The sequence below is a fragment of the Erythrolamprus reginae genome, chromosome Z (assembly GCF_031021105.1).
Source record: "Erythrolamprus reginae isolate rEryReg1 chromosome Z, rEryReg1.hap1, whole genome shotgun sequence".
Lineage (NCBI taxonomy): Eukaryota > Metazoa > Chordata > Lepidosauria > Squamata > Dipsadidae > Erythrolamprus > Erythrolamprus reginae.
This window is the reverse complement of record NC_091963.1, coordinates 27,241,681-27,313,769: the sequence shown is the minus strand read 5'-3', so window position 1 is coordinate 27,313,769 and position 72,089 is coordinate 27,241,681. Positions and strand designations below refer to the sequence as shown.

Sequence of the window (72,089 nt, the reverse complement as noted above, 5' to 3'; positions counted from 1 at the left end):
GCCATATAATGGATCTTGAGCCTGACCAGGAAATGCTGGTCCACCTGGAGCACTTCCATACTAGAAATGATACAAAATATAATTGTTATTTTTTTTACTAATCTAAATTTCAAATAATCAAAGTGCAGGAATATTTAAGAAGCATTTCATACAAATATGGTTTCAATACACTGACAGCCTTCTATGTCTGACTGCTTGCATCGACAAATATTTTACATTATCCAGAAAGAGGCCAATTTAATCCATCAGAATGCAGAATAACAGGAAAGGGTCATGGAAGTCTTTTAGTCCAACTCCCTGCTGAAGCCCCTATTAGTCATGTGCATGTGTGTGCGTGTGTGTATGCTGCCCTTGTCCGAGAACTTGGGGCGGCTATATAATTGTAAGGCAAGGAAGGAGATTAATTGATTGGTCCAATCAGGAAAAGGAGTAATATTTCAGCCACATAGTAAAAATTATTTCTTAGGGCAGCGGTCTCCAAACTGCGGTCCGCGGGCCACATGCGGCCCGCTGAGGCCATTTATCCGGCCCGCGGGTGAGTGACACAACACAGTGTTCCATCTAATTTTCTATGAATAAAATGCGGTATTTTGTTAGTAACTAATATCAATCATCAAAAAAGTTGCAAAAGTTTTTTTTTCTAATTTTGTCATCCAGTTACATTCATTTTCTTTTAATTAAATTCCCTCCTTAATGTTCCTTCAAAAAGTACACCAATTATATTTCTAACTTATTAATCATTATGCCAAAGTGCTTCCTTCTTTCTTTATACATTTTTCTATAAATCAAGAAAACCTACAATCAGATGTTAACAAAAATAAAATAAAAAACAAAACATAAACATATATGAATTTCAGACTTCTTCCCCCCCTCTAAATAGTACATTCCCATTTTGTTTTTTACTTTAAAATAAGGTATGTGCAGTGTGCATAGGGATTTGTTCATAGTTTTTTTTAATAGTCCGGCCCTTCAACAGTCCGAGGGACAGTGAACTGGCCCCCTGTGTAAAAAGTTTGGGGACCCCTGACTTAGGGGATATACCCTGAACCATCATAGGGATTTGGACAAAGCACAGTCAGAAGGTCAACTAATAAGATTTTGGGAGTGGCAGAATATTCAATCTATTGGCAGAGCACTATTCTACTTCTCTCCAAGAGAAATTCCCAACAGTAATAGAATATTCTATGCACATATGGATATCCCATCCCTAAGCCCCAGACGGAATAAACAGTTTTAGATCACTATAATAATTTCTTAAACAAATGCACAATTTTTGTAATTGGAAAATTGAAAAACACGTATTAGGCCTTTCAGTTATATGAATCTTGAGATGGAACAATTTTTTTTTAATCAGAAGTGAAAAAACCCAGAGGACTAGAATCTAAGAGAAAAATATTTGGCTTGTTTTAGGAAATGGGAGCTTTGATTTCTGAAGAATATTTCTGAATCCATTTAGTCCCTGGTTTACTACAGTTTGTTTAATCACAGTTCATTGGCACTGAAAAAATGTGATTGGGGAAGCCAGATTAACAACTGTGTTACTAACTTATCAACTTCAATATTTCACTTAATAACTGTGGCAAGAAAGATTGTAAACCGGGGCAAAAATCACTTAACAAATGTCTCATTTAACAATAGAAATTTGGGGTTCAATTGTGGTTGTAAGTCGAGGACTACGTACCTGTACATACCTTAAAGTTGCTGAGTAACTGGCTGTTAATCACACTAAGCTGTTTGTTTTAACAACATTTTGTTGAAATTGCCATGGTGCTGGCTTCATACCCTGTATTAAACTGTGATCATGATTTTGCAAACCAAAATTAGGTTGTGTCATCATACTAAGCCCAAAGCAAACCATCAGTGTTTAGTACAATGAATGAGGGGAAAAAATTCAAATGTTTGTTGGCTGCAATCCATGTACTTTTTCATTATAAACTAGAATTATACAGAAGTAAAATCTCTTAGCAGAGCTGTTTGTTTTATACAAGGAAATGCCTTCTTTGTTTAGCAAATCTATTCATTAAGTATGTTGCAAAGTTCATAGTTTACAAGTTGGTAACAGGAAGTAGGCATACACAAATTCACTGAGTTGGCACAATGAAAGATCTAAAACATGCACCTAACATGGCATTTACTAGTGAAAGGAGAATGATCACTCTGCCAGCAATTTCTGGCAGCCCCTATGTCTATATGTAGAGAGTAGATCATGTGCAACAGTTATAAATACTAGATTTTACACAGTATAATAAGACAGAATGTTTTCCCAATATTAATTTAAGAAATTAGAGGTGTAGCTTTAATATGGATATATTTGTATTTAATTTAACTATACATATTTTCTTATTATTGAAAATTATAGGTTTCCTGATTATACTGTATAATCTGTAATACAGTTAGCTATGGTTGTGGCTGGAAAGGACAATTGGCAATTAAGGGCAGCAATGATAAAGCTTGGTGGTTAAGTCAGCTTTTCTTCTAATTGAATTTCAATTTTTATGCAGGAAAAAAAAGATCAAGCTTTTTTTGGCCAAGGTAAACACTAAATGTAGATTTTTTTGATAATAGATGGGTAAAGGAGCCACTAAAAACTGATTGCTTTCAGACATTGTATTTACTATTTTTTTCCTCTTTCTATATAGTCCTGAAATATTATCACACTTACAATGTTTTCAGAATCATGCATTAAATACAGGCCCCATTTCTCTTACTTCTCCAGAAGCATTAGTGTTATTTAGAAGTTAGTCAATTAAAAAATCAAATTAGACCAGGAACAATAAATGTCCCCTCCCAGCCATAAAGCTGACTGGGCCTTGAACAAAATCTTGTAATTCAAGTTCAACTTCTACAGAATTACTCTAGATCAATTTAGAGAAAGATGACATGGTTTCGGGAAAGAATATTTACACAATAACAATGGAAAGCTGGTGTAACCCAAGTGTGAATCAGAAGGTCAACTGGGCAAGCAGAGATACCTTCAATATTTAAAATCCAAATTTTTTAAAAAATTAAATGATTTTCTCTTTAAAACAAGTGTGTGGGAGCTGGACTAATTTGAGGATTGACATCTGATTAGCATTCCATGTCCACACGACTTCTATTTCAAGCGTGTGCAGCTGAAATAATACAGCCGGAAATTAATACAATTCAAACCCTCAAACCACCTTACTCCATATTTTAGAGTAATATTATGCAAGTAGAACAATCTACTTCTTTGCAATACTGGAGATCCCAATGCAAAGAAGGTGGAATTCGTTTAACTCAGGGGTCCCCAACCACTGGGCCGCGGGGCATGTTGCACCGGTCCGTGGAGTCAGCAGCTGCCGGCCCTCATGCCGCCACCCTCTCCCTCCAGCACTTCGCCTCCCGCCGGGCAAGAGGCCTCGGGAGGCAGGTTCTGCCGGCCACAGGACGATGGATGGGACAGAGGGGCGGGAAGGACCGAGAGGCTCAAGCCTCTTTTGGCTTCTGCCGCGCAGCGCTTTTGCGTTTTTGGCTGGGGGGAGGCAGGAGGGCCAGCCTGACCCCCTGTCTCCAGCGCTTAGCCCCGCTGGGCAAGAGGGCTTGGGAGGCAGGTTCTGCCGGCCACAGGGCAATGGCGGGAAAGAGGGGCGGGGAGGACCAAGCACCCCCATGCTTAATCCCGCCCCCAACCACACCCCTTTCCGCCCCCACCGGGCCATAGAAAAATTGTCTTGCTGAAACTGGTCCCTGGTGGAAAAAACGTTGGGGACCACTGGTTTAACTGATGAGAAGTTATAGTTTGATACAGACAGAAATTAAAATTAATTCATTAAAGCACACAGGATCTGATTCTGTGGAAGTCAAGATTCAGAACTAACTTTTGTTTAGGTTTAGGGAACTGAACCTGAGCTATCTTTATTTAGATTAGTATCGCCTTGCTTAACCTTTAGCTAGCAGCCTCTACAAATTGCACAATAGATCAGATTAAGGCCTTGCCCTAATACAGTTTTAGTTTAGTGCGTCAATCAATGTACTGCCTAACGAGAAATCAATAGCTTAGTGGGTAAACCAAGATCCAGAAAAAATATGATTTAGCGTAAAATGCAAACCCGATCAGTTGCACCGAAGATTATTGGCAGAGCCCTGTGGAATTTTACGGAGGGCGTTTTCTAGGCTTCCTGTAAATCGAAAGCGGGGCTTTCCTAAGCGCCCATCGCGCGTGGCGTCGTTGTGCAAATTCCACCAGGCTCCATCAAATGAGATCCAACTGGGGGGCCCACCAAAGCTTTCTGGTTGTGGGTTAACTCAGAGAGGTTTTTCTCCTCTCTTCCACATCCCCAGAGCTAATGCTTTCAGGCAAATTGCCTTTAATAAGCGAAGTCAAACCGTTTCCCCTGGGCACCAAAAAGGGACGGCGCCTGGGAACATCTGAAGAGTCTCTTTTGCGCTTCCAGCTGCCTTACCCCTGCCTGGTAATAACCGCCTCCGGGACCAGAATACGCCATCGCCTGCAATTAGTTACTCTTCGCAAACCACCGGCAGCCTCGCAGTGACCTCTCGACGCTGCCCCAAACCGGAGAAAGTCCGGATCAAACCATTGTCACGAAAGGAAGGGATTGGAAAACGTTTCTCCGAGGGGAAACTGCGAGGAGCGCGCCGTTTCTGGCCACGGATTTGCCTTTCGGTCTTGCTATTTATTCCTTGGCCGGCTTATATAAAATTGGGCGAAGCACCTAACATTAACCCCCTCCCCCCTTTTTTGGATGAGAATGGTATAAGCCGGATGTCCTTTATTTTTTTTAAAAAAAAAATTATTGAAACTATGTTTGCAGTGGCGAAACTAAGTATTGAAAATCTAGGTGACAGTTTCCGGAGGAGGAATTAAGAAATGTATGCGCGCGCGGATAATTAAGAATGTTCGCATTATGAACGTTCCAAGGATAATACAGGACGTCGGAAAAGAAGAATAAGCTACTACATCGTCATGCCATACAGATTCCCAAATTACCATTTAGGAATCCGTGAGATTTAATCCCTCAACATAGGTCTTCCTCGTTGACCGTTTTGCTGGCCTCGTTAGGTTCCATGTTCCTTGGTGGGACACTATCTCCCAGGATTGCTTTCAGACATGTTCTTTATATGGCAGCAAATCCCACTATCTAGAAGCGTATATTTTATTTATCTATTTTGACCAATACACAATGGGGGTTTTAATGGGTATATATAAATTTCAGCTAAAAACATTTGATACATATGCATATATATACATGTGACATATATATACATGTGACACACACACACACACACACACACACACACACACATATATATACTGTATATATATATATAATAGAGGAGATACTCATAGTAAAATATATCTATGAAAGAATAGAAAAGAAGATATAGTAATAGAATATATCAATGAAAGAATAGAAGAAGAGATATAGGAATAGAAGAAAGGTATAGGAGATAAAAATGTTTACTGCCACACTGGACTGGCTTATTGTGTGGGTGTGGCTTGGTCATGTGACTGGGTAGAAATTGTATTTATTTTATTTATTTTTATTTGTCAAACAAGTATAGTGTTATAGTACATATTAACATAACAATGTAAGTAGAATGTAGTAATAGAAAGGATAATAAGACAGTAGGACAGGGGCATTAGGCACATAAGTGCACTTATGCCAGGGGAAGAGGCTTGATAGTCATGTGATGGGGTGGCTTAAAGGTCATGTGACTGGGCGGGAGTGGCTTACCGACCAAGATAAGTTTTCAAATAGGTGCTTGGACTGTTTTTCAGTTGATGAAGTCCCATCATTTGAATAGCCTCAAAAAGGACAAATGATAGGTAGCATTATTTGTTGAGGTGCACAGTCACATTTTAAGGTTTTGTACTGAACCCAAAAAGTTCAGTATGATAACAGATTAGGCAAGTAGCTCAATTTTCTGTAACTGCCATAAAAGTTCAGTTCTAGATAATGATTAAAATGATTAAAGCGTTTATGGGTAAAAATATACTATTTAATTATTTCCTATTTTAAAAGTAATTAAGGATCATGCCACGGTACTAGAGAAGGAAGGGCAATAAAAATACTATTAAGTATTCAATAAATAGTGCATAAACTTACTACCCTCACTATGTCCCCCCTGGCAGCAGCCCATTACTGCGTGTAACCCAAATAAGCATTTATTTATTTATTTACTGCATTTATATGCCACTCATTCTGAAACGGGTTCTGAGCGGCTCACAATGAACTATAAATACAATACAAGTTAAAAAAAACCCAGTAAAAACATCATTGAAATAACATACAGTAATACCTCATGATACGAACTTAATTGGTGCAAGGAGGAGGTTCGTAAGACGGAAGGTTCGTAAGACGAAACATTGTTTCCCATAGGAAACAATGTAAAGTCAATTAATCCGTGCAACAAAACCCCCCCCGCAAAAAAACAGCTTTCGGCGACTGCTGGGAAGCCGCGCGGCTGTTTTAAAAGGTGACAGCCGGCCTGGGGGGCTTCCCAGCACCCCCCCGAACCCGGGTTCGGGGGGGTGCTGGCAAGCCCCCCAGGCCGGCTGCGACCTTTTAAAACAGCCGCGCAGCTTCGCAGCTGTCTCCCGAAGCCGAACGCGGAAGTTCGGCTTTAGCGTTCGGCTTCAGGAGACAGCTGCGAAGTGGCACGGGTGTTTTAAAAGGTTTTAAAACAGCCGCGTCGCTTTGCAGCTGTCTCCCGAAGCCGAACGCGGAAGTTCGGCTTTAGCGTTCGGCTTCAGGAGACAGCTGCGAAGCGGCGCGGGTGTTTTAAAAGGTTGCAGCCGGCCTGGGGGGCTTGCCAGCACCCCCCGAACCCCGAACCCGGGTTCGGGGGGGTGCTGGCAAGCCCCCCAGGCCGGCTGCGACCTTTTAAAACATGTGCGCCGCTTCACAGCAGTCTCCTGAAGCTGAACGCTAAAGCCGAACTTCCGCGTTCGGCTTCGGGAAACAGCTGCGAAGCGGCGCGGCTATTTTAAAAGGTCGCAGCCGGCCTGGGGGGCTTGCCAGCACCCCCCGAACCCGGGTTCGGGGTTCGGGGGGTGCTGGCAAGCCCCCCAGGCCAGCTGCGACCTTTTAAAACACCCGCGCCGCTTCCCAGCTGTCTCCTGAAGCCGAACGCTAAAGCCGAACTTCCGCGTTCGGCTTCGGGAGACAGCTGGGAAGCGGCGCGGGTGTTTTAAAAGGTCGCAGCCGGCCTGGGGGGCTTCCCAGCAACCTCCCGAACCGAACCCGGGGTTCAGCAAAATTTTGCCTCTTCTTACGAACTTTGTTCGAGTTACGAACCGGCGTTCGGGAGGCTTCTGGGAAGCCCCGCTGCCTGGCTGTCACCTTTTAAAACAGCCGCACAGCTTCCCAGCAGTCTCCGAATGGCGGTTCGTAACTCGAAAAAAGTTCGTAAGAAGAGGCAAAATTTTTCTGAACCCCGGGTTCGTATCACGAGTTGTTCGTAAGACGAGGGGTTCGTATCTTGAGGTACTACTGTATATCATAAAAAACCATACATACTAAGAATCAATTGAAATGAGTGGCATTCCAGGCCTGCCAAAAAGGCCAGGTTTTAACAGCTTTCGGGAAAACCGGTAAGCAGGAGATAATGTGAATCTTTGGGAGCAGTAGATTTCATAGAGCAGTTGATTCCATAGAGTTGATTCCACCACAGAGAAGGCTCTTCCGCCAACTGACATTGTTTGACGGACGGGATCTGGAGAAAGCTGACTCTGTGGGCCCTTACTGGCCGTAGCGATGTGTGAGGGAGGAGGCGGTCCCGTAAGTAGTCTCGCTCTGAGCCATTTAGAGATTTAAACGTAGTAACCAACACCTTGAATTGCATTCGGAGACCGACTGGCAACCAATGCAGCTTGCGTAGAGATGGAGTAATATGGGCATATCTAGGTGCACCCATAATTGTATGTGCTGCTGCGTTTTGCACCAGCTAAAGTCTCTGAACACTCTTCAAGGGTAGTCCTATTTACAATTTCATTCTTTGATTCATCACCTGCATAGAAAAGTGATCACCAACCAGTAGTCTATGGGCCACTTGTGGTCCAAGAGAAAATTTGAAAATTTGTGTTCCGCAGAAAAATTATTTGCATTTTTATTTTGCACTAAATAAAAAAACCCTCAAGGAAATGGAGTACCTCCCTTATGAAACTAGGTTGCAACGCCTTGATCTCTTCAGCCTTGAAAGACGGCGTTTAAGGGTGACTTGATTGAAGTGTATAAAATCATGTATGGGATAAAAAAGGTGGATAGAAAAAAATTCTTTTCTCTATCACACAATATTAGGACAAGGGGGCACTCCCTAAAGCTCATAGGTAAGAAAGCAAGGACAAATAAAGGGAAATATTTCTTCTCCCAGAGGTTCGTTGGTTTATGGAATTCACTTCTAGAAGAGGTTGTGACAGCTTTCAGCCTTGATAGCTTCAAGGCAGGCTTAGACAGATTCATGGATGCCAAGTGTATTGTGGTTATTGAAATGGATGTCCAAGTGCCGCCTCTATGTTGGTGGAGGCAGGCAGGATTCCCTTGGTTTTGCCTTCTCTTTCTGCTCAAGATCCCCATGTACAATTGGTGTGTGACACAGAATGCTGGACTCGATGGGCTTTGGCCTGATTCAGCTTGGCTCTTCTTATGTTCTTATGTTCTTAATTTATTTATTGGATTTGTATGCCGTCCCTCTCCGGAGACTCGGGGCGGCTAACAGCAATGACAAGACAGCATACAATAATAATCCAATATTAAAAACAATTAAAAACACATTATTATAAAAACCAAACATACATACAGACATACCATGCATAAAATTGTAAAGGCCTAGGAGGAAAGAGTATCTCAATTCCCCCATGCCTGGCGGCAGAAGTGGGTTTTAAGTAGCTTACGAAAGGCAAGGAAGGTGGGGGCAATTCTAATCTCTGGGGCGAGTTGGTTCCAGAGGTCCAGGGCCACCACAGAGAAGGCTCTTACCCTATGGAATCAATTATTTTTTAAAAAAATCTTATTACTGGTTCGTAGGATTTAAAAATTTGAAATTAGTGGTCTCTGAGGTCCAAAAGGTTGGTGACTACTGGCATAGAAGATACCAGAAGGACAAAAAGTGGTGGTGTGGTGCTGTAGTGCAAGCCATGTACCTTTTCTATGAGTGTTATGATATTGCTAGTGCACCAAAAAGAAAGTAGCAATATCCTATAATGATGAAGATGGTTTAAGGCAAGGCTGTCAAACTGATCGCCCGCAGACCAGAGATGTCATGCTCTGGCCATGCTGCCCATGCCTGGCTTATCGAAGGGGGGGGGATCAAATGATGCTGCTGTGACAACATGAGTTTGACCCTCCTGGTTTAAGGGAAATACAGGTAGTCATGTGTTTATCAACTGTTCAAAGTTATGACAATGCTGATTTATAGAGGGTCCTTGTATTTATGATTGTTGAAAATGTGGGCATTTTGTGATTGGCCTGTATTTATCACCTCTATAGTGTCCCGGGATCATGTGATCACCATTTATGACCTTCCCAACCAGCTTTCAAAAAGCAATGCCAATGAGGAAGGCCAAATTTGGTTTAACAGTGGTGTGACTCAATGGCCGTGACAACAAAAATGCCTTAAAATCAGTTGTGAGTCATTTAATAACCATCTTGCTTAGATATGGAAGTTCCAGCCCCATTTAGAAACATAGAAACATATGGGATTGTAAATCAAATCCAGGAAGTTGATTGTTAATTTAAACTAAGTCCTATAGAACTATGGATAGCCTTTTTTAAAGGTTGTCAGATTTGAAAATGCCAATTAGGTTTATTCAATAAATCATGTTTTAGTATTTTATGTAAATTGTTTAATCTTTACACACACACAGATTATATAATTTATCCTTAGAATATTGTAGAATATTATTTACTAACAACCCTGCACATAACCAAATCAATGTGCTACTACAAATACTTCTTTTAAAAAGATTAATAGCCAATGGATAAACTACATAAGAGTAATTCAAGGCCACTTTTTCATACTTCTGTATATTTAATTCTTTTTTAATGTATTAATTTATAAGATTTACACTAAATTAATGTCACCTTTTGCAAAATCATTGGATCAGTTTTGGTCAATGATGTGTATATCACAGCTCTGTTAGTGCTACATTTACTTAGAAGTAAATTTTATATTTTTTTTATTCAGTGTATCAGACATACAATCCTACTTGGAAAGTAATTTCTAAAAGGCGACAAAAAATAAAAGATAAATTAATTTGTGAGACATTATTTGAAGAGATAAGATTTTTATTGTCTACATGTTTATATGTGGCTTCTGATAGATTTTAATGGATTTTTAAAAAAAATTAAGCTTGAATGATGATACTTTAAACATTTGTTTATAGGTATGAAATCTTATTTAATGAAGATTGTGACAAGGACGTTTTCCAAAATAAGCTGTCTAGAACTACAGTAAGTATACCCAAGAGCACACCTGTTACTGTTCTCTATGCAGAAAATCGCACATACTCAATAAAGGCCAAAATAATTATTAGGACATTTAATTAATAGTTAGGCACATCATGTTATACTTTTTGAATCCAATGACATTGGTTTATACTCTTAACTATTCATGTACATTATTTTGGGTTTTTAAAAAGATATTTTTGGAATTTAAATAATGTTAACAATAATCCACTAAATAAAACAGATTTTAGACATTTTGGTTATTTTTCTAAATTTTCATACATTGTCATTTGGTATATCTTTAATACAACCGAAATAATATTGTAAACACTGTTTAAGGTAAGTAAATCTGCATAATTTAAAGAGACAATTATCATATTATGATTTTAGTCAATGTCTAAAAGTCACTTACTAGGGAGAGCTAATTCCTTTAAAAAAAAAATCACATAGTATGCATTTGAAATCTTTTTCAACATTTTTTTCTGTTTTGGATAGTGAGAAATCTTTGGAATTATCTCTTGAGAGAGAAATTAAAGAAATAAATGTTTTAATGGAGTTTTATCACAGATGTTATTAAAAGTTTTAATATTTTAATATTGATAATTGCCATTTACAACACCCTAGAAATTTTATTTTATTTTTATGTAGACTAATATATTTTAATTATGGTTGGTTATAATTCTGACTTGGCAATTGTGGGAGTTGAAGTTCACACATCTTAAAGTTGGCAAGATTGAGAAACACTAGTCTAGTTTTTAACCACATTGGGTTGACCACAAGGTTGACTCAGCCTTCCATCCTTCCGAGGTGGGTAAAATGAGGACCCGGATTGTGGGGGCAATAGCCTAGCTCTGTTAAAAAGTGCTATTACTAACATGTTGTAAGTCGCCCTGAGTCTAAGGAGAAGGGCGGCATAAAAATCGAATGAATGAATGAATGAATGAATGAATGAATGAATGAATGAATGAGTCTCAGCATCCATGTGAGTAGTTAAATTACTTTGTTTTCCAACATTCCTTTGTAAACTGCTTTCCTGAAAGTGGTATCTCTTATTCCTCTCCTGGACTTCACCATGATAGAAAACAGGTCTTACTCTTTTTATGTATGATAACATTTCAAATATTTGAAGATTGTTATCATATTCCATCCACATCGCCTATTTTCTTTTCTCAGTCAAAATGTGCTACCTCTTTTGGTTTCCCTGCATATTTATCCATTATCATCCAACTTGCCCTTTTGGAATTTGTTATTTTTTTCTGAAAGATTCAGATATATTATCTAAAACTGGATAAAATATTCAAGATGAGGTTTGACCACTAGTGGGATGCAGGTCGTGGAAATGAAGATGTGCATGCATCTCTGTGCCCTCAATGTGTGCATATATGTGCACACATTAGATTTCACTTTGGTGCATGTGCAACAAGCAAAATCTTGCACAAGAATGCTTGCGCAAGACATTTCACCGATTTTTGGTGTTATTTTGTTTCTGCACATGCATGGAAGCAAAGAAATTGCTGAAAATCATCGAAATCTCATGCGTGAGAGCATCCTTGCGCAAGATATTGCTTGCTGCGCATGTGCAAAAGTAAAATATTGCACTGATGGGCACGCACGCACCCACTGGGCACATACAGGCCCACAACGATCCTGGAGGGAATACTGGTAGCGGCCAGTAAGTGGAACCCTCGCCTGGGTTTGACCAATACAAAATACATACATACTGTGACTTGGAAATTATATTTCTGGAAGTTTAGCATACTGTGACTTGGAAATTATAGTTCTGTTCTGACTTGGAAATTATAGTTTTGTTGGAAATTATAGTTTTGTATCAACTGCATTTGTTTTTTAAACTGTTTGTTTTGCAACTGCATTTGTTTTTAAAAATCTTTTTCAAATAAACAATCTGCAATCAATTGTTAATCTTTCTTCTAGCTATCGTTACCAAGGTATATATTTTCCACAAGCTATACTAAGTAAAGAACTTGTTTTCTCCTTTGTTAAACTTTGTTTTGTTAATCCATTTCCTTCAACATGTCACTTTTACATGATCCCATTTAATTATGTGACACCTGCAAATTTGTAAACATTACTTCCTGGTAAAGAGTGTAGAACAGTGATGGCATACCTATGGCACGGGTCTGACAGGTGGCACGCGGAGCCATATCTGCTGGCATGCGAGCCGTTGCCTTTGCTCAGCTTCAATGTGCATATGTGTGTCAGCCAGTTGATTTTTTGCTCACACAGAGGCCCTGGGAGGGCATTTTTGGCTTCCAGAAAGCCTCTGGGGAATGGGGGAGGGCATTTTTATCCTCCCCCTACTCCAGGGAAGCCTTTGGAGCCTGGGAAGGGCAAAACACGACCCTACTGGGCCCACCAGAAGTTGGAAACAGGCCATTTTCGGCAGGCATTGGATTATGGGTGTGGGCACTCAGTATGCACACACGCTCTTTTGGTACCCAAGGAAAAAAAAGTTCGCTATCACTGGTGTAGAACCTCAGAATGAACCTTGCTGCACTCCATACTTAATGCATCTTTCTGATATTGATGACCATCTTTGATTTTGATTTTTCAACTGAGCATGCTACCCCATTCATGTTTCCCAGACTGCTAATGAAAATATCATGTAGTGATACTGTGCTTTCCCAAAAATATATCCTCTCCTCTAAATTCACTTTCACCCTCTTTTATATTATCACATGTCTATTTTTCTTCCTATGTATCTGTGTATTGGACAAAATGAATAAATAAAAAATAAAAAAATAAAAATAAATAAATAACACCTATCCTGAAATATAAGCCCTACCGTGTTTTTTGCTTGTGCACCCAATATAACCCCTACTATCAAAATAAGCCCTATTTAAGTGCCTGTGCAGCTGTGCAGCTGCTTGTTCCACCTGGTTCTTGTGGTGCTATGGCCATGAAGTAATGTGTGTGGGTGTGTGTGGAATTACCCCACATGCCCTGCACAGGCCTATCTCAAGGCCCCCACAACCATGCTATCCATGTCCTGACATCTGCCTTTATAGCTATGGCTCCATCAGCCCCATCCAGCAGGACCTTTCATGGCCGCACTTCTGATTACTCATGTATGCGCAACAGAGTAGGGGACTGAGCAAAATATTGGTGCCAAGGCTGTGTGACGAGGCAGGTGGTAGGATGTGGATGGCCTGGCTGCAGGAGTCCTGAAGTAAGCTAGTGTGAGGTGCATGGAATAGCTCCACTCCCCACTTCACTTTGTGGCCATGGCATCAGCACATTGCTTGGCCTCCTGCTCTGTTGCCTCTGCGCGAGAAAGCAAACAAAGTGAGCTTGAGGTCCTGCTGGACGGGGCTTGTGGAACCACGACAGTGAGGCAAGTATTGGAGCATGGGTGGCCTGGCCTAAGGTAAAATGGTGTGGGACATATGGGGCAGCTCTACCCCCCTGCTTTATGGCAGCACTGGCGCGCTGCATGACATCCTGCTCCACTCTAAGCAAGTAGAAGAAGTGGGCCTCCAATCTACAATCAAAGTACATGGGGGGAGGGGGATAAAACATCCCCTGAATATAAGCCCTAGTGCTTATTTTGGAGCCCCAAAGAAAATAAGACTTATTATAGTCTTATATTATATACAGTGTTCCCTCGATTTTCGCAGGTTCGAACTTCACGAATAGCCTACATAGTGTTCCCTCGATTTTCACGGGTTCGAACTTCACGAATAGCCTACATAGTGTTCCCTCGATTTTCACGGGTTCGAACTTCACGAATAGCCTACATAGTGTTCCCTCGATTTTCACGGGTTCGAACTTCACGAATAGCCTACATAGTGTTCCCTCGATTTTCACGGGTTCGAACTTCACGAATAGCCTATACCACGGTTTTTCAAAAAACATTAATTAAAAAATACTTCACGTTTTTTTCCCTATACCATGGTTTTTCCCACCCAATGATGTCATATGTCATCATCCAAACTAATAATTTTTGCAAATAAATAACAAAAAAAATAATTATTATTAATAAATAATTATGTTTATAAATATCAGGATCACTAAGTGTCTTATTCAATGGTGCATACCAGTAATAATGGTGAGTAAATGGTTGTTAAGGGAATGGGAAATGGTAATTTAGGGGTTTAAAGTGTTAAGGGATGGCTTGTGATATTGTCCATAGCCAAAAATGGTGTATTTACTTCCACATCTCTACTTCGCGGAAATTCGACTTTCGCGGGCGGTCTCGGAACGCATCCCCCCCGGAAATCGAGGGAACACTGTATAAGACTTATAAGTCTTATTTTTCAAGGAAATGGGGGTATAATAAAGTATTTTTCTAAAATTAAAGTATTTACAACACTTCCATGATTTACTAAGGAAGTTGTTTTGTTAACAATAATGGTAGATTTGCTCTTGACGAATCTATTTTGACATCTGGTAATTTTGCCATTGTTTCATAGAAGCAATTACATGTTGCTTTCTTTATCATCTGTTCCAGAATATTTCAGGGCATTTATGTTTGTATGGCTGGATTCTCATTCTTCCGTTTTGAAGACAGGGCAATTGTTTTCCTCCAGTCCTAGGACATTTCTCCTAGTTTGCTGCTGATGCAATTGGAAAGACCAGCTGGCAAACTGAAAAGGGACAGAGTACAAAAACAAGATGGCTCTCATAGAGCATCAAAGCAAGAATTGGAGCTTGCCAGTTTTGTTCTGCCACTTATAATGAATTCAGTCTTGGTCTTCTCCTGGCATACATCTCCTTAATTGGTTTAAGAAAACACATACTACATTGTGCTTTCATGTTTATATGTTTCATGTTGCTGGATGCACAATGTGGCAGTGCAGCATAAAACACTTGGGAATGAGTAAAAAAATAAAATAAAAATGGGACAGTATCAGTTTATTGGTTGCATTGGTTGCTGAGTAGTTTCCGGTCACAATTCAAAGTGTTGGTTATGATCTATAAAGCCCTTCATGGCATCGGACCAGAATATCTCCGGGACTGCCTTCTGCCGCACAATTCCCAGCGACCGGTTAGGTCCCACAAAGTTGGCCTTCTCCGGGTTCTGTCGACAAAACAATGTCGTCTGGCAGGACCCAGGGGCAGAGCCTTCTCTGTGGTGGCCCCGACCCTCTGGAATCAACTCCCTCTGGTGATTAGGATTGCCCCCACCTTCTTTGCCTTTCACAAACTCCTTAAAACCCACTTCTGCCGTCAGGCATGGGGAAATTGATTCCCCCGGGCCGTTTCCGTTTTATGTATGGTTTGTCTGGGATGTATGACTGTTTTTATATTAAGGGTTTTAAATTGTTTTTTAATCATTGGATTTGTACTGTGTTTTCTTGTTGTGAGCCACTCCGAGTCTTCAGAGAAGGGTCGGCATACAAATCTAATAATAATAATAATAATAATAATAATAATAATGATGATGATGATGATGATGATGATGATGATGCTGGGATGAAACTAAGCTCAAGCAGGCAAAGCAGGCACAGGTTATCAGCAAGCAGGTTGATATTAGACTGATTGGTCAGAAGACAGATTGACCAAGTTTACATAGTTTACAAATCCATAAAATTGTGGCCTAATCCAATTCCATACCATGCCTGTTTTCTATCAATATTTTCTGTCTTCAGTCAGTGATGTAAATTTTGGGGTAATTTAATTTGTATTCACTGAAACTTGTCTTAAGGATTTGTAGTCTAGCATTCTCAACTGCACTATGTTGTTTAGTGAAAAGCCATCACTTTATTAAAAGCCTTGTTTATAGAACTCTTAAGTATAAATTTCTATTATTTTTTTCTTGTCGTCCTATTCAAAACATGCATCATTGCTTTTTATAGTTGATCTTAAATCTTCTCTACTCATCAATAACAAAAAGTATTTGAATGACAAAGAAATATTTATCCTTCAAAGGTTTTTATTTTATTTTTTTGTAACATATCAAGTCTAAATGATGATAAATTTGGAAACCAAACTTTGGAAAACAGAATACATGTATTTTTATAGATACAATACAAACACAATTTGCTAATACCGCAATAAGAAATTTGAATTAAATTGCTTCTTTGTTTAGCTTATGAGTTTGACTTAAACATGCATGATAATGTAACATAAAATATTTGACATTGTTAGGCATTTGCTAACAGAAGAATACTCAGGCTGTGGAATCTGGAAAGAGAAATCTGACATTAGATCTGATTTGCCTCTGTGCCAGCCTTCTTGGCTATTATTTTCTGAATCGAGACAAATTTCACCATAGAAAACTTTAAAGTGGAAATAGCAAGATGGGTGTAGGTGGATTTAAAGGACTCTCAGTCCCCATTTTTCTCTTGATCTGGAAAAAAAAAAACCCTTAAGTAACCACTTGAAAACTCTTCTTTCATGTGTCTTCCTGCTAGTTTGCAGCAGGCAACATTTCTATTAGAATCGCGGAATATATCAGTGTTTTTATTGCTTTTTCATGTTTTGTTAAATGCAGTTTAATAAGATTGGAGTTAGCATTTCTTGTTCACATTCTTGGCTGTCGAATATAGAGTGTAAGGTTCTCTTATGCAACCCTCCTGTTAAACTCACAATAAAATAATAAGTTCCTATAGATAAAAGAAATTTATTTATGGATTGATAGATATTCATAGAAAGAAAATGCAATTTGTATGCAGATAGCACTGTAGTTATTATATTTTAGTGTATTTACAGAGGGTACATCAGCTGGAAACTATTTCTGGTATGACAATCCTATAACTGTTTTACAGTTCTCAGAGCATTATCATGAAAACTTGCAGAAACTCATTTCAAATATCACAGTTGGGGTTTATAAAGTTCTTCCCTGGTCACTCACAAAAACTCATACTCAAGATCTTTTTTTTCAGTGTGTTTCCACTGCTTAGTGCTTTGATTATACTCAGTCTTTTCCAAAATATACAGATTAACAGGGATTAAGGAATTATACCGATGATATTTCCTTGGTGTTCTGATTGCTGTTTGAGTGGCTTTTGGGTTTTCTCTCCCAACCCTGTCGAATTTCAGTTAATGGTCTATCTATACATGGAAATATTAGGAAAAACTTAATAAACAACACAATGCAAGGAATAATGAGAAACAGCACATAAACTGGGGGAAGATACCATGGGTATGAACGAGAATTCAAGAATCTTTTCCCACCATATCCCAGTGTATGGGTGATACATAAAACCAGTGTAAGGTAGCCCAGATAGGACTGTGGAAACAAAGAAACAAAACAATGGTTAGCAAACAATTATTAACATTAGCATTTTCTAGGGCAGTGGTGGCGAACCTTCTTTCCCTCGGGTGCCAAAAGAGTGTGGGCCTGGGCTATTGTGCATGTGTGAGCACCCACACCCATAATTCAATGCCTGGGGAGGGCAAAAACATCTTCTCTTGCCTTCCCGGAGGCCCTCTGGAGCCCGAAGATGGCCTGTTTCCCAACTTCTGCTGGGCCCAGTAGGCTCGTGTTTTTCCCTCCCCAGGCTCGAAAGGCTTCTCTGGAGCAGGGGGAGTGTAGGGATTGTGTAAGCCAAATATTAGCTATGCTTTAGGATATACACAGAGACAGTTATCTGAAAAAGCATGGTGAAGATTTGCCCAGAGACAGTGAGTCATACAATGGCCATGAACTTTGGACACAGTAAGAAAAAACCCTCAACAGCGCTCCTGGCACGAGATAACACACTGACGGTGTGATTGGCTGGCAGCTCAGCTACCGATAGGTGCATAAAGTGAGAATTTAGTAGCCTATCATAAGCTGTAGATGATACCTTTTATAACCAATTAGAAGCTTAATAGAAATAGCCTATGAACAGTTAGGTATCTAGAAGCCTTATTTTTGCATATAGAAATAGCCTATGATAACTTGCGTATTCAAAAGTTTTATTATTAGCCTATAGATTTGAAAAACCTTATATTTGTAGCCTATAAGAAACGTATATTAGGAGAAATTAGACTTGTATTTAGCCAATAGAAAATTACTAGCTGAAACCCCTTCATTTGCATATGAAGGGTATAAAAAGCACACCTGTAAACAATAAAGCTTTGTCACTTTACCCAGACCATTGACTCCGTGTTTCATTGGTAAGCACTAGTAATGGTTTCAGGATCGGGCCTCGTAAAGTGAACCATCACAGGGTTGTCGAGACCCCCGTCCAGCGGGGATCGCGTCTTGTCAAGTGGTGACCCCAGACGGTGACTGATTGGCCTTAAGGACATCGCTGAGGGGGCAACGCTTGGATCACGCATCTCAGCGCACTCAACCTCCCATCTCTTACCCAGTGCACAAATACGTAAGTATGGGAGTAAGACTGTCTTCGCAACAGGAACTTCATGTTCGGGAATTAGGACAGATAGTTGAAGCTAATAAAACTTATTTAAAAAAGAAAGGGCAATATCCCACAAAAAAGGGATTGGCCAAATTATTATTATATATCTGGCAAGAATGTCCAAGTTATCCTCATAAAGGAACATTACAAACTGAGGCATGGACAAAAATAGGTGAATATTTACATAAAGAACCAAGGGCTCCTCCACCTATTTTATTAACATGGAAAGTTGTTTTAACAGCCCTAAGGCTTCATTACGATGAGGAGACTATAACAACTGATAGCCATAAAGAAGCCCTTAAGGAACCTAGCGCACCTCCCTCCCCCATCCCCTCCAGAGGCTCCCTGGAAGCCAAAAACACCCTCCCAGAGCCTCTGTCTAAGACAAAAATCAGCTGGCTGGCACACACATGCATATTGGAGCTGAGCTAGGGCAACAGCTAGTGTGCCAGCAGATATGGCTCTGGGTGCCCGTTGTGGCACCCGTGCCATAGGTTCACCATCACTGTTCTAGGGAATTAATATAAAAACTGCTAGAGGATTCTATATTGCTATCCAAAATTGGACCAAACTAGCATTTGCTAGAGTAGTGATGGCGAACCTATGGCACGGATGCCACAGGTGGCACGCAGAGCCATATCTGCTGGCACACAAGATGTTGCCCTAACTCAGCTCCAGCATGCATGTGTGCAACAGCCAGCTGATTCTTGGCTTGCGCGGAGGCTCTGAGATGACATTTTCAGTTTCTGATGCCTCTGGAGCCTGGGGAGGGTGAAAAACAGGCCTACGGGCCCACTATAAGTTGGGAAATGGGCTGTTTCTGGCCTCCAGAGGGCCTCTGGGGGGGGCTGTGAGGCAATTTTTGCCCTCCCTAGGCATTGAATTATGGGTGTGGGCACTCATGCAAGTGCGATAGTGTGTGTGCATGCGCTTTTGGCACTCGAGGCAAAAAAGGTTTGTCATCACTGTGCTAGAGTTTCCAGAAATACAGCCCAACAGAATGCATTTAGCTAGATTAAGTTATCCTAGATTAGGGCTAAAAAGTTAAGACCCTGACCTTAGTAATAGCTTAATACGTTTACTTATCTAAAATACTTTAATTTATATAAGCTTTTTTTAATCTAAAAATAATCATCAACAACCTTCTCTTTGCTACAGTGTTTTTATATATATAGACACACATATACAAACAGCTACAGCACAGTCTCCTTAATTATATGCATCAATAAATAGTTTCATGAATATATCAAAATAAGGAGAAGAATTAGAATTTCAAGGCTGTTTTCCATGCTGGGGGCAACCACAGACTATTTTTGCATTTTGAAACTGGCTCTCTGTTTGTATTGTAACTTTAATGCTCCCAGAGAGGAATTGTGAAAATTGAAGTTCTACCTATTTAAAAGGAAGAAGATGGGGAAGATTCTGGGAATATGACATCTAATCTCCGAAAGAGAGAAAACCAGGAGAATACAGCTTTGGTGAGTGTCTTATTAAAATTTCTGCCTATTCCTATCTATGTTTTTTTTAATGCCTGATAAAAACTGTTGGAGTTTGGAGTGGAAAAATTTTTTGTCCAAAGATTAAGCTAAATCCTAGTGAATTACATCTTATAGGCAAAGAAGAATGAGAAAAAGGCAAATTTACTAGCCGCAGAGAATCTTACCTGAACAAAACGAAACTCTCTCCAGTTAACACTGTTGCTGACAGAAGGCAAGGATGTTATCCCAAGGAGAACAAACAAGAAAAAACCTAAGATTCCGAAAGCAAGGTAAGAATCACTGTGCCAGGCCCAGCCAGTCCATAACGGTTCTGTTTTGTTTTTCAATGCCTTAATAGAAAACAAATTTGTGTGCGTTTAATAATTTCATAACATATCTGTAACATATTGTCAGCCTATCTGTCACAAGAGAAGTTCAAGTACAGTGTTCCCTCAATTTTCGCGGGGGATGCGTTCCGAGACCGCCCGCGAAAGTCGAATTTCCGCGAAGTAGAGATGCGGAAGCAAATACACTATTTTTAGCTATCATAAGCCATCCCTTAACACTTTAAACCCCTAAATTGCAATTTCCCACTCCCTTAGCAACCATTTAGATTATTACTCACCAGCGTTATTTATTAAAGTTTATTAAAAAGTATTTATTAAAGGCGGAGAAAAGTTTGGCGATAACAGATGACGTCATCGGGGTGGCAAAAAACCATGGTATAGAGAAAAAAACACGAAGTATTTTTTAATTAATATTTTTGAAAAACCGTGGTATAGACTTTTCGCGAAGTTCGAACATGCAAAAATCGAGGGAACACTGTATAGTAAATCTTGCACATCATAAGCTCTCTTGCATAATGTACTTATTGAAGATGACCGTGACAGTTTTTAAAAATTGAAGTCATACTAGCCCTCCAGTATTAGAATCACTGCAGCAAAGGTGTTTTTTTTTTAAATCAACATTATGACTTGTATATTCTTTTTTAGTAAATTAGTAAGTTGATTTTTTTTAAAGAAATAGGCATTAAACTACCATTCACAGCAATAATGATAAAGAAAAGAGAAAGACATTAAGGACTTGCCCCCTTCAATTGCACAAGTTTGGCTTACCTGTTCAATGATAAAAGTATTGGTCTTCCATCTTACATAGTAACGAATGGGGATGATCAGTGTATATAAAACATGTAGGAAAGCATAAGCCAAGGCAACCAATCCCAGTTGTTTCCGACAAAGCATCCATTTATCCAGCCAGTCGGGAAAGCGACTGTACTTTGTACCTCTGTATAACTGGAGAATAGCTGCAAAGATCCCAGGTAAATAGACCAAAGCAAGAAGAATGAGTGCTACACAGGGGCAGATCCGGTTTGCAATTGTAACAAAAATAAAAAAAGAGAAATCTTTGTTATTCTCAACTCGATTGTAGATGATATCACGGAGGACAGAGTATAAAAAGATGAATGCACTGAGAGCAAAAGCGAGGAAGATGGGGAATCTCCACATTGGAAATAGTTGTAAAGGGTAATTCTCAACTTCTTTTGATGCTAAGAGAGAACCTTTATCCAAAGGAGTAAGACCAAGACTCCGAACAATCTCTGTCACTTTTTCTTTAGCTTTTCTATCATCTCCACAGATGAATACCTGCAAAAGCAAAGCAAAATAAAGTCCCGTAGCTGAAATTAAAAAGAAATTACTGTAACTTAGTAAATTAACCTGTCTTGATGTCTCTGAGCTTATTAATTATTTTTTGAGAAAGGTGGCCAGAACTTTGTCTCAAACTGATATTCTAGATTTACTCTGTAGATTCTTCTGTTAAACCATTCTTAAAATCTTAAAATGTTTTATGTTCTCTTTTATTAAGTGTACTTTTTAACTTCAATTTTATATTTTGTTCAAAAAAATTAAGAGCTAAAACAAAACTAGAGAAGAATATTAAAAATGTGAATTAAAAAGAATAAAGTAAAAACTATATCCTCCCTAGTTTAACATTGACAAATATATTGCAAAAATATTAGCTTCCCTCCTTTGCAAAGTAGGTACAAGATTTATAAGCTTCTACATCTGCTTGCCATACATATATGAAAGAAAATAATAATAATTAATTGGTTAAACAAAGTGAAGATTTATATGTAATTTTGTTTGTTGGAGCTTTGAATCCAATGGCACTGATTGTTTAAAACTTCAGGACTTAATGATCACAAAGTAAACAATACAACTTGGTCGAACGACCATTTCACAGGGGTCACCTAAGACCACGGGAAAAGACACACTTCCCATGGTGTTGGGAACTAAAGTTTCTACTCTGGCGCTTTGGAACATATTTTTACAATCCGGCCAATCAGGCGTTTACAGTGGGGGTTTCCCTCTGACCTTCCTGCCAATCAGCTTAAAGCTCTGTTGGGAGAATTGGCGCTAGACTTATGGTTGGGGGTCACCACAACATGAGGAACTGTATTAAGGGGTCGCAGCCTTAGAAAAGCTGAGAACCACTGGAGTAGAAAGATAGTTAAATGTGGTTTTTTGTATTTCTTGCCTGAAAGGTTCATCTGAGGTCACCTACTGCCTTCCTTTTCAGGCACATGTGCATACAGAAAATGGCCTTAGATTCTGCAGCTGCTAGGGTGCAGCTAGTTAGACTTTGCATGCTTGTAGAGCATGACACAGGCAGGACTCCTTTCTATCGACAGCAGCTGTAGCATCTTCCACTATTTGTACATTTTTAGTTTGGCAACGTATTAAGTGTCTCACCGAAGGGTACGTTTTGTGTCTCGTTTTGCTGCCAGTTTGCTCAGGGTCGCGTTGGATGTGTGCGTGCGCTTCGCAGGTGTGCACCCCTGCAGTAATAAAAGAATAACTCCTGTGCATGCTCAGAAGCAAAATTCAAGATGGCGGCACTCACAGACCGGCACCGATAGAGCCGGATCTGTGATGTCATAGACGCTTTATTACTAATGGTTCTATAGAACCATTAGGAACCCACCTCTAGTCTCACCCTTTCTCTTGGTAATAACAACAGACATAAAAAGGGGAGGCAAAAGGCAATTTCTTTTATTTTGTACTATAGCTGCTGATCTACTTATTAAATTCTCCAGTCAGGTTATAAAATTAAATAAAATATTAAAAACTGTACTGTAAACTTTTAGCTGTAAACTTTTGGTTTCCCAGAACTCTTCAAGTGGGAGGGGTAAAGAGGAAAGGCCTGCTGTTCTGATCATGAATCTGCATTTAATTTCAAGTGTATGTTCCAATTCAAAGGCTAGGTGTGTTCTGCATAGTGTAGCTTTGTAAATAAATCTCCTTCCAGCAGTGTTCCCTCTAATTTTTTTTTTGGGGTGGGCAGAAAAGTATAGTGTCTGAGCAGCAATCCCTTCGGGACTGGGCAGCACAGAAATAATAAACAAACAAACAAACAAACAAACAAACAAACAAACAAAAAACCCACCCTGTTTTGCCTCAGAGAATTTAAAAATAAAATACTGTACTGTGTGTCTATAACAGCGAGCTCATAATAGGGCAACTCTATCAATATCAAAATGCCACTTAAATAGTTGAGCTAGTTTCAAACTAGATTTTGATTTTCTTTCTCTCTTCCTTACTCCCATTCTTTTTTTTTCTCTTTTCCTTCCTCTCTTTTTTCTATCTGTTTCTCTCTCTTCCTCTCTTCTTCTCTCTCTCCTTCCCTCTCACTCTTTCCCTCTCGGCTTCTGGGCAGGTTTGGAAAACTCTGAGTTGATGATGATTTTTAAGTAGCGATTGCTCACTGCTCAGCTTAGAGGGAACTATGCCTTCCAGTCATAGCTACAAAAGCTGCTCCTTGTTCAGTCCAGATCCTTATCTCAGCCCATGCACACAGATAACATTTCCATCTCCAGCAGCCTTTGGCATCTGAGATGCTCTTACCTGTCTGTTTGCATCCAAGCCACCGGACTGCAGGGACCACGCTGACACCGTATTAAATGCTTTGACCACTTTACTACCTGGAAGCAGCTGGGCAAGATATTCAGCATTTGATTCTGGGTACTGATTTATTTTAAGGTTGTTGCTCACATCCACCAGCACTTTCCCATTTAGGGTATCTTGTAGGCTTTCAAGAAAGTTGTAATGTACTCTGCGGATTGCTACAATGATAATGTTAGATGTTTCAGCAGCTTCTGCATGAGATAGCATTGCGGCTCCTTGAGGAATCAATCCAGAGTTTTGAGTGCTTCGGCTCCCGTAAACAATAGAATAGCCAGACTGCATCAGCCTGAAGCCCAGAGATCTCCCAAAATCACCCGTTCCAAAAATGCACACCATTTCCTTCTTGCTGGGCATATCTGAAGTAAGTGGAATCATTGCATTGACCTTTTCCAAACCAGACATATCTGAAATTATTCCTACAAGGCAGAGTTATTTGTGTTAAGTTATTGCTGGAAATAAAATATAATAAATAATGAATAATATTATTTATGTAACATATAAATATTATATAATATATAAATAAATATAAATAAATAAATAAATATAATAAATAATAATTTATTGGTTGTCATCACGAAAATAGTAGAATGTGCGGAAATGTCAAAAATAGCAATGGAATCACAATACAAAAAAGACTCAGAATATTACGAAATATGGGAAAATTGGTACAAATGGATTTCAGCAAAAAAATATCAAACTCTTATACTTTCAAACCATTAACCTTACCTTACTTTTGAACATTCAATTCAAATTTAAAATAACTTCAAAGTTAATTCCAAAAACCACTTAATTTGTAATAAAACTCGGAAAAAACTCTCATACCATATCTCTTTTTATTTGTTTTTAAACTAATAGAATATATATTATATATTATACTATTACTAATACTTACTAACAACTATCTTAATTACTACACCTCTCTTTCTCACACACAAATATATATTTACTACCCTACACATATACACCTCCAACAATACTCTCGCACTAAGTCGTAATACCTAAAAGCGTCTGTGCTATACGCAGACTTCCTTTTCCCCCTCCACATTCTTTCCCCTTACCAATTCCTTTTCTTACCAATCTGGTCCATTCTTGTCTTTAATCTTTTTTAACATTCATAAAATATCCACATTTATTTTCTATTATCCAGTATATATAGATACACATGAATTCTAAAAATTGATAGATTATTGAAATGAGATGTAAAACTTAATATGGAAAATTTAAGATAATCTTGATAATACTTAAGATACTTTTTATTTATTCTGTGTTCAGTAATGATATTAAGAAGTATATGTGCCATGATTCATAACTTATAATGTACAATGTTATCACCTATCCAAACTTTGTGACTGTGTATCTACACCTTCCCTTTTACTCTCCCTTTTTATTTCTGTTCATCCCTCCCTACCTCCCCACTTCCCCTTTTCTTTTTCTTTATATTTATAAATAAAGTATATATTTTTTAAAAAATAAAAAATAAATAATAATTTAAAAATAAGATTCTTAAGTCCTTGGACAGGGTTAGCATATAAATCAAATAAATAGATAGATAGATAGGTAGATAGATAGGTAGGTAAGTACCCATTAAATTCTACATTTTGGTGACTTTCACATCTGTCAGCTCTCAATTCCATTATACTAATTGGAATTATGTAAGTGAAAACCGAACATTTGGATTTTAACTGATATAATTATTTGGGGAAGGCTATATTAATACATACATGTTAGATAATTTCGAGTTAATGTAGGACAAAATATCCCACTGAAGTATTTTTGTTACAGAAAAAAGTTTTCTAGTGTCTTGGGAATTTCAAGTGGAAGAAAATATACATGGTTGCTTTTGTTTTTCTTACAGGTGTTCTTGAAATTTGATATAAAACACACATTGCTCTGACTTTACTAACAAAGTTTGCTATCTTCATATCCATTGCTGTAAATCTGGATATAAATTTTGCTTTAGGGAGGGTAAGATCCCCATTGTGATTCATATTTTGAATAATGCATTAATTTTTATATAAAGTTAGGATTTTTACTGGTGCTTGGGGAATATTATAATTTTTAGAATCTAAGCTTGTTATTTATTCCCCTATCCTTTATTTCACTGCTTATTTTTCCCTGAATGTGAGAAAATATAGAATTATAAAGCAAATAGTTTTATTCCAATAGATGTTCTTTGGTGTGTTTTAAAGATTGCAGATGAAATAAAGTTATAAGGAAGAGTTACAAAGAAAAACAGTCTTTTTCTGCCGTCAGTCTTCTATGCTTCTTTGTTTCTATGTTTAAACGGTTTTAAATATTGGATTTGTACTGTTTTCTTGTTGTGAGCCACTCTGAGTCCTCGGAGAGGAGCGGCATATAAATCTAATAAATAATAATAATAATACAGTCATACCTCATCTTACGAACCTAATTGGTTCCAGGGGGAGGTTCGTAAGATGAAAGGTTCATAAGACGAAACATTGTTTCCCATAGGAAACAATGTAAAGTCAATTAATCCGTGCAACCAAAAAACCCCCCCGCAAAAAACCGGCGTTCGGCGACTGCTGGGAAGCTGCGCGGCTGTTTTAAAAGGTGACAGCCGGGCTGGGGGGCTTCCCAGCAACCTCCCGAACTCTGAACCTGGAGGTTCGGCAAAAGTTCGGGGTTCGGGAGGTTGCTGGGAAGCCCCCCAGGCCGGCTGTCACCTTTTAAAACAGCCGCGCGGCTTCCCAGCAGCTTCCCAAAGCCGAACGCCAAATCCGAACTTCCGTGTTCAGCGTTCGGCGACTGCTGGGAAGCCGTGCGGCTGTTTTAAAAGGTGACAGCTGGCCTGGGGGGCTTCCCAGCAACCTCCCGAACCCCGAACCCGGAAGTTCGGCAAAAGTTCGGGGTTTGGGAGGTTGCTGGGAAGCCCCTAGGCTGGCTGTCACCTTTTAAAACAGCCACGCGGCTTCCCAGCAGCTTCCCGAAGCTGAACGCCAAACCCGAACTTCCGCGTTCGGTGTTCGGCGACTGCTGGGAAGCCGTGCGGCTGTTTTAAAAGGTGTCAGACGGCCTGGGGGGCTTCCCAGCAACCTCCTGAACCCCGAACCCGGAAGTTCAGCAAAAGTTTGGGGTTCAGGAGGTTGCTGGAAAGCCCCCCAGGCCGGCTGTCACCTTTTAAAACAGCCGCGCGGCTTCCCAGCAGCTTCCCGAAGCCGAACGCCAAACCCGAACTTCCGCGTTTGGCGTTAGGAGACTGCTGGGGAGCCGCGCGGCTGTTTTAAAAGGTGACAGCCGGGCTGGGGGGCTTCCCAGCAACCTCCCGAACCGAACCCGGGGTTCAGAAAAATTTTGCCTCTTCTTACGAACTTTTTTCAAGTTATGAACCGGCGTTCGGGAGGCTGCTGGGAAGCCCCGCCGCCCGGCTGTCACCTTTTAAAACAGCCGCGCGGCTTCCCAGCAGTCTCCGAACGCCGGTTCGTAACTCGAAAAAAGTTCGTAAGAAGAGGCAAAATTTTTCTGAACCCCGGGTTCGTATCACGAGTTGTTCGTAAAACAAGGGGTTCGTATCTTGAGGTACCACTGTAATAATAATAATAATAATAATAATAATAATAATAATAATAATAATAGCATGACTTAGGACCAGATTGCCTTCGGGACCGTCTTTTGCCTCATGCATCCCAGCGGCCGATTAGGTCTCACAGAGTTGGCCTTCTCTAGGTCCCATCGGCCAGACAATGTCGACTGGCGGGGCCTAGGGAAAGAGCCTTTGCTGTAGTGGCCCCGGCCCTGGCTCTCTGGAACGAACTCCCTCTAGCGATACATACCACCCCCCCCCTCCTGGTCTTTCGTAAAGCTCTGAAGACCCACATCTGCATGGGGGCCGTAAATGATGAGATTGTCTCCGGCTGATATTATGACTGATTGAAATGGATGAATGTGCATATGGGGTTTTTAACATTTAAAAACCCCATATACAGTGTTCCCTCGATTTTTGTGGGTTCGAACTTCGCGAATAGCCTATACCATGGTTTTTCAAAAAATATTAATTAAAAAATACTTTGCGGGTTTTTTTCTATACCATGGTTCCCCCCCCCCCCGATGACATTATACGTCATCGCCAAACTAATAATTTTTGCATATTAATAACAAAAAAAAATAATTATTGTTATTAAATAATTATGTTTATAAATATCAGGATCACTAAGTGTCTTATTCAATGGTGAGTACCAGTAATAATGGTGAGTAAATGGTTGTTAAGGGAATGGGAAATGGTAAGTTAGGAGTTTAAAGTGTTAAGGGATGGCTTGTGATACTGTCCATAGCCAAAAATGGTGTATTTACTTCCGCATCTCTACTTCGCGGAAATTCGACTTCCGTGGGCAATCTCGGAATGCATCCCTCGCGAAAATCGAGGGAACACTGTACACTTATGCCAAGTAATTTGGCATAATTCTTTAGTAATTTAGATTTCTTTTATATATTGTTTCATTTATAAGGTTGTACGCCGCCCTGAGTCGTCTTGAGAAGGGCAGCATAGAAATCTAATTAAAAAATAAATAAATAATAGGTGTCCAAGCTAAGTGACTGAAGAAGCCCAGCAGGCTGGCGGAGAGGTGGGGCATCTCAATACTAGCAGCTCTGCAGGAAAAGAAACTGCTTTTTTTTTTTGCCAAGCTGAGATTGCATTATGGTTTCATGTTGTAAAGGGCTTCAGGAGGAGGACTGGACCCTGTCTCTTCCATTATGAAGCCCGAGAGTGAAAAAGTTCACTCAATTGATTTCAATTTCACTAGATTTTTTTCTTCCACAAGAAGTTGATTGAGTGAAACGCAATGAAGAAACGCTATTGGAGCTGGCTCGGTTCTGTGTACCACATTTGGCATGCTTGCCATAGTTCGCCACCATGGACCAATAGAAAATTCTTATATCAACACCCTAAGCCAAAAGGATTGACAAGCTTTTATCCTGATCAGGTTTGATGGCCACCATCAGCACAGTTAGGTTAATTTTTCAAAAAACGAAAAGCTATAAAAACTAGTCAGGAAAACAGTTCCACTATTAGCTTGAAAAGTGATATGGAGGTTGAAGAGATACTGAATATCTTTTTATAGTTTATTTCTAGGTTATTATCATAGTTCCCTCTAAGTTGAGCAGTGAGCAATCGCTCACTTAAAAATCATCATCAACTCAGAGTTTTCCAAACCTGCCCAGAAGCCGAGAGGGAAAAAGTGAGAGGGAAGGAGAGAGAGAGGAAGAGAGGAAGAGAGAGAAACAGATAGAAAAAAGAGAGGAAGGAAAAGAGAAAGAAAAAAAATGGGAGTAAGGAAGAGAGAAAGAAAATAAAAATCTAGTTTGAAACTAGCTCAACTATTTAAGTGGCATTTTGATATTGATAGAGTTGCCCTATTATGAGCTCACTGTTATAGACACACAGTACAGTATTTTATTTTGAAATTCTCTGAGGCAAAACAGGGTTGGTTTTTTGTTTGTTTGTTTGTTTGTTTGTTTGTTTGTTTATTTATTTATTTAAATATTTATTTATTTATTTATTTATTATTTCTGTGCTGCCCAGTTCCAAAGGGACTGCCGCTCAGACACTACCGTGTTTCCCCGATAGTAAGACCCCCCCCGATTGTAAGACATATGGGGGGTTTCAGGGGGGTTGGCTAATATAAGCCATACCCCGAAAGTAAGACATATGTCTTACTTTCGGGGAAACACGGTACTAAAAGCGAGGGAGGCATCGGAGCAGTTCGTGGCACTGGCGAGGGAGCTTCGTGCCCAGGAGAGTCTCCCAAACCCGGCGCGGATAAGGACTCCTCGGCCGGCGGAGGAAGCACGGCGGCGGCGGCAGGCTCCGGAGAAGAAAGAAGCGGCGGATAGCTGGCGAGGCGCCGGCTAGAGGGCTGGACCCCGCCGCTTTGCCGCCGCTCTCGCCCCCGGCTTTGCTCTCCCCGCCGCGCCTGGGGCTGCCTGCCTGCCTGCTGCCATAGCCGGGCTGGGCGCGGGGCATCCTCGGCGTTGGGCAGCAGCGGGAGGAGCCGGAGCCGGCCAGCCGGGCGCCCCAGGACGCGCATCGCGGACTGGCCCCGCCGCGGCGCAGGAGGGATGGAGGCCGGGCCTGACGGGCAGCCGCACCTGCCGCGCAACGCTGCCTAACGCCGCCCGCCCGGAGGAGAAGAGGCCTCGCCCGGGCCGAAGCCCGAAGACGAGCCGCAGCCTCCGGAGCCGGCCAGCCGGGCGCCCCCAGGACGTGCATCGTGGACCGGCCCCGCCGTGGCCCAGGAGGGATGGAGGCCGGGCCCAACGGGCAGGCCCCACCCCGCCCGCCCGGAGGAGAAGAGGCCTCGCCCGGGCCGAAGCCTGAAGACGAGCCAGCCCCGGTGCCCGGGACAATATAAGACATACCCCCAAAGTAAGACACAGTGGGGCTTTTGGTGGTAAAAAGATAGTAAGACACAGCCTTACTATCGGGGAAACACGGTATACTTCCCCCCCCCCAAAAAAATTAGAGGGAACACTGGTTATTATTATTATATATTAAAACATGTTTTTTAAAAACTTTGTATTTTATTCTCTTTTTAGTTTTTAACATTGCTAACTGTGTTTTAGCCATCTTATGCTGGTCTATGACCATAATGAAGATTTTATTTTGATTTGAATATTGTGGTAAAAATGGGTTTGGGGTGGATTATGTTTGTATCCTCTTAAAATATAAATAATTTTGGCTAAAATAAAGCAGTTGTATTTTCCTCAATGAGAACACTTTAATGTAAATGTATAGGGAAGCCTTCTGAAACCTATGGATTTACAGGATAGATAATAATATAGGGTAATTATTATTTGGTCAGCAGGTAATTGTGCAAGATTGATACAAATTGTCTCGAATTGCAGATTTTGATGTGCTCAGTGTCAAATTTGTCACTAGATGGCAGTACAGTTTAATTTGTAACTATGAGTTTAGAAGAATCTATCTGCATGGAATAAATATATGAAATAAAAATGATTGTGTACTGGGTTTCATTGTGGCTATAGTGGGGAATTTGGTAGCCAGAGAAATAGCCTTCAGGGTCTAGACAATATTTAGGATCTGAAGGCAATTGAGACTTGTTTTGTAGTATTGGTGACGATGCTATCGTTTCACTCAAGCAATTCTAAAGACCAACTCTTTCCAATTAACTGATTGTCTAGGACTACTTTCAGTTTTATGTTAGGGCTGGTGTCCGGTTTGATGGTGTCTAGCCGCTGAGTTTGAGGCAGCTTGTTAAACATGTACAGTGATCCCTCGAGTTTCGCGATCTTGATCTTCGCTAAATGCTATATCGCGATTTTTCCACCCGATGACATCACTCCCTTCCTTCCTTTCTCATCTTTCTTTCTCTCTCTCTTTCTCTATCTTGCTTCTTCCTCTCTCACACTCTCTTCCTCCCTCTCTCATCTCTTTCTTTCCTTCTCTCTCTTTCTCTATCTCTCCCCCTCTTGCTGGCGGGCGGCGGGCGGGCGAGCGGGGGCATCAGCGAGGAGCCGGGGTTTCCCCTTTGCGTGGGCGGCTGGGAAACCCCGATCATCGGCTGCTCGCTGCTGCTGCGCCGAGCAGATCAGCTGCTGGGTGGCCGAAGGAACCTTCCCTGGGTCTTCCCCCTCTTGCTGGCGGGCGGGCGAGCGGCGGGCATCAGCAAGGAGCCGGGGTTTCCCCTTTGCGTGGGCGGCCGGGAAGACCCAGGGAAGGTTCCTTCGGCCGCCCAGCAGCTGATCTGCTCGGTAGCGCAGCAGCAGCGAGGAGCCGAATCGGGATTTCCCCTTTGCGTGGGCGGTGGAGAACGCAAACTCCACCATCTACGCATGCGCGGCCATAGAAAAAAGGGCGCGCATGCGCAGATGGTGTTTTTACTTCCGCAACCCTACATCCCGAAAAATCGATTATCGCGAGGGGTCTTGGAACGGAACCCTCGCGATAATAGAGGGATCACTGTATTAGAAATATGGGTCATTTGGACCAGAAAGTATGTTCCCATTTAAAATTAAGCATCTTTGACAGAATGGATTTCCCAAATGGTTTAATATTTATGAAATTAGAATTTCACTCTGTTTCTTCAAGGAGATGGTGTTGATCTGGTTATATTGGAATTATATTTCATACATAGTTGCTATCACTATATTACCACAACCCCCAACTACATTTTATAATGTAGAGTGTGTTAAAATAGAAAGTAGAGTGCAAGCTAATTAGAAAACCATACAGGTAGATAGAGAGATAACAAGGTAAAGGTAAAGATTCCCCTCACATATATATGTTAATCATCCCTGACTCTAGGGGGTGATGCTCATCTCCATTTCAAAGTCAAAGAGCCAGCACTGTCCAAAGACGTCTCTGTGGTCATATGGCCAGCATAACTAAATGCCAAAGGTGCACAGAACACTGTTATCTTTCAACCAAAGGTGGCCCCTATTTTTCTACTTGCATTTTTACATGCTGTCAAACTGCTAGCTTGTCAGAAGCTGGGACAAGTAACTGGAGCTCACTCTCTTATGTAGTGCTAGGCTAGGGATTCGAACCACCAAACTTTCTGATTGACAAGCTCAGAGTCTTAGCCACTGAGCCACCACAACCCCCAGAGTTAATAGACCAACAGAAATAGAAACATAGACATAAAGATAGGAAAGCAGATATCTACCTATCACCTATTTAACTCAAAATATTTTTGAGGGCATTTATATGTTTATGGATACTACCTTTATTACTTCCCTGGCTCTTACTCTTTCTTACCTTTAAAAAAATATTCCTTTAACTTGGCTACAACATTGAATATCTTATTTTTTTTCAAAGAATGCCTTTGGACCTCCAGTGGTCTTCAGAGGTCTATACAGAAGATGAAATTATTCTTTATCTAGAGCAGGGGGATCAAACTCACATTGTCATGTCGTCATGTGATGTATTACGACTTTCTCCCTTCACTAAAACAGGGTTGGCATGGCCAATGTGTGATACATCCTGCCCACGGGCCGCGAGTTTGACACTACTTCTAGAGAAAATAGGTGTGGCACAGCAGGTACAGTGCTGTACTGCAGGCCACTGAAGCTGCCTGTAGATCTGTAGGTCAGCAGTTCAAATCTCTTCATCCTTCCGAGCTGGGTAAAATGAGGACCCGGATTGTGTGGGCAATATACTGGCTCTGTTAAAAAGTGTTATTGCTAACATGTTGTAAGTCGCCCTGAGTCTAAGGAGAAGGGCGGCATAAAAATCGAATAAATAAATAATAAATAAAATAGCAAGTAAGCTGGACAGAGTATTTTGGAGACCAAAATGATGTCTTCTCATAAATGGTTCCTCCACACAAGGAGTTTTGTGAGAAAGTTTACCTTGTGTTTATGAAATTCCAAATTTATTCAATTATATTACTCCTATCTTATTTTATCTTATTTTAAGGGCTGCCATATTTATTTATTTATTTGTTTGTTTGTTTATTTATTGATTTCTATGCAGCCCTTCTCAAGGTGACTCAAGGCGGCGTACAACATTAAACATAACAATATATAAGAAATCTAATCACTATAAATATATGAAAATTTACTGAAACAATTTAAAAGACCCCCATGTGCACTCACACACATTCATCCAATCCAATCATATCTTGTATTGGCTGGAGACATTCTCATCACTCGTGGCCCCCATGCCCACTGGCAAAGGTAGGTTTTAAAAGATTCATGAAAGACCAGGATGCAGGAGGCGGTACGTATCTCCGGAGGGAGTTCCTTCCAGAGGGCCGGGGCCACCACAGAGAAGGCTAATCCCCTAGGCCCCACCAGTTGACACTGTCTGGCCTACGGGATATGGAGAAGGCCAATTCTGTGGGACTAACTGGCCTCTGGGATACATGCGGCAGAAGATGGTCCCAAAAATGATCTGGTTCTAAGCCATGTAGGGCCATAATGCCACACCAAGACCCCTCAAGGTAGGCTTCCTTCTTTTCAAAGTAAAGTGTGTAAGTAAAGTTTCATTTACTTAGATCCAACATCACATTTGTACTGGCAGCATACACTTCTATTAATTCCATTTAATTTCACTAATTAAATCAGAGATGGATAAATCAACTTTGCGACTATACTTTCCATAATACACCATAATTGGCTCTCCTTCCTCTGCCTTCATAAATGATTGATTTATTTATAACCTTATTGACTGACCGGGCTTAAAATAACTTTTTCATGAGCGTACTGCTTTTATAGTCAACAGTATGCCAGCCTATGTTTTTTAACTAGGGAGGACAATGGTCTTGGCTGCATAGCTAGAAGTATAACAAGCAGGAAGAGGGAGATTATGATCCCGCTGTATAGAGTGCTGGTGAGACCACATTTGGAATACTGTGTTCAGTTCTGCAGACCTCACCTACAAAAAGATATTGATAAAATTGAACGGGTCCAAAGACGGGCTACAAGAATGGTGGAAGGCCTTAAGCATAAAACTTATTGGGAAAGACTTCATGAACTCAATCCATATAGTCTGGAGGACAGAAGGAAAAGGGGGGACATGATCGAAACATTTAAATATGTTAAAGGGTTAAATAAGGTCCAGGAGGGAAGTGTTTTTAATATTATTTTACTGAAAGAGTAGTAGATGCTTGAAACAAATTTCCAACAGACATGGTTGGAAAATCCACAGTAACTAAATTTAAACATGCCTAGGATAAACATATATCCATCCTAAGATAAAATACAGGAAACAGTATAAGGGCAGACTATATTGACCATGACGTCTTTTTCTGTGGTCAATCTTTTATGTTTCTATGGTAACATAGAATTCAGCCCCTTTCCACCAGCAGCTGGGGTGCTGAGACTTTCCCCCAAATCTTAATGCCCTATCTTGGAACTTTCCCTGTTTCTGCCTTCCCATCCTCGTGCCAATGTTTTTAGCATGACTTCATGGACTCAATCTATATAGTCTGGAGAACAGAAGGCAAAGAGGAGACATGATCGAAACATTTAAATATGTTAAAGGGTTAAATAAGGTTCAGGAGGGAAGTGTTTTTTAATAGGAAAGTGAACACAAGAACAAGGGGGCACAATCTGAGATTAGTTGGGGGGAAGATCAGAAGCAATGTGAGAAAAATTATTTTACTGAAGGATTGGAAGATGCTTGGAACAAACTTCCAGCAGATGTGATTGGTAAATCCACAGTAACTGAATTTAAACATGCCTGGGATAAACAGATATCAATCCTAAGATAAAATAGAGGAAATAGTATAAGGGCAGACTAGATGGACCGTGAGGTCTTTTTCTGCCATCAGTCTTCTTTGTTTCTATGTTTCTATATCTTGGTTATGTTTTGTCATCCTGTTTTTTTTTAAAGAAGCAGGGGGCTTTTAGTTAAACTTTATTTCAGACTTTATAAACTTTCTTTTTTTGACACATCTCCCCCTCCCCAATATTGGCTGTTTCACATTTGGTTATTGCCAGTGGTTTAAAAAAAAAAAATAGTGTCATATCCATGCTTACCCACAAAGCCAGTTACCATTAATTTATTTAGAAGTGCCTTTCATTGTTCAAAGCAAATTTCCAAGTGGGATTTTTAATGTGAAGCCAGCAGCAGTTGGTAGGATTGCAGTCTAAGCAAAAGAGGCAGATGAAGTCTTTTGCTGCCTGAGGCAAAGCCCAAGACACTCCTTTCTCCTTTTCATCCATCTGCTGCAGTTGAAGAGGTTGCCAGCTGAGAACTGGAAGCTAAATCTTACTTCATCTCTGGAAGGGTGTGCGCTGTTCACACCTGAGAGCAACGGAGACCAGTTTAAGACTATGTAATCAACCTCTCTTTCAGGAGAGGGACTGACTTGGAAAGGGCTATACAGTGGTACCTCTACTTACGAACTTAATTCGTTCCGTGACCAGGTTCTTAAGTAGAAAAGTTTGTAAGAAGAAGCAATTTTCCCCATAGGAATCAATGTAAAAGCAAATAATGTGTGCGATTGGGGAAACCACAGGGAGGGGGGAGGCCCTGTTTCCTCCCAGGAGATTCCTAGAGAGGCCCCACAGAGGCTTCTTCCCACTTTTTCTGGCCCTGTTTCCTCCCAGGAGATTCCAAGAGAGGCCCCACGGAGTCTTTCCTCTGCTTTTTCTGACCATGTTTCCTCCCAGGAGATTCCTAAAGCCCACAGAGACTCCTAAAGCCCCACCTTTTCTGGCCCTGTTTTATTTATTTTATTATTTATTATTTAGATTTGTATGCCGCCCCTCTCCGCGGACTCGGGGCGGCTCACAGCAAAATATAACAAATCGTAACAAATCCAAATAAATTTAAAATATTTAAAACAGTTTAAAAAGAACCCCATTTACTAACAAGCACACACACAAACATACCATGCATTTATCCCAGGAGATTCCTAGAGAAGCCCACAGAGACTTCTTCCCGCCTTTTCCGGCCATGTTTCCTCCCAGGCGATTCCTAGAGAGGCTCCATAGAGGCTTCTCCCTTCCTTTTCTGATTACAGTTTCAGAGGCTCAGGTTTATAAGTGAAAAAAGGTTCTTGAGAAGAGGCAAAAAAATCTTGAACACCCAGTTCTTATCTAGAAAGGTTCGTAAGTAGAGACGTTCTTAGGTAGAGGTACCGCTGTATATTTGGACAATTGCTATGGCTGTCCTCTTGGAGTTGCAAATTCAGAAGCTGGGGACATCACTATGTCAGTATCATGGCCCCATGTTTGGAAAGAATGATAGGGTTTATATATACAAAATTATTCTCACCTTTTCTTTGTCTGATATTGCTTGTTCTTTGCACAAGGAAAGACTTCCTAAAGTCTTTCTTCCCAAGTACACCCTTATCTAGAACAACATGTACTTTTGACCCTTTGATTAGCTGTCTTTAAGCATTGCCCACTGTATACAGCAGTGATAGTGAACCTATGGCACGGGTGCCACAGGTGGCATGCGGAGCCATATCTGCTGGCACGCGAGCCGTTGCCCTTACTCAGTTCCAACGTGCAGCTGATTTTTGGCTCACACAGAGGCTCTGGGGGGGGGCATTTTTGGCTTACAGAGAATTTCTGGGGGATGGGGGATGACATTTTTACCCTCCCCCAGCTCCAGGGAAGCCTTTGGAGCCTGGGGAGGGCAAAACATGAGCCTACTAGGGTCTCAAAAGGTTGGGAGAAGCTGTTTTTGCCCTCTGCAGGCATTGAATTATGGGCATGGGCACATGCTCTTTTGGCACCAAGGAAAAACGGTTTGCCGTCACTGGTATACAGTGTAGTACTAAACTTCACTCAAGTGAAAGTCTTGCTCTTCACATCGGAAGCTTCAACCTCTAGTAGGTCCTATCATTTTCTGAACCGCCTTGTTACAAAGTAAATAGCATTGTTATTCCTTTTGTTCAGAAAATAAGCTTAGAATACCACCTTTCCCTGTTTCCTTCTTATTTATACTCTAACTTTGTTTTCTTTTCCAGTAGTACTACATCTGGGGAGATAGGCCGAACTCTAAAATAAAATTAGTGAGCTATGCATTATAAAAGCTTTCATATTATTGGGCATATGAGATGAGAAGTATCCAAAAACTAGGGTTGCAATGCAGCAAATTATCACTGTAATTTGAATTTTTAAAGCAATCCAGTCTTTTGCTTTCAGCAAAATGACTCCACATTGCAAACTTTTAAAAGAACAGATAAAATGTATTGTTGGTGGTGATAATTTCTCTCCTATGGCTGCCCCGCTATTCTACTCCACTCATCTCTGATTTTTATCAAGAGTACACTGAAACTGCTTCTTCAGGCATATAAAGCATGAGCTGAAAAAAAGATGCACTTAATGTTGCCTAAATTATAGTAAACTACTGAGGGAACTGTAAATTCAAATCAACTAAACCATTACTATAAATACTGTATGTGTGGTCAAGCTGAAAAGTTAAATACAGTGGTACCTCTACTTAAGAATGCCTCTACTTAAGAACTTTTCTAGATAAGGACCAGGTGTTCAAGATTTTTTTGCCTCTACTTAAGAACCATTTTCAAATTAAGAACCTGAGCCCGTAAAAATTTCCTAGGAAATTTGAGAGCAGCACGAAGGCCCAGCCAGTTTCCTGCCATTCCCCCTTTAATCCTGGCAATCTGGGCTGCCAGAGGAGCCTTTTGGTAGCGCTTAAGGAGGCTTTGGCAGTCTAGAGTGAACGAAGCATTTTCCTTATTCTGGGCACTTGGACAGGGAATAAACCTCTGCCAGTACCCAGAGAAAATAAACGCTCCCTTCGCTCTGGGCAGCCGAGGGGTCACCACAGCCGGCTACAAAGTGAGCGAGAGGGGGGCCCTTCAGCATGGGAAGGAAGAGGCAGCAGGTAGCAGCAGCAGCAGCCAGTGTATGGGAGGCAGCCCGCACCGGATGTATTTGAGGCGTGTGCTCCTCTTTGCCACCTCAGAGTCCCACTTTTTTTTAAGCCTTAAAGTTTTGGACTTTTTTGATTCCCCTCACCTCACCTTTTTCCTTCGGCAGCGACTGTCCTCCTCCTCTTCTTCCTCCTCCTCCCATCCAAATTCCAAGCTTTTATTTCTTTGCTAATGGGTTTGCACTCATCATTTGCTTTTACATTGATCCGTATGGGAAAAATTGCTTCTACTAAAGAACATTTCTAATTAAGAACCTGGTCACGGAACGAATTAAGTTCTTAAGTAAAGGTATCGCTGTATTTTCCTTTGCGTTGTCAGAGATGTTAAACTGGTTAGAGTTTAAAAGAATAAACTGTTAAGCCAGCTCTGTCATTTGCACAGTGAATCACAAAAGACTCTTTAAGGTGCTGGCAATTTGAAAGGTGGATTAAGCAATAAGCATAAAGAATGCAGTTGAGAAAGGAGGTGGTAGAATATACTGTACATTCCAATATAAAAAAATGTAGCAATCAAAACCTCCCAACATTTCTCAGCATTCTTCACCATTAGAGATATCAGTTGAAATGCTGGGATTTGTACACCTATGACATCTGGAGAGCTGCAAGCCCCCCTCCCCCAATTTAAATATAATAGATTTATTGGACACTTTCAGTATGATAATCTTGGTCCTCCCTTCTCACAGTGAATGGCAGTTTTCATAAAGATTATGATTGTGTTGTTAGGATGCCGCTGGAAGATAAGTGCAGTGCAAGTCCTGGTCTCTAACATTGGATTGACAGAACTAAAAGTCGGTTTTGTTGCTAAGGAGCATTAGTATTGACGGTTAGGATCTAAAATTATTGATGTCACAGAATGAATTGTTCTTTTTTGCTGAACGGGGAACACACTCGGAGTTTACCACAACAGGCATTTTCCTTTATGTTGCAATTGAGTCTCCTTGCCAAAAATGTTGATAAAGTGCCTGCAAAAACATGCGGTGTAAGCTCAAAGCAGTGAATAGCATCAGACATTGCGTAAGAACTGATATGAAGAGAACTAATATATGAAATTAAAGAAGGAATACCCTGTGAGCCTTCTTTGTAAGATTATAGTCTGAAAAGTATATTTTCTGAATGTTCCTTCTTTAATAAGTCTAGTCTGAACCTCATTTAATGTTTGTAACATTTATTTACAATTCAATTTTTTAGATTAAAAGTAATCTCAATATTATTTTTATAAATAACTCAAGGCGGTGAGTATACTGTACCTAATCTTAACCAGCCTCTTCCACGTTGGAGCCTCCAACTGTGTTGCACTGGATTTTAAATCATGTGAGTGCAAGATTGTGGATGTCTGGCATAAGCTCCTTTTGTGAAAGTCCTTTTTGAAACCCACTAAATTGATAATAGAACTATTTATCTAGAATTCCTCTAAATTGGTATTAGGACTATTTAGCATTGTGCCAAACAACTCAGACCTAATGTTGAACTTTTTTTTTATGGTAGTAAAGGAGATTGAGAAAGAAGGAAGTGGACAGGTGGATTTATAATTGACTAAGATAGAACCACAAAAGGCGTGGCTCTACCAGGCCTCACAAATAATTGTTACCTAAGAGAAAACATCATCTAAATCCTTTTTCTATTCTACCACTGCAATATAAGATATATTAAATATAAATGAATGATTTATTTGCTGAGTTCTCAGGGAAATTGTCTCCTTCTCTGCATGAGATGAATCTGTGCCAGACCATAATACAAATTCAACTGTCCTTAATGCTAAGTCAGTTCTTAGTAATGAAATGGCCAGATATTGGTGCAATTCTTTCATGCAAAATTAAAACATGTTAAAAGCTCAATTGCAACTTTTGTTGTATTTTTTAAACCTGTTAACATAAATTGCACATTAAACTACATGAGGATCAGTTCGCACATCAACATTATTTTAATGCCTTCCCTTAGTTGCTGGTTGCTTGTTTTTTTTAATGGTGCATTAGAATAAGAATATATATAAATACGTTTAAATTATCCAAAGGTTTATGTGCAGCATGCAAACTCTTGTATTCTCAGATCAAAAACATTCTTCTACTGTAATCTGAGAAAACATAGATGGGAAGATCTGACAGTTAACTCAAGAACTTGGCTCTGTGACTGAAATTTGGATGGAGAACAGTGAGTCCTTCTTCTGTAGAAAAGAGAACAGCCTGAGCCCAGGCAGCAAATATTTCTGGAGCAAGCCAGGTGCAACAGAAGAATTGTCATTCTCCCAATGAACACCTGGGAGGAGCTTAAGCCTCACTGGGCAGGGATGATGGTGAAAGCTATAGTAGAAGTTTTGATTATTGAGATGGAAATGCATCACAAAACAAATGCATAGGAGTTCACAAACTATACTGCTCAAAAGAAAAAGGGAATGCTCAAATAACATATCCTAGATCTGAATGAATGAAATATAGTGGTACCTCTACTTAAGATTTTAATTCATTCCCTGACCCGGTTCTTAAGTAGAAAAGTTTGTAAGTAGAAACAATTTTTCTCATAGGAATAAATATAAAAGCAAATAATGCATGTAACTCCATTAGGAAAGAAATAAAAATTCAGAATTTGGGTGGGAGGAGGAAGAGGAAGAAGAGGAGAAGGACAGTCGCTGCCGAAGGGAGAAGGTAAGGTGAGGTGAATAAAAAAAAATCTAAAACTTTAAGGCTTAAAAAAAATGATGGACTCTGAGGAGGCGAGGAGGAGCACGCACCTCCCATACACTGCGCCAGAGAGAGAAATCCAGGTGGGCGAGAGTGGGGAACCTCCTGCTCCTTTGACTGAAAGGTGGCTGCTGCTGCTACCTGCTTCCTCTTCCTTCCCATGCTGAAGGGCTCCCCTCTCCTCTCGTTCGCTAGCTTTGTAGCTGGTGCCTTTCCTTTACTTTGGTGACTCCTCAGTTTGGCTGAAGCTGAGTTGATCTGGCCGGGGCAAAGCGCCCTCTTTTGCCTTTCCATGCCCAGACGCTCTGGGGGCAACCTTGTGCTGGGTGTATGGGAGGCAGCGTGAGGGTGTCACCACACAAAGTGGTTTATTCCCTTTCCAAGCATCCAGAGAAAGGAAAATGCTCCGTTCGCTCTGGGCTGCCCAGAGCGAAGGGAACATTTCTTTTCTCTGGGCACTGGCAGAGGTTTATTCCCTCTCCAAGTGCCCACATAAAGGAAAATGCTTCGTTCACTCTGGACTGCCAAAGTCTCCTTAAGCGCTACCGAAAGGCTTCTCTGGCAGCCCAGAAAAGCCCAAGATGGCCGGGATTAAAAGGGAATGGCAGAAAACTGGTCAGGCCTTCGTTCCGCTCTCAAATTTCCTGGAAATGTTTCTGGGCTCGGGTCCTTAAGTAGAAAACGGTTCTTAAGAAGAGGCAAAAAAAATCTTGAACACCTGGTTTTTATTTAGAAAAGTTGTTAAGTAGAGGCATTCTTAGGTAGAGGTTCCACTGTATTCTCATTTAATATTTCATTTGCATAACTATTCAATTTGTACAACAGCATGCGAAATTGATTGTCAATCAGTGTTGCTTCCTAAGTGGACAGTTTGATTTCACAGAAGTTTGATTTACTTGAAATTATATTATGTTTTTTAAGTGTTCTCTTTATATTTTTGAGCAGTGTATATAGCTGCATCAATTGATACAGGGGCATTCATATAGTATTTCTTTTGGTAATACAGTGTTCCCTTGCTTTTTGCGGGGAATGTGTTCCGAGACCACCTGCGAAAGTTGAATTTCCGCGAAGTAGAGATGCGGAAGTAAATACACTATTTTTGGCTATGAACAGTATCACAAGCCTTCCCTTAACACTTTAAACACCTAAATTGCAATTTTCCATTCCCTTAGCAACCATTCAGATTATTACTCACCATGTTTATTTATTAAAGTTTATTTAAAAAAATATTTACTAAAGGCAGACAAAAGTTTGGCAATGACATATGACGTCATCGGGTGGGAAAAACCGTGGTATAGGGGAAAACCCCGCAAAGTATTTTTTTTAATTAATATTTTGAAAAACCGTGGTATAGACTTTCCGCGAAGTTCGAACCCGCGAAAATCGAGGGAACACTGTATCTGGCCAATTATTTAATTTCAGTTGTTTAAGTTAGTTACATTTGAATACATCAAAACTAACTAAATAATTAAAACTGTGTGCATTGTTGCAGTGTAAATTCATCGTCTCAGTTATCTTTTGCTCATTATTTGGAGAAAATAGTGCAGCTTGCCAGAAGAAATTGAGTGGTGGTTGCAAAGTGCAAATTGATGGCGAACACTGTCCTAGTATTACCTTGACTGATACTAGTACTAGGACAATGTTGAAGGCAGATTCAATTTCTGGTTGCTATACATTGGAAGGGTTCTTTAGAAGGACATATCCTGAAGCTGAAGCTCAAATACTTTGGCCTCCTAATGAAGACTCATTGGAAAAGACCTTGATCCTGGGAAAGACTGAAGGCAAAAGGAGAAGGGTATGGTAGAGGATGAGATGGCTAGATAGTATCAATGATACAATGAATATGAATTTGGGCAAACTCCAGGAAACAGTGTAAGACAGGAGAGCCTTGTGCGCTATTTATTTTTAGTTTTATTTATTTATTTTATTTGTCAAACATGTATAGGATAGTTTTTATAAATGTAACATGACATAAGTAAAAAGTGATGATAAACGATGACAACAGGACAATTGGACAGGGGCGGTAGTCACAATGGTGCGCTTATGCATGCCCCTTACAGACCTCCTAGAAATGGGGAGAGGTCAACTGTAGACAATCTAAGGTTAAAGTGTTTGGGGTTTGGGGAGGAAGCCACAGAGTCAGGTAGTGCATTCCAGGCATTGATCACTCTATTGCTGAAGTCACATTTTCTGCGATTGGGTTTAGAGTGGTTTACATTTAGCTTGAATCTATTACGTGCTTGTGTACTCCTGCGATTGAAGGTGAAGTAGTCATTAACAAGAAGGACATTTGGGTGTATGATTTTATGAACTACAATTATTTCGTGGAATCACAAAGAGTTGGATATGACTTAGCAACTGAAGAACAAGTACATGGGAAGTCTGTAGAAGTTCTCAGTTATCCATGTCATTGTTGTCCTAAAGGTGCTTTTTCAGGAGGCAACTGGACTTCCTTGCTTTTTATTTTGAAAATGTTTCACTTCTCATCCAAGAAGCTTCTTAAGCTTTGACAGGGTAGTGGAATATTTCCATTCTCCACTATCCTGTCAGAGCTGAAGAAGCTTCTTGGATGAGAAGCAAAACATCTTCAAAAGGAAAAAAAAGAAAGTCCAGTTGTGTCCTGAAAAAGCACTTTTGGGACAAATACATAGGAAAGACATGGGGATTTTTTTCTTCTTCTGCTTTTAGTAACTTAAAGTATGTGGATTCTAACTGTATTAGATTGTGGTGCCCCATAGTTTATTAGCAGTGATAATAATGACAGTTCATGCTAAATTATAACCAGCAAGCAAATTCACTAGCATAATTGATATATGGAGATCTAAATTCTTGATGATTGAAATTCCACAATAGCTTCAGCAGTATCTTTAGCCGCCCTGAGTCCCATGGTTTGGGTGGCATATAAATCTAAATTTATTTATTTATTTCATTGGATTTGTATGCCGCCCTTCTCCGAGGACTCGGGGCGGCTCACAGCACATACAAAAACACAATAATACAATTAATCCAATTAATAAACATAAAAAATCATAAAAAAATCTAACTTTAAAAACGTTCATTAACATTCATTCAACAAATCATGCTAAAAACACTTGTTGGTTGGGGGAAGATCTAATGTCCCCAGGCCTGGTGACAAAGATGGGTTTTTAAGCTCTTTTGGAAGGCAAGGAAGGTGGGGGCAGTGCAAATCTCCAGGGGGAGCAGATTCCAGAGGGCCGGGGCCCCTACCGAGAAGGCTCTTCCCCTAGGTCCTGCCAGCCGACATTGTTTGGTCGATGGGACCCTAAGGAGACCAACTCTGTGGGACTTCACTGGTCCCTGGGATTTGTGTGGCAGGAGATTTAGATTTAGTTTTTTTATCTACGGGACTGTATTCTGCTTCACACATCCCAGGGACCAATTAGATCCCACAGAGTTGATCTTTTCCAGTTCCTGTCAGCCAAGCAATGCTGACTGGTGGGACCACACGGAAGGGCCTTCTCTGTGGCAGCTCTGGTCCTCCCCCCAGAGATTCGCATCACTGCCACCCTCCTGGCCTTCCGAAAGACTTTAAAAACATGGCTTTGCCAGCAGGCCTGGTACCGTTGAGCAACAATACTCTGCTCCGGCCAGTAGCAATGGATGATAAATGGATGAAAGTTTTTTAATATTGGCGTTTTAAATTTTGTATTTTGTTTCATTGATGTACTCCCTGAGTCCATCAAGAGATGGCGACATTTACACACACACACACACACACACACACACACACACACACACACAGAGTTTATGCTGATAAATGAAAAGGAAGGGAGCCTAGGATAGATCTATTTCGGCCTTGTTATGGCCTCATCAGCTAGACACACCCTTACCGGGATTTGAACCTGCATGCAAGGCAGGATATTAACCTCTATGCTACAGGCTCGCCTCCAAATCAGCTTTTACCAGGGAATAATAGAATAATAATAGTTTTATAGCTGTCAACTATAAAAAAAAAATATCTGCCTTGGAATGGGCCGAGAGACAAAAGGAAATGAAAGTTATTTCCTGCCTTATTGGGAATACCAGGGTGATTTTGATATTAAACACACACACACACACACACACACACACACACGAATTGAATGGTGCTAGCTGCTTGATTAGTATACTGTAATATTTTTTGCTTCTTTTTTTTCTGGTTTCTGGGGGAGGATATATATATTTTTAACAAGAAAATGTATTTAAATTAATTTTAGGGCTTACTATTTTCATGTACAGTTTGGAGCATGCAAAGTTGCCAGTAAGATGTTTGTGAAGCACGAGTGGAGTGGTTCTCATTCAAAGAGATTATTACGCAGCAATATGAATTAATCTTGTCAGGGTGTGGGTTCCCTCCCATTTGGATTATTGCAACATTAATTACTATAACAGGGCTACAGTTGGGCAGGGCTCCTGCAACTCTCGGGTTAGAGCAAGAAAATGAAAGCTGCTGGGTCTATGGAAATTCTGTCTTTGGTACAACTGTGAAAAGTAAAACAAGACCAGTTTATAGTTGGTCATTCTAAGTGTAATTTCTGGTAAGGCATAACTTATCCATAATTTCTATGTGCTGTGCTATAAACATCTGTGGTAAGTACTCTTTCCGTATTTGTGCATTTTAATTATAGATTTGGCTGAAAACACCCTCCTACACTGTTGGAATATCCTGCTGAACTAGTTTGTACCTTTAAAAAATTCTGGAACCAATGCCTTGTTTGTAGAGAGTAAAATCCACCGTGCAAAATAAGACTACAAGCTTCTTTCCAATTTTGCTGAAAAATTGCAGTACTTGATCAGTAAATATGGAAAAGGGGTCTAAGCAGGACAAACTGAAGTGTGTTTTTGCATTTGCATCGTACCACCACTCTTCATTACAATAGTGTGTGCAAGTGGAATGGCATCTAGGATCTAAAGATTCCTATGTGCCCTTTCCTTCTTTCTTTCTTTCTTTCTTTCTTTCTTTCTTTCTTTCTTTCTTTCTTTCTTTCTTTCTTTCTTTCTTTCTTTCTTTCTTAGAAACATAGAAACACAGAAGACTGATGGCAGAAAAAGACCTCATGGTCCATCTAGTCTGCCCTTATACTATTTCCTGTATTTTATCTTACAATGGATATATGTTTATCCCAGGCATGTTTAAATTCAGTTACTGTGGATTTACCAACCACGTCTGCTGGAAGTTTGTTCCAAGGATCTACTACTCTTTCAGTAAAATAATATTTTCTCATGTTGCCTTTGATCTTTCCCCCAACTAACTTCAGATTGTGTCCCCTTGTTCTTGTGTTCACTTTCCTATTAAAAACACTTCCCTCCTGAACCCTATTTAACCCTTTAACATATTTAAATGTTTCGATCATGTCCCCCCTTTTCCTTCTGTCTTCCAGACTATGCAGATTGAGTTCATTAAGTCTTTCCTGATACGTTTTATACTTAAGACCTTCCACCATTCTTGTAGCCCGTCTTTGGACCCGTTCAATTTTGTCAATATCTTTTTCTTTCTTTCTTTCTTTCTTTCTTTCTTTCTTTCTTTCTTTCTTTCTTTCTTTCTTTCTTTCTTTCTTTCCCTCCCTTCCTCACACACACACACACACCAATCACATTTATATGGCTTCCACTTCACCAAAGGTAACTCTGGGCGAAACACAACAAACATTCCAGGACAATTAGGACCATTCCCTTCATCTGATAACACATGATACCTGAGCCTGCAGGGTTGCTTTTATTTTAAACTGGGCAGGATTTGGAACGAATCCAGGCAATTTTTGTTTAGAACAATTGTGTGACTGAAGAAAGCAGGAGAACAGGTCTTCCACAGCCACATTATTTTGATTTAATTATGTTAGTTATCATTGTCAACCCATGGCTGTTCTTTTTATCCTATGTCAATCTCTTTCTGCTGAAGGGGAAACATCAGAGCCCTTGAGAATAAGTCTTTTCTGCAGGGTCTGAGGATTTTCTTATCCTTGCTCTGGGTTTAAAGGCTGCATTGATAAGGGAGGAAAAGTAGAACAGGTGGAAGGAAGAGGGTGATAGCAGACACAAGGTGATGATAGAAAACGTAGGGTAAAAAAAAAAACCCAACCGGCAGCCTGACTTTCCTAACCAGGGCCTGTAAAAACAGCCTAATCATTCACTGTAGGTTCACCTCAAACCAGCTCTGCCACCACAGAGAAACTGAGCCACTCAGTCAAGCTGGAAACTGCAATTCAGCAAGGCTTGACCTCCTGATGCCCCTAACTAGAAGGTCTATACAAGCCCACAGATGGAAAGGGAAGAAATGTTGGGATTCCAGATCAACAAGCCAAACAATGGAACCCAATGTGAATGGGAATTCCTGAAAAACACAGGAGGACTCCAGGCACATCATTCCCCTACATGAAATATATATTTTCAACTGAGGAATCTATTTCCAGGTAAAAGAGTTACCAAAGAACGATATACTGGACCTTATCAAACATGGATCTGGATTAATTGTTCCCCTGCAATGCAGAGCTCTGAATTGGCTATACAGTGTTCCCTCGATTTCCGCGGGGGATGCGTTCCGAGACCGCCCGCGAAAGTCGAATTTCCGCAAAGTAGAGATGCGGAAGTAAATACAATATTTTTGGCTATGAACAGTATCACAAGCCTTCCCTTAACACTTTAAACCCCTAAACTGCAATTTCTCATTCCCTTAGCAACCATTTAGATTATTACTCACCATGTTTATTTATTAAAGTTTATTAAAAAAAATATTTATTAAAGGCGGACGAAAGTTTGGTGATGACGTATGACATCATCGGGCGGGAAAAACCATGGTGTATGGGAAAAAAACGCAAAGTATTTTTTAATTAATATTTTGAAAAACCGTGGTATAGACTTTCCTCGAAGTTTGAACCCGCGAAAATTGAGGGACCACTGTACTGTGATATACCTGAGAAGGGCAACAGGTGTGTCAGCATGCATATATCCAGCCAGATTGCTTGTGCCTTTTGCTGCATGCTAATGGTCACCTGTGTGCCTATTGCATTAAATGCCAAAAAACACAGTGAGGAGGTTTTGTTTCTTCTTTCATTCCCCGCAAGCAAATTACTAGCTCAACGGCAAGAGCATTTTTCAGAGCTCTGATGAAAGGACTAACGAAGCGATATCTGGACAGGGCTTCTCCAAGGAAACCTGGCATGTTAATTTACTTTAAAAATGGTGGAGCTGTAATATGGTGGAAGAAACTTTATTGATTAGTCAAATTCACCATACTGAGACAGTGGATGTTAGCCACTATAAGATACAATGAAATGAAATAAGGTAAGATTTAATAAAGTAAGGTAAGCGGAAATAAGACTTAGGGAAAAAAATAATGTAAGTGCACCGTACCTTTTGCCAGGTGTATCACTGCTTCAAAAATGGGTAGAACCCAGAGTCTCGTTCCAGTTTGATGGAAGGGTGGATTCCTGAGAGAAAAGACAAGATGGTATGGCTCCGTGCCCTCTGTTTACCTTATGTAAATTAAGTTTGCAATTGCTTTCGTAAGATTGGATGGGCTGGCTCTACTCTTACACATTTGTATCATGGAGCAATCGCTGGAAAACTAAGACGTCAGTTTCTGTTCCTACTTCTCTGCCATTGCAAACCGAACAGTGCACAGAATGGCATTTATATAAACTAGCCGATTCCTTCCAGTGTTGAGGAAGACTTACCCATTGCCTACTTCTGTTTGTGGAATAGGGCGGTCTCGTATCATTTTTGCACACCAGACTTTTAAAAGGTGCTGTCCGTCATTTCATACAGTTCTGCTTTCTCACCCACATAAATGATTATTTATTTATTTATTTGTTAGTCAAACATGTACAAGATAGCAGGTGTAGGCATAAGCAAAGTAAGTACAGATAAATGAGGACAATAGGACAGTAAGATAGGGATGGTAGGTATGATGGTGTGCTTATGCATGCTCCTTACAGACCTCTTAGGAATGGTAAATTGTTGTGGTTAGCTCTGGCCCGGCTCCTGCCCCAAGGACTGTGGATGTGGGGAGACATCCACATGCTGCAGGCCCATTTTGCCCCCCCCGGTGGAATCTGATGATGAAGGCTCCTCTGACCAAGAAGACATGAGTGACAGGGAGGAGGAGAGTGTGGCAGACAGCTCAGAAGGAGATCAATTATCTAGCTCCTCCTTGGATTCGGAACAAGAGTTAATGATACAGCCATGCATGCGGAGAGCAATGCATAGGCAACAACAACTGAGAGATTATTATCAAAGAAAACGATGCCACCTGTGGTTGGGTGGGGCTGTGGTAATTAGTGAGGCTGCTATAAATAGCAGCCTGTGGGTTTGGCCATTGTGGAGGATTATCTGATCGTTGTGTTTCATGACTGACTTTGACATTTGTGTGCTGATTTTTCCCCGCTTTGAAGCTAAACCAGGGCAAAGTGTGTTTCACTTTGTGAAAGAAGAAGGACTGTGAATTACCTCACAGCTGCAAGATAAGTATCACAGAACTGATAAGGGACTTGTACAAATTACCAATTTGTTTGGAGACAAGTGCTCTTTGCTATACAAAAAGAGTGCTTCGTTTATTTGCATTTTCGGTATAAAGAAAATTGTTTTGAATTTTCAAACGTGTGTGTGTCTGAAATTGTATCTGTGCATTTTTGGGAGGATTCTACCAGAGAGCTCGACAGAACAGTAAATAATTAATGTCAGCTTTACAATGCATCCCTCTAAATCAGTGCTTCTCAATTATTTTCTGTTACAACCCTACCCGACTCTCCACCGATGTGTGTCTCATGGCCCACCCAGCCCGACCTGCCACCCCCAAACTGCATCCCACCGCAATACACGATCCTACCTGACACTTATACCGGTACTTCCATCGCGTTCCTTGGCATTGTGTCAAGGGCAACCCATTCTAAAAGAAAACGTATTGCAAGTTCAAGAAGTTTGATTGAACTCATGAGATGTTTTCTTTTAGAATGGACTGCTCTGGACACAGTGCCGAGGAACGCAACAGAGGTACTGGCACAAGCGTCAGGGAGGGTGCACGTCCTGCTCCCTGTGGCAAAAAAAGCACATTCCCCTTGCCCCCCTGGGGGGGGCGCCCCACTATTTGAGAAACCTATTTACATGTGCAATAGGCAAGCAGCTTGAGGTTTTAACTTGCCACTTGATACAGATACAAATCCCCGTAGTTCTGCTTTCTTTTCAATATGATTAATTAAGGTAAGCTTTATAATGCACCTCTTTAGCATTTATCACATACTGTACTTATATATGTAGCAGGCAAGTAGTTTAGGGTTTAAAAACTGACCATAGTATACAGATACTATTAATTTCTTCAGTACAGTATTTTGAGCATTTTCGTGCTTCACAGAACTTTCTAAAAATCAGGATCTTGAAAATCTCCTTAAGCATTCATTATGAAGTAGTTTTGAAAAACGTTTTGGTCTGAAGAATATGCACTTGTTAAAGACTTTTTGTATACACGTCGTAATGGCTATTCCTTGATATCGCATGTGAATATTTTAGTACACAATTGGAATGCTTTGTTATTATTGTTTCAGGCTATGCTAAATCACCCTAGCAACTCATTTTGATATTAGAAAGGTCACATCCGTCTGACTTTTCCCTCTCGAAAAATAATATAATCGTCTCTGCTATTTTTCAAAATTACTTTATTAATATTGCTGCAAATATTTGAAATGTGTTTCTTGTGAGTTTAGAAAAACAGAAAAAGAATACATATTAAATTGGAGATTTATGAAGGGAAATCCAAAATATTTTTCTATGTTTGCTCAGGGTGCAAAACAGAAGACCATCAAATACCAGTTTTATCATTGTAGGTCAGTAATAAAAATTATATTCTTCATATCGAAACTTCAAGATTTGGTGCCAAACCCTACAGACACAGATATACATACCTATTACAATATTGTGTCCCAAAATAAGCAACATTATGCAGAGGTTAGAAAATGTGTACTAACTCATAAGCCTCCAAAAGTGGATTAAAAAAAAAGTTAACCAGAACTCTTTTATACCATTATCATTCACAACACCTCACTACAACATTTCACCTTTGTAATGATTGTTGTATGTATAAGCCGGAGTGGCGCAGCAGGTAGAGTGCTATACTGCAGGCCACTGAAGCTGACTTGTAGATCTGAAGGTCAGCGGTTCAACTCTCATCACCGGCTCAAGGTTGACTCAGCCTTCCATCCTTCCGAGGTGGGTAAAATGAGGACCCGGATTGTGGGGGCAATAGCTTAGCTCTGTTAAAAAGTGCTATTACTAACATGTTGTAAGCCACCCTGAGTCTAAGGAGAAGGGCGGCATAAAAATTGAATAAATAAATAAATAAATAAATAAATAAATAAGAGGGTGAGAGACAGGTACTGTACCTTGGTCACGTCGCATAGACATGCAAAATATTACACAGGGCAAAACCCGAACTCAGAACAATCTACATACATATACCCGTGAAAATATATATATATATATATATATATATATATATATATATATATATATATATATATATATATATATATATATATATATATGAATGATGAGGCAGCAGCCATCTCGATCACCTGAACATAGAAACTTTAATAAAATCACTTAGCTTTCGTTAGCGTGCTGCTAACTTCGTCAGAGTATTAAAAATGCCATGGGAGACAATCACCTTTATAAAGCATTATTCAGTCTGCTCATTGCCCGCGTCATAGGGCCACACCCTTCCCTCCCCTCTGCGGCAAGCCTAATTGTGGGCTTGCTCATGCTGGCTAAAGGGGGGTTGCTCTACCCTCATTCACCTGGTTTCTATGCCCGGCCTGGGGAATTCTGTTAGGGGCTTTATCCAATCCTAATGACCTATCCCCTTTAAGTCGTTGCTGGTGCCTTAAAGCCTGGTATGCCGATGGCATATCAATATGTCTATTTAAAGAATTTTCATTGGAGAACCAGGCTTCCTTTAGGAGGCGACCTCCCTTGGTTTCATCTCGCGCCAGAATCTCAGTTCCCTGGAAATCGAAGCCATGATCCTGCTCCTCCATGTGTGTCCAAATCTGGGAACGCTGTTCATGACGTCGGACCGCCAATTTGTGTTCGTGTATACGAGTTCTCAATCTTTTTGCCGTTTCCCCCACATAGTGGTGTGCACAATTATTGCAGTTTATACGGTAAATTACCGAGGAGGACTCCTCCTTCACTAAGGTTTCCTTCGGGCGCATTACTGATTTTCTCAAAGTTTGATCTGGCTTATGCGCTACTTTGACCCCGTGGGGTGCCAGTATGCGTGCGGCTGGATAAAGCCCCTAACAGAATTCCCCAGGCCGGGCATAGAAACCAGGTGAATGAGGGTAGAGCAACCCCCAACGGGGAGCAAGGGAACATACTGGAGCAACATGGAGGTAGAGGGGGAGGGGCACAATGCAGTGCCAACACAGGGGACAAGGGGGGATTAGAACAGTGCAGACCTAAGACGAGGGCATGGGCAAAAAAATTGCAAGAGCAGACATGTACCACTATGGAAAGTAACAACGATAATGGGGGGGGAAAAGTAATACCAAACACCTCCGAAGTATTGCCTCGTAACTCCACCTCCTCCCTTGGGGAGGGAAAGAGGCAACAGACACGAGTAAAAGTGGTAGATCCCCCTTTAGCCAGCATGAGCAAACCCACAATTAGGCCTCGTAACTCCACCTCCTCCCTTGGGGAGGGAAAGAGGTAACAGACACGAGTAAAAGCGGTAGATCCCCCTTTAGCCAGCATGAGCAAGCCCACAATTAGGCCTCGTAACTCCACCTCCTCCCTTGGGGAGGGAAAGAGGCAACAGACACGAGTAAAAGCGGTAGATCCCCCTTTAGCCAGCATGAGCAAGCCCACAATTAGGCTTGCCGCAGAGGGGAGGGAAGGGTGTGGCCCTATGACGCGGGCAATGAGCAGACTGAATAATGCTTTATAAAGGTGATTGTCTCCCATGGCATTTTTAATACTCTGACGAAGTTAGCAGCATGCTAACGAAAGCTAAGTGATTTTATTAAAGTTTCTATGTTCCGGTGATCGAGATGGCTGCTGCCTCATCATTCACACACGTACCTGGAACTCGCATTTTTAGGACTATTCTTGATATATATATATATATATACATACATACATACATACATACATACATACATACATACATACATACATATATATATATATATATATATATATAACTATATATATATATAACTATATATATATATACATATATATATATGTTTTCGTAAATTTTCACGGGTATATGTATGTAGATTGTTCTGAGTTCGGGTTTTGCCCTGTGTAATATTTTGCATGTTTATGCGACGTTTCGGTGAAATCACATTCACCATCATCAGGCTGAAGTTTCCAAGCTTCGTGCTGTTGTAAAATGGAAATATATATGTATATGTATATGTATATGTATATGTATATGTATATGTATGTATATATATGTATATATATGTATATATATGTATATATATATATAATATTGTACTCTATTTTATCTCATTTTAATATTTTATATAATTTTACTGCATTTTACCTTATCTTTTTTATTGTACCTTACCATGACTGATACAGTCGAGTGACTAATCAATGATCAATAAAGTAAAGTAAACCTGTATTGCTATTATTATATCCGTACATAGTTTTACACATTAACTTTGTCCTTTAAATTTAACCCTTTTATTATTTTTATCCAGCCACGACTTTCTTGGTCTTTTCTTTTTTCTAGACATATTTATTCTGTCTCCATGTATTTGTTCCACAATTCTATTCTTGATTATTCTCTGCTTATACAAATAATTGAAAACTCTTTTTACTTGTCATTTTTGAATTTATTTAATTGGAACTCAGTGAATTCAGCAATCATCAACTCTTGATCCTATCTTTCATTCCATTCCCACTGCATTCATAACTCCCTTGGACTTTGATGCATAAATTATAAGATCCACAATACTTATAGCTTCTTTACAATCTATTTATGATTCATAGCAAATTTAAGTTGCAGCCAACAATATAATCTCCATTTATTTCAAGTACAGCCCTAAAGTGGTCCTTGAAATCTAAAATGATTGAGAGCAAACAGACATAAGTAACCTATGATTCTTGGATCACATGTGTCCTCCAAGAACCCTCTTCCCCTTTTATTCATCATCCAGAACCACCAGTTGGGTGAAGCTGAAGTACATTTTGCTAGAGAAATAAGACAGGGTCAAGGGATGGGGTTGATACCTTAAAATTTGCAGAGACTTAAGGCACCCACTTAAGGCATTCATCACACCTTATCCTTTAGAAACCTGTACCACACTATAGGTTCTCCAAATTGCACTGATTTTTCTCTTGCTTTTTTCTTGTTATGACTTAGAAAATTCTTTTCAGTCCTTCAAGATCTGGAGTGGATTCTGTTTGAATTACATACTCGATATAAGTCCCTGTGAATCCAATGGGCAAAAACATAGCTTCTTTCTGATTTAAGTCCAGCTTAATTCCCACAATGGGAATTAAGAGCATCTATTTTTGACTGAATCCAACCCAGAAAGAGACTTGTACCTGTTTCAGTTCGCTTAAAGGAACAAAAATTCTCTTAGCTTTCAGAAAACTATAGCTAGATTTGTTATTCTAGGATGAATTCCAACCTTGCACACATTTTATTTGGGTGGAAGCCCAGATCAATCCAAAGAGGCTGACCTGAGAAAGCACTGCTTTGATTAGATTGACCTGATGGCAAAGACATTAAGGTGGTTTGGACAGCACAGCCCACAAATTTAAAGAATATGCTGCAGGATTACAACAAACTAGCTTTGGGTCAAATTGACCACACATTTGACTAACATACAAAAGGGGACTCTAGCTATTCTATTTCTTTGGATGGAGCCTAATGGATTTCTCAGAATAATTAATTGGCCCCTTTTAACCATTCTGAATATACACTGCTCAAAAAAAATAAAGGGAACACTTAAAGTCGCCCTTAAAGTCTAATAAAATCTAATAAATCTAATCTAATAAATCTAATAATAATCTAATCGAATAAATAATAATAAATAATAATAATAAACAAAATATAACTACAAGTAAATCAAACTTCTGTGAAATCAAACTGTCCACTTAGGAAGCAACACTGATTGACAGTCAATTTCATATGCTGTTGTGCACATTCAATTTTTTACAGAACAAAGTATTCAATGAGAATATTTCATTCATTCAGATCAAGGATTTGTTATTTAAGTGTTCCCTTTATTTTTTTGAGCAGTATACTTCAAACATAAGTCCTAATTTTGGAAAATATGAATTCACTGTTTATGGGGAGCATGGGTAGTAAGGGCAGGGAGCTGCCTATTTAGTGTTGAAATAAATAAATTTATCAACACCTTTCATCCAAGATAATAAAACTGATCTCAGTCTTTTTTTCATTATTTTGGACCCTTGACCTCAAATGAACCTCAAAAATAATGAAGAAAAAAGTTACATCTGACTTAGTGGAAATAAGCGAGAGCATCTTAAGTGAAAATTTTCTCTTGCACCTTTCAATATTTTAAAAAGGACAGATAGCTTTTATTCTTTTCTATTCTCTGCAACAAAGCAGACTGAACTGTTTTATCTTGGCAACCAAACAAATAAAAATCCCATTTTTGCATACAAATGCAATGTTATTATGAAGCTTTCTGGAAAGAAAAGTAGACATTCCCAGAGTTGACAACTCTGGACAGCATTATGTATGTAATATATATTATTAGTATCAATATCAGTAATATTTCCATTAATATTATTGCTTAGGTGCCATGATGTTGATAATTTTTCAACAATTAAAAAGCCTATGTGATTTCTACTGAAAACGCTGAAAATATAACGAATATAAAGAGATTTTGGCAATTTTATTAAAACATGAGCAGAGGTGGGCTGTTAAGGTGGAACGGTGATGTGTGCTCGCTCCCGTGGCTCTGAGTGCTAGCGGAGTCCAGCACAATTATTAAATAATAATAATAATAATAATAATAATAATAATAATCATCATCATCATCATCATCATCATCCCTGGACACACAGGTGCATCCATGTTTCAGTGCAGTTTTTTGCTTCCACATGCAAAAACACAGCATACCTGCATGTCCCCATGCAAGTTTGTTCCCTGCCCAGGAGCAGTAGCATAATTGTGCTGGACTCTGCTAGCACACGGAAGCAAAAAACTGGACCGAAACATGGGCGCACTTGCATGTCCACGCGTGATTTTGCTACCTGCCTGGGGGCAGTAGCATAATTGCAGTGGACTCCACTAGCATTCAGAACCACGGGGGCGAGCACACGTTATCATTCCACCTTAGCAGCCCGCCTCTGGACATGAGATATTATTTCTTTTAGCAATGTTAAAAAAAAATTTAATGGATTTTTCTTTGATTTTTTTTTGAAAATTAGATGATGACACCTGATATATAGGGAAATTAATTTAGACAGGCAGTACCTTGTTGTCTCTCGACAATTCTCTGTAGGCTTTTTTCTGTTACAAAAGAATAAAATTGCATGCATCTGATGACGCTAACAATAATCCTTAAAAAGTCAGCTGTATAGAACCTTTGTTGATCTTTAAGGTACTCCAGAATTCTCACTCAACTACACAATTTTTGTGCGATTTCTTTTTGGTAGTAATTTAATTAAACACTATTATTAAAAGGATAAAAAACAAAGCTTAAACTTTTAAAAAACCGCATAATGTCTAATCTTTGGTTTAATGCCATCTTTTCATATTTTCCAGAGTCATGAATAGATGGAAACTTTCCCATTTTCCCGCATTACTTAACAGAAGTAAAATCAATCTATCTGCCACATGTGATGGCTTTGCAACAAAGATTAATTTTGGGGGGAAATTATAAAGTTCACCTGTGAGGCAAAATTGTTCAGTGGGAAAGTTTGCCCAGTTCTTTCATTGACTTTGCCTCTGTTTGAAGTAAAAACCTACCTCGAACTTTTTGTCTTCCTTCGGAGTCAATAAAGACTGTCCAGTTGCAGTAGCATCTGCCTGGAGGCACACATCAGCTCCCTCTCACTTGGAAAGAGTGGGGAAGTCCGTAATGATTCCCGGCCATATATCAGCTGAAGTGAAGAGACAGGAAAGGGAGGTGAATGGGGGAAGAGCTCTGATTTTGCAAACCTGTACATTTAAGAATGGAAACAGTATTTCCCAACAGTGATGTTGGGAAAATCCCTTTCTCGGCTGTTGTTTGTTGGGCAAGGCTTAGTCAGGGTTTCTTCCTCCACAGTGAGTGAAGTGTTTGGGTGCCTTGCCAGCTTCTTGTTCAACTTTTTCTATTATGCACTTGAAATATGATCAAACAATGCTCTGACCACAAAAACAATCCTGTTTGCTTTTTCAGTCCAGTTGTTTTTAGAGGGAGAGGATTGCTTAGAAAGAAGCCCAAGGACACATTTCTTTCATACCGATATGTGCTGATTTGTATAATGAATTCTCCAGCCTGGTTCCCGTAGGCAGTTGTCTGTCTGCAGACACTTTCTTAGTGCCTGGCAGCACTCCTATACCACTGTATTGGTCAGTTCTTATAAAATTAAAATGATGCATGGCTCCAAAATGAAAGGATAGCATAGGTTAGTATCCTGTGGCATTCTGTGGACAACCAAGAAGCAATCCCCAACTGGAGAAACCAATGTTCAACTGTTCCATCAAAGGTACCAGCCTAAAATGTTGGGAACCCTTCATATAAAGGCACATTTAGGAACAACCTGTATAGTTTTAAATAGAAATTCAATTGGATATAAACTGCCATATAAACTGAAAACAAGTGGTATGCAGAAGATAAAGCCCCTCTTCCCTCTTTCTACAGTTCTTTACCTGAACTGCTATTAGGCTGCACAACTTATTAAACAGCAGATACCTTTTAAATAGACTCCCTTCTATAAGGTAAGACATATGGCTTCTATACGTGCTTGTGTGATTTATTCCTTTGGTTTATTTGCTTACTTTTACTCTGATTCCGTTTTATTCCACTCTCCACCCAATAGTTCCTAAAAGAAATAGTTCCATTTCAAGTTTTATTCATATAACAATCTTGTAAGATACCTTAGTCTAATAGAGGAAGATAGATTTTGAACTCTGTGCCCTTGGTTCATTCAAAAGTGTGGACCTTTAGCAGGGTGGGTTTTGATTTCTCCTGCTGCTGGTTCACTCATGGACACCCTGTAGAGGGGGAAAAATGTTGCATGCTGTGCATAGGCACAGTACTTTAAAAAAAGCTTCTGCACATGCGCAGAAGCAAAAACCAAGATGGTGGTGCCTATGGTACTGCTAAGAGAACCGGCTTGGGGTTGTGGCAGGTGTGGATTGCTGCTAGTTTCAGTGACCCAGGCCACCAAGTTACTACTAGTTCTTTAGAACCGATCGGAACTGGTAGGAACCCATTTCTGACCTTTAGTTGTCATGTCTTTTTTTTTTTTTGCAGAAAGATATATGACTGGATAGTGTTAACACAGGGCTGAAATTTATTTATTTATTTATTTATTTATTAGTTGGACTTGTATGCCGCCCCTCTCCGAAGACTCTGCCAGTTTGGCCCAATTTGGGCATACCAGTAGTGGCAGTCATTGATGGTTTGGAGAATAGGTAGCGGAAGCAGTGCAAGGCTCTACCCACCCAACTGGACATCGGCATTTTATTTTTTTGACCCTCTGTGCATGTGCAGAGGGTGAAATATGTGCTCCCGAACCAGTAGGGAAGGTAAGTGGATTTCATTGCTGTGTTGAAGTATGCAACTTGTTACAGTTGAATTTAATATCTCCTACAACTTTCATTCTTTTTTCTTACTTATACATTATTCATTCAAATTTGAACTGGTGTCCCATAATCACATCTTTGTTATAACAATCTCTTGCAACCTCATGTTTAGCAGAGATATTATGTGCTACACATCGTTTGACTCACTAAACCTTCTAAGATAATTGCAGATTAGGCAGAAAGTGCAGGTAATCCTTGACTTATGACCACAATTCCTATTGCTAAGTGAGACATTTGTTCACTAAGTAAATACTTACTTACTGTTGCTTTGTAAGATTTTTGTAAATTTTTGCCTTATTTTATAACTTTTCTTGCCATATTTGTTAAGTGAATCACAGTTGAGTTGAGTTAAGTTAGTAACAGGGTTTTTAAGTGAATCTGGTTTGCCCATTGACTTTTCTTTGTTAAATTACATGAGTCTGAGATAAGGGTTATGTGTGATATATTTTTGGCAAATCAAATCACATACATACATACATACATACATACATACATACATACATACATACATACATTCATACACACTGCTCAAAAAAATAAAGGGAACACTCAAAAAACACATCCTAAATCTTAATGAATGAAATATTTTCATTGAATTCTTTATTCTGTACAAAGTTGAATGTACAGCAGCATGTGAAATTTATTGTCAATCAGTGTTGCTTCCTAAGTGGACAGTTTGATTTCACAGAAGTTTGATTTACTTGGAATTCTATTGTGTTGTTTAAGTGTTCCCTTTACTTTTTTCAGCAGTGTGTGTGTGTGTGTGTGTGTGTGTGTGTGTATTTTGAGTGTCTATACGATGTTTCGGTGAAATCACATTCATCATCATCAGGCTGAAGTTGTTAGCTTTGTGCTGCTTTGAATATAGTTTGTTTGCAACTGCCATTTGTTCCTTATAAATAGTGGTGGGGGTGGAGATAATATATATATATTAGATTTATTAGATTTGTATGCCGCCCTTGTCCGAGGACTCGGAGACAGCTATCTGAAACAGCTACAGTTACATGGCATTCCTTTTTTCTTTGTGTTTGGAAAAGTATATCATTCAGTGAAGAGGCCATTTACTACATCAGTTTTAAAAACCAAAAATATAATGGATTTCTTTTTTTCTTTTTCAAGATACTATGATATTTTAAAATGCATTATGTTTCAATGTAGGTGGCAGCAATTAAAAATGTGTGCTGCTATATATCATCCTGACCTGAAAAAGTGAGTAAAAATGTAAATTCATTAAACTTGTTCAAAAATATGTAAAATTCAAAATATACTTGACAATACGGATTGCCATCTACCAGATGTAAAACAACTACAGATCTCTATTAGAAATTATTGTATTTTAGGGGCTGTTGTTCTGACTCCAGTGTTCCCATCATAAATTGTTCTTTGAAGTTCTATAAAGTTTCACTTTCTGAAAAAAAACCACATAATAAGGTTTCTCAAAATATTATTGTAATTGTTTAAATCAATAAGAAAGTAACAACCTCAAGTGAAATGAAAACTAAAAAGTGTGAGAATAAAGTTCAGTGTAATAGAATTATGGTTTTAGAATTTGTTTCACAAATAAAAAGATACATACACTCCCTTTCTCCTGCACTTGCCACATATTTGATAACATGTCACACCAACACTCCACAGTCTGCATTGGTTGCCGATCAGTTTCCACTCACAATTCAAAGTGTTGGTTATGACCTATAAAGCCCTTCATGGCATCGGACCAGAATATCTCTGGGACCGCCTTCTGCCGCATGAATCCCAGCGACCAGTTAGGTCCCACAGAGTTGGCCTTCTCCGGGTCCTGTCGACAAAACAATGTCGATTGGTGGGACTCAGGGAAAGAGCCTTCTCTGTGGCAGCCCCAGCCCTCTGGAACCAGCTCCCCCCAGAGATCAGAATTGCCCCCACCCTCCTCGCCTTTCGTAAGCTCCTTAAAACCCACCTCTGTCATCAGGCATGGGGGAACTGAGATATCCTTTCCCCCTAGGCCTATACAATTTACACATGATATGTTTGTGTGTGTGCTTGTTTGGTTTTTTAATAAGGGCTTTTTAGTTATTTTAAATATTAGATTTGTTATATGCTGTTTTTTATTATTGTTGTTAGCCGCCCCGAGTCTACGGAGAGGGGCGGCATACAAATCTAATAACTAACTAACTAACTAACTAACTAACTAACTAACTAACTAACTAACTAACTAACTAACTAACTAACTAACTAACCAACCAACCAACCAACCAACCAACCAACCAACCAACCAACCAACCAACCAACCAACCAAACAAACAAACAAACAAACAAACAAACAAACAAATAAATAAATAAGTATCTGAATAAGGCTACGCAAGCAATTATTTGCTGATGCAGATATTCATTAAGACTTTTTAAAACTTACTTGACTAATCTCCTGTCTTTAAGTGATTAATTAATGATTCTCTTTTGCTATGAATGTTCTCTGAAAGAACATTCATAGCAGAAGAGAAGCGAGCACTCCGCAAAACCAGAGCTGCAAATGGTGTGACAATGGTGTCCACATATGTCTGCCCAACATGTGGCACAACATTTTGTGCTCCTATAGGCCTTACCAGTCACCTGCGGATACATCGTGTATAGCCCTCAACCTATTAGATGTCCAGGTCTTCGAAAATGTTGGGCGAACAATTATTATGCAAATAACTGGAATATCAACATTGATGACTTTGAGATATTACAAAGAAACAATATTTTAATAAACAACACCTTCTAGTCAATATTAACAAAAATAACAATTTTTATAGTTTTTCTTTTGAGTAGCTATTACATTAATACAGAATTTTTTTAAAAAAATGCTTTCCTCTTGGTCCTATGAATTTAAACCTGTCTTCATACTAATTAAAATGTACATTCTTTGATGAACCAATTCAACCCGATAACATACTGATACAACTCTGTAGTGCTAAGAATAATAAGAATTTATTGGATTTATATGCCGCCCCGAGTTTTCGGAGAGGGGCAGCATATAAATCCAATAAATTGAATTGAATTGAATCAATAATTTAAAATACTCTGAAAATTAATTTAGTGATTTATCCTTTTATTGTTTAAAGAGTTAGAATATTGTGAAACTTTATAACTGAAAGTATATTAAAAACCAGACCTGTAAAGCTTTCATCCTTAAAAAACAAACATTGACAAAAGATAATCCATATGTTGGAAAGCAAACACTCAATTTTTATTATATATATGACATTTACTATAACATAGTACATCTTGATGTTATTTTTGAATGTGTGCAGCTTTAATTTGTAATCTATTTTTCTTGGCTAGCTGAAAAGAAATTATTTCAACTGAATATTCCATATCAGAAAGCCTCAGTAAATTTTACCCCATACCCAATGTAAATATTAATATGAAATGCAAAATTACTGCTGTTCTCAGCCTCTTGACAATGCTTGTATTTTTATTGATTCAAAGCCATTGAGATGAAGATATCTTCTTTTAGTGTTGCCTCTCAAGGTATGGAATACACCCCCCCATTGCTAGATTTCAAGCCCTGCTGAAGAAAATGAGAAAAAAGTTCTATATTTTCTGTTACCATCCTTGCTCCCAACTTTTGCAGCTCTGTAATAGGGTAGTAACAGTTTAAGAACTGTGAGGAATTGGAAATAGGACATGATCAATAATATAGTGTGTGTGCTGACCAAAAGAAGGATATGTTGATGTTTTCAGGTCCTGAAGTTAGTCTTACAGAACTTTTTAATACTATTGTAATAAGAGATATATAAAGATGTAGTGGAAAACATCGAAAAGATAGTTTGGGATAGATTATTTCTCTCTCAAATATTTCCTGCTGCATCTTATACACATTGGCAAAAAGAATCAGAACACTAAATACAAGCTGAATAAACAAGACCTTAGAGACAACCCTCACTCTGTAAAAGACCTTGGAATACTCAAGTCAAATGACCTAAGTATCAAAGCCCATTGCAACAACATCGCCAAAAAGGCTTCAAGCGTTTTTAACCTAATCCTGCATAGCTTCTGCTCCAGTAATTTTACACTACTAACCAGAGCATACAAAACTTTCACCAGACCAATCCTTGAATACAGCTCATCTGTCTGGAACCCACACCATATTTCAGACATAAACATTCTAGAAAATGTCCAGACATACTTTAGTAAAAGAGCCTTCCACTTCTTTACTCATAACAGAATACCCTACGCAACTAGACTTACAATCTTGGTTTAGAAAGCTTAGAACTCCGTTACCTTAAACACAACCTAAAATCATCCTTTGCCTTAAACACAACATAAAATCATCTGCTACAATGTCCTTCCTGTCAATGACTACTTCAGCTTCAACCACAACAATACTCAAGCACACTACAGATACAAACCTAAAGTAAACCACTCTAAACTTGACTGCAGGAAATACGACTTTAGTAACCAAGTAGTTGATGCATGGAACTCATTACAACACTCTGTAGTATCATCACCTAATCCCCAAAACTTTATCTGTAGACTATCCACTGTTGACCTCTCCCAATTCCTAAGAGGTCAGTAAGAGGCGTGCATAAGTGTACCAGAGTGCTTTCTGTCCCCTGTCCTAATGTTTCTCTTTTACTAGTATCATGTACATAAATATTATTATATCTTTGTATACAGTGAAGGGCTACCAAAATTTTTACTACCACACTGTGGGCGTGGCTTATGCAGGGCGCCCTGCATTTTCTTTCAAAAATCTTTTAGTGCAAATTGGGCGCTCTGGGGTAGAGCTCCATTTTTGCTACCCCACTGCATTCCCCCCCCTGTCCTGGCAGCAGCCCACCCTTGTTTGTATACAGTATACTATATACTGCTTGTATAGGTACTTGACAAAACAAACAAATAAATAAAATAAAATAAATAAATAAACAGTCATCAAATCCAGGCATAATTCTTCAGTTCAAGAGGGAAGCTACACCTCTAATTCATCTGAGGATAACAAGATAGCTTAGGGCAGGGGTCGGTAAACTGCAGCTTGCGAGCCAAATGTGGCTCTTCGGCCACTTGAGTGTGGCTCTTCTGCAGTTTCCAGCATTGCACATGTGTCACTATTTATTTAGAAACATAGAAACATAGAAGTCTGATGGCAGAAAAAGACCTCATGGTCCATCTAGTCTGCCCTTATACTATTTTCTGTATTTTATCTTAGGATGGATATATGTTTATCCCAGGCATGTTTAAATTCAGTTACTGTGGATTTATCTACCACGTCTGCAGGAAGTTTGTTCCAAGGATCTGCTACTCTTTCAGTAAAATAATATTTTCTCATGTTGCTTTTGATCTTTCCCCCAACTAACCTCAGATTGTGTCCCCTTGTTCTTGTGTTCACTTTCCTATTAAAAATACTTCCCTCCTGGTCCTTATTTAACCCTTTAATATATTTAAATGTTTCGATCATGTCCCCTCTTTTCCTTCTGTCCTCCAGACTATACAGATTGAGTTCATAAGTCTTTCCTGATACGTTTTATGCTTAAGACCTTCCACCATTCTTGTAGCCCGTCTTTGGACCCCTTCAATTTTGTCAATATCTTTTTGTAGGTGAGGTCTCCAGAATTGAACACAGTATTCCAAATGTGGTCTCACCAGCATTCTATATAGCGGGATCATAATCTCCCTCTTCCTGCTTGTTATACCTCTAGCTATGCAGCCAAGCATCCTACTTGCTTTTCCTACCGCCTGACTGCACTGTTCACCCATTTTGAGACTGTCAGAAATCACTACCCCTAAATCCTTCTCTTCTGAAGTATTTGCTAACACAGAACCGCCAATACAATACTCAGATTGAGGAATCCTTTTCCCCAAGTGCATTATTTTACATTTGGAAACATTAAACTGCAGTTTCCATTGTTTTGACCATTTATCTAGACCATTTATCTAGCTGGATGATAAATACTTATTTGTTTGTTTGTTTGATTTTATTTTGATTTTATTTTATTGCTTTTATTTTATTTTGATTTTATTTTATTGGATTTGTATGCCGCCCCTCTCCGTAGACTCGGGGCGGCTAACAACAGTAGTAAACAGCATATGACAATTCAATATAAACAGTTAAAAACCCCTATTGTAAAACCAAACATACATACAGACATACCATGCATAAATTTGTAAAGGCCTAGGGGGAAAGAGTATCTCAATTCCCCCATGCCTGGTGGCAGAGGTGGGTTTTACAAAAGGCAAGGAGGGTGGGAGCAATTCTAATCTTTGGGGGGAGTTGGTTCCAGAGGGTCGGGGCCACCACAGAGTAGGTTCTTCCCCTGGGGCCCGCCAAGCCATATTGTTTAGTTGACAGGACCCGGAGAAGACCCACTCTGTGGGACCTAACTGGTCGCTGGGATTCGTGCGGCAGAAGGCGGTCCCGGAGATAGTCTGGTCCGGTGCCATGAAGGGCTTTATAGGTCATAACCAACACTTTGAATTGTGACCGGAAACTGATCGGCAACCAATGCAGACTGCGGAGTGTTGGTGTAACATGGGCATATTTGGGAAAGCCCATGATTGCTCTCGCAGCTGCATTCTGCACGACCTGAACTTTCCGAACACTTTTCAAAGGTAGCCCCATGTAGAGAGCATTACAGTAGTCGAGCCTCGAGGTGATGAGGGCATGAGTGACTGTGAGCAGTGACTCCCGGTCCAAATAGGGCCAAAACTGGTGCACCAGGCGAACCTGGGCAAACGCCCCCCTCGCCACAGCCGAAAGATGTTTCTCTAATGTGAGCTGTGGATCGAGGAGGACGCCCAAGTAGTTCCCCCCCCAGGGTGATGGACGGGCAGATGGAATTGTCCTTGGGAGGCAAAACCCACAACCACTCCATCTTATCAGGGTTGAGTTTGAGTCTGTTGACACCCATCCAGGCCCCAACAGCCTCCAGACACCGGCACATCACTTCCACTGCTTCATTGACTGGACATGGGGTGGAGATGTAAAGCTGGGTATCATCAGCATACTGATGATACCTTGCCCCATGCCCTTGGATGATCTCACCCAGCGGTTTCTTGTAGATATTAAATAGCAGGGGGAAGAGGACCGACCCCTGAGGCACCCCACAAGGGAGAGACCTCGGGGTTGACCTCTGACCCCCCCACTAACACCGACTGCGACCGACCAGAGAGGTAGGAGGAGAACCACTGAACGACAGGGCCTCCCACTCCCAACCCCTCCAGCCGGCGCAGAAGGATACCATGTTTGTTTGTTTGTTTGACTTATTTGCTGCCCAATCCCACATAGTTCAATTCCCTTAAAGAATTCTCTCAATTCTAATGATCCGTTTTGTGTGTCTATCTTTAGGAAAGGGGACACAATGGCACTGAGACTTAATAACACTGGATGTGCTAAGCAATTGCCATTACTCTTTTTTTTAATTATTATTTTGTGCAGTACACTATAACATACAATGGAGCTTATAGAGATATAGTAGAGAAGATCTAGGAGATTAGATTAGATTAGATTTATTGGATTTATATGCCGCCCCTCTCCGCAAACTCGGGGCGGCTCACAACAGCAATAAAACAGTACATAATAACAAATCCAATGCCCACCAATCTAATTACAGTTTAAAATTAATAAATTTATAAAACAATCCCAATGTATATAAAAACAGACACACAGTCAATCAATCAATGGCAAAACAACATGGGCAAGGGGGAGATGTTTAGTTCCCCCATGCCTGACGGCAGAGGTGGGTCTTAAGGAGTTTACGAAAGGCAGGGAGGGTGGGGGCAATCCTAATCTCAGGGGGGAGCTGGTTCCAGAGGGTCGGGCCCCCCACAGAGAAGGCTCTTCCCCTGGGTCCCGCCAGACGGCATTGTTTGGTCGATGGGACCCGGAGAAGGCCGACTCTGTGGGACCTAACCGGTCGCTGGGATTCGTGCGGCAGGAGGCGGTCCCGATATAGGAGAGACTATAGGACAGGGAACGGAAAGCACTCTAGTGCGCTTATGTACGCCCCTTACTGACCTCTTAGGAATCTGGAGAGTCTGTGGATAGTCTAAGGGTAAAGTGTTGGCGGTTAGGGGATGATACTACGGAGTCCGGTAATGAGTTCCACACTTCAACAAGTCGATTACTAAAGTGGTATTTATTACAGTCAAGTTTGGAGCGGTTAATATTAAGCTTGAATCTGTTCTGTGTTCTTGTGTTGTTGTGGTTGAAGCTGAAGTAGTCTTTGATAGGCAGGACATTGCAGCATATGATCTTGTGGGCAATACTTAGATCTTGTTTAAGGCATCATAGTTCTAAGCTTTCAAGACCCAGGATTGTAAGTCTAGTTTCGTAGGGAATTCTGTTTCGGGTAGAGGAGTGAAGGGCTCTTTGGACATTTTCGAGGGTGTTAATATCAGAAATGTGATATGGGTTCCAAACAGATGAGCTGTATTCTAGGATGGGTCTAGCAAAAGTTTTGTAAGCTCTGGTAAGTAGTGTGAAATTTAACAGAAGCTACGTAGGATTAGAGTGGGGATTATCTGTGATAATTTGTTTATTCAGTTTGTATTTGAAGTTCTGATTATTTTTGCCAATGTGTAGGACAGAGCATTTGCTGGTTGAGATTTGGAGTTGCCATGTGTTGGACCAGTCAGAAACCGAGTCTAGGTCTTTTTGTAGACTAGTTGTGTTTTCTGTGGTGTTGAAAAGTTTTACATCATCTGCAAAAAGAACACAGTTGCTTGTGATGAGATCGCAAAGGTCATTGATGTAGAGAATGAAGAGCGTAGGTCCCAGTACGCTCTGGTGGTTCAAATGCAGCTCTGTGGAATGGGGTGACCTTTTGTCTCTTGTTTTTAGCTCCTGCCCATCTAGGAGTTGGAAACATTATTTTGGTGGTGAGAAAATGCTGGCTGAGCTCTGTGTGGGGAGCGGGAACAGGGGCTGGATCTGATCAGAAACAATAGGCAGAGGGTTGGTGGAAGAAACACCCAGATGAGCTGACTTCCTCTGAGACCACTGTAGGCCAGCTGGTATGAAGTTAGTTCACCCCATGGTTTACTGGTGTGACAAATGGACTAGTGACTGTTGTCTGCCAGGACTTTTACATGTACATTACATTATAGTAAGTAAGTTTACTAATTAGTTAATTAGTTTAGGAATATATCATGACCACGAAAATGACAAACCATGAATGTTTCTATTTTGTTTGTAGAGTTGTTTCCCGTAGCTCTATTTAGGATTATCTATATCCCTTTGGGGAAAAGATAAAATTAAGTTAACAGAATTAAGTTCAGTTCTCTTTGCTACTAATTTTGGAGAAGATACAGCAACTTCTGGAGATTGTTCCTCACAACTCTAAAAAAAAACCTAAGTATTTAAGCATTTTTTTAAAATAGACTATTACTAGCCTCCATGTTGGACCCTTACCTCAAATATTTATTACTTTATTAATTAGATTTATTAATTAGATTTCTATGCCAACTTTCTCAAGGCAACTTAGGGCGGCGATATGTGCCATGATGTTATATCCATGTTGAATTCTACTGTAGATTTTATACCCTCCCAGTTTTAGCAACAAGTATTAATAAGAACTTTCTGTCTTTCAAGATCTTTAATAAGATTTCCAACTCCTTTGTACTTGACAATTGAGGGAGAAAATTGGTTACAGTAAAATACTCCTGGTTTTGGCCAGTCTTCTTACAAAATTTTAAATAGTTAATCTTTCACTTGAGTTTATATTTCCTTCTTTGTGGGGAATTTTGTTTATTACAGGTAGTTTCTTTGAATAGTGGCTTTCCTGAAAGCTTATCCCTTGAAGCCTTGGGAAAAACTGACCACCAGAAATAAAGTTCAGAGGCAGTACTAGTTTTGAAGTAGGAGCTTTTGTGAGCAGCCAGCCTCAGGACTATATTCTATAGTCATGATGGTAAACCTATAGCATGCATGCCACAGGTAGCATGTGGAGCCATACCCAAGGACATGTGAGTCATTGCCCTTTGTCAACTCCAGTGCACATATGTGCACTGGCTAGCTGATTTTTGGCCTTCTGGAGGGTGGGAGCAGGTCATTTTCACCTTCCACAGGCTTCAGAAAAGTCTCAGGAGCCTGTGGATGGCAAAAATAGGACTCAATGGCCCAACCTGAAGTTTGGAAATGACCTCCTCCTGCCCTACGGTAAGCCAAAAATAAACTGGAATCAGTTTTTTGCCACCCACAGGGTCCAGCTTCAGTGAGTCCTGTATGCATGCGTGTGGGAGCAGCGTGAGTAGTTGTATGCATGGGTATGTGGTGGTGGAGAGGCACCTGAGCAAAAAAAGATTCCCTATCATTGCTCTAGAGCTTTGATTCTTCCCAGGCCAAGGGACCATGTAACTTGAAACAATTCAAGGCAAACTGTACTCATTTCCCAACCGTATTTTCACTGATTACTGACTAGATTTTTCCAATGATTTTAATAAATATATAGTTCACGTAAGACAACTAATGTTGCTGTCTTTGCTATATTTCCAATTAGTGGTAAGAGTTTGATTAAATTTGCTTTAGGGAGCAACTCTTATTTCCTGCTTTCATATGCCTATGATAATTATTCAGTTGGATTAAGTCAATAATAAGCAACTCAGTTCCCAAAGACACCAGTGTGCTGTGTGTATTTCCTATGATACACATCAGAGCCACTATCTATTGTGACTTTAATGTTTTTAGATTATTTAAATTAATATATTGTTTAGTTAGATGACAGGACAGCACCTTGTCATACTAGAACAATGAATTGAAACTGCAAGAGGACTTCCACAGGGATAAATGCAAAATCCAAATTTGGGTTATTAAAATCAGTGGCATGAACATAGGACTGGAATGACCATACTAACTAGGCAGACCATACTAGACATACATCTGGTGGATCATAAACTGCAGATTAATTAATAATGTGATTGGAGAGTTAAAGCAGTGAGAAAGCAGAATGAAAGGAGATATTCTAGAGTAAGAACAATTTATAGAAACCATGTACAGTATATTATGTAAATCTTACCTATGTAATAGAGAATAAGTATAATCAGAATTATCGTACAAGACATCACGACGTCCAATGTTTTAAAATGTTTTTGTGTTTTGTTTTGTGTGTTCATAAATAAAGAATTTTTTCTATTAAAAAAGTTAATAATGTGATGTAGTTTCACACACAAAAAAGGAAACAGCAGTCCTGGTTTGTAACATAAGAAGTGTAATATCAAGAACAAAAGAATGAATTCTTTCTCTAAATTCCCGGAATATTGCATTCGACTCTGAGCACATGTTAGTAAGGACACTGATAAGTGTAATTATATCCAAAGGAAAACACCAAAATAGCAAAGGGACTGAAAGGGGGGGGGGGGGGGAATTATGAGGAAGAGATAAAGGTGCAGGATATTTTTAGGCTGTACAAGACAAAGTTGCTGAAAAACATTTTAGCTGTTTTCAGATACCTGAAGAATTGTCACAAAGACAAGGCAGCATTTTCACAGTTATTACAAAAAAGAGACAAGAAACAATAGGCAGGATGTTGATTTGGATCCAGAATAAAAGAAAAGAAAATCCCAATGACAAGGTCTAGTCAACATTTGAATAGAATTCCTCGGAAATGGTGGTTTCTCTTTTATTGAAGATTTCCAAACAAAGGCAGGATGGCCATCTGTTTAGGATGCTATATTCTACAGTGAACTCCTGCCCTAGGCAGTGATTGTTACAAGATCCTTTCTAATCTTAATTTTTTATGATACGTTGGTAAACTAAGCTAAGCAGAAGTAACTGATACATCTGTGATAGGCCTCTAGAAAATTCCAAGCCTGTTGACCAGTCAGGAAAGTTGATCTGAAAAGAAGGAATGAGGGAAGGAAGGAAGGAAGGAAGGAAGGAAGGAAGGAAAGAGATATAAAAAAACAGAGACAAATAATTTCTAATACCAAGAAAACTATGTAGATATTTCTACAAGGTTATCAGGAGTTGAATTTATCTTGAAACTTTATTTTTAATAATATATGGAAAGCTGGAACAATAAAAAATAATAATGACTTCTTTATAGGACCCAGAAGCCTTTTTAAGGAATAGAAATATAAAAATAGTAGGTAGCTGCTGTTCACTGGTTTATTTATAAAGAAAATAATCCTGAAGGTAGGATATTTGTTCTTAACATTTTTAGTTTGACTCCAGTGATTCTAGCAATCACTTTACTAAAGGAGGTGACTCTTTCCTTATTGAAATAAAAAGAAACCTCTTTTCTGGTGAAAGATACATGCATTTACAAGTGTTCGACTCCATATCTGGTCAAACATATAAACATTTTTATGCGTTGTTGTAATAGGATCAATATTAATTTTAATAACCAAATTCTGTTATGCTAACTCTAAAATTAAGCAGATGTTGACTGCCCACCAACTAATCTACCACCAATTGTAACATTCTTCTTGTTTTGTTTTCAATGTGTTTTATTTAACTCTGATCTATGTCTAAAATAAAATTATCTCTCTTACAAGTCATCTGTTATTTTAAAACATTTTAAAATGTATTTCCTCTCCCATATTTTCTTTTTCATTTTGGACATCAATCCAGATGGTTACCCAATACAAGTAAGACAAAACAAGCAACAATGTTTCTGTCACATATTTCGCAATACTGTATTTGCTTATTCCAAGTAGAAGTGGAAAAGCTTCTAGGATTAGAAGCAAAACTTCTTCAAGAAAAACAAAACAAAACAGTCCATTTGTCTCTTGAAAAGGCACCTTTGGGGTGACCTTGATTTGGATGACTGAGAATTTTCATAGACATTTAGCAGCTGCTTACAATGTAAGGAAGGGGGAAGAGGAAGAGAAAGGGGAGAAGGAGGGGATGGCAATAAACTGTTGGTTTATTACAGTTCCTTGAAAAAGCAGCAAAAATTCAAGCAGGTGTAGTGAAAGTAAAAAGATTCCTGCATTTCCAAGTCAGCTGTCACCAGTGATGGGTTGCTGCCAGTTTGGATTGGTTCTTTAGTACTGTACCACTACCAGAAATTTACCACTGCTCGCCAAACCAGCAGCGATGACTGGCAGTCCCAAACTGGTCCTCTGGTCACCACAGCTTGCAAAAAATTCTCTGCGCATGCACAAAGGCTTCTGCCTATGCACAGAGGATAATTTCTGTGTAGATGTGATAAGGCACATGCATGAGCGAA

At 39.8% G+C, this 72,089-nt stretch overlaps 2 protein-coding genes across 3 annotated transcripts in view; both read right to left on the bottom strand.

The window, feature by feature from the left end:
• The window catches only part of SRI (sorcin), a 14,677-nt gene extending 9,962 nt beyond the window's left edge, over positions 1–4,715 (bottom strand). Inside the window, exons 1-2 of the mRNA XM_070728165.1 lie at positions 4,425–4,715; positions 1–60 (exon numbers count right to left, since the gene is read on the bottom strand). The exon at positions 1–60 is cut by the window's left edge and continues 24 nt beyond it. Coding sequence (XP_070584266.1) covers positions 1–60; positions 4,425–4,466 — 102 coding nt within the window. The 5' untranslated portion in view covers positions 4,467–4,715. The remainder of the gene's footprint in view (positions 61–4,424) is intronic.
• Positions 4,716–16,302: 11,587 nt separating this feature from the next.
• Positions 16,303–57,441, bottom strand: STEAP4 (STEAP4 metalloreductase). 2 transcript variants are annotated; one of them, XM_070767052.1, is made up of 6 exons: positions 57,136–57,237; positions 48,534–48,610; positions 24,117–24,592; positions 21,330–21,857; positions 20,400–20,564; positions 16,303–17,619 (listed from the first exon to the last, which is right to left on the bottom strand). In XM_070767052.1, exons 3-6 carry the CDS (start codon positions 24,576–24,578, stop codon positions 17,347–17,349), a joined length of 1,428 nt encoding a protein of 475 aa, XP_070623153.1. In that variant the 5' UTR covers positions 24,579–24,592; positions 48,534–48,610; positions 57,136–57,237; the 3' UTR covers positions 16,303–17,346. The 2 variants fall into 2 exon arrangements, with proteins under 2 accessions (XP_070623153.1, XP_070623154.1); XM_070767053.1 differs by lacking the exon at positions 48,534–48,610 and having other exon boundaries at positions 57,136–57,441.
• Positions 57,442–72,089: the final 14,648 nt, after the last annotated feature.

Bases quoted from the DNA above. Each gene is read 5' to 3' on its own strand.
- STEAP4 (XM_070767053.1), bottom strand. From the start codon at position 24,578: ATGTCTGGTTTGGAAAAGGTCAATGCAATGATTCCACTTACTTCAGAT. The intron at 20,565-21,329 runs GTAAGCCAAACT...TTTTCTATTAAG, and splicing joins ATACTTTTATCATTGAACAG to GCATTGAAAAACAAAACAGA. The intron at 17,620-20,399 runs GTAAGATTCTCT...TTGTTTCCACAG, and splicing joins GAGAGTTTCGTTTTGTTCAG to TCCTATCTGGGCTACCTTAC.